This window comes from Camelus dromedarius, chromosome 7 (assembly GCF_036321535.1).
Source record: "Camelus dromedarius isolate mCamDro1 chromosome 7, mCamDro1.pat, whole genome shotgun sequence".
In the NCBI taxonomy this organism is placed as follows: Eukaryota; Metazoa; Chordata; class Mammalia; order Artiodactyla; family Camelidae; genus Camelus; species Camelus dromedarius.
In genome coordinates, this window is record NC_087442.1 from 24,767,190 (window position 1) to 24,839,278 (window position 72,089).

At 36.8% G+C, this 72,089-nt stretch overlaps 1 long non-coding RNA gene across 1 annotated transcript; it reads right to left on the minus strand.

The window, feature by feature from the left end:
- Nucleotides 1–4,820: 4,820 nt before the first annotated feature.
- Nucleotides 4,821–40,366, minus strand: LOC135321734 (uncharacterized). Its single transcript, XR_010381771.1, has 3 exons — nt 40,157–40,366; nt 17,048–17,101; nt 4,821–5,671 (listed from the first exon to the last, which is right to left on the minus strand). It is a non-coding gene; the product is annotated as an uncharacterized LOC135321734 (long non-coding RNA).
- Nucleotides 40,367–72,089: the final 31,723 nt, after the last annotated feature.

Below are 72,089 nucleotides of genomic sequence, written 5' to 3' on the forward strand. Positions count from 1 at the left end.
GAAGTTTCCCACCATGGTTATCCTTTCCTTTGAGGTGAGGATTTTGTTTCGATATTTATTGAACTCTAAACAGACCTGTATGTTCAAGAGTTTGCTGGATCAGATTCAAAGATGAGTAGCTCTCAGACCTATCCTGAAAGAGTTCAAGAGTTCACAGCATAATAAGGAAAACAGCAACTGCACGCATGGCCAGATGCACGGGACCCAAGGGGCAAGGATTGCCAAATGGTTAGGAACATGGTCTCTGGGGCAAGAGAATCCTGGGTTCAAATTCCAGTTGAACTCATTACTAGCTTGTGCCTTTGGGAAAATTCATTCAACTCTCCTTGCCTCAGTCTTCCCATCTGTAAAATGGGTGATAAAAGCGGTACCTATTTTACAGTTGTAAAAATTAAATACATAAATGCATATAAAGTTATAATAAGAATTATGTGTTTCATATAACTATATATACAAAATTTCTTACTTAAAGTATTTACTATGATTATCTCATTTAATTTTCACTTTGTTTCAGTTCAACAAACATAGATTAAGCAACTGCTTAGGTTCTGTGCTGGACTCTGGCAATGCTCAAATTAATAAGACAAGGTCTGTGGTGTTGGTTGAAGGGTTCAGGGTTCTGCTGAGGAAAATGGCACTGTCATGCCTCTCTTGATTGACTTTAACTCTCTGAATCATCACCAACTCTCTGTGCCTTGTAGACAATGAGTATGAAGAATCAAACTGACAACGGAACCTTCCTTCAAGCGATCCACACACATCATGTGAATGCAAGGGCACTGTTTCTGTTAATACAACTTCGCCCTCTGAATAATTTCTACACATTTTTCCCTGCTCTGCAATAATTCTTGGAAGTAGGCAGTTTAGAAAATTGATTCCTCTAAGTCCTAATGTTTAACTAGAATGTCCAGAGCACATTTTTATAGAAAGAGATAATTAACTTGATTTCATTGTTACATGACTACCCCGTGACAAGCTGAATTCCTGGAGTGAAAACATGTGCCATTTTCCTTCCAAAGGGCAAGCTGTCAGGCACTCAGCTAGGCTTTCCCCTCAGCAGCATTCCCCTCACCATCAGAATCGCCACTCTGATGGCCAGGGAAAAATCTACTTCCTTGCCCCTAGGGTTAAACAGAACATGAGTTAGAATTTTTGGCAGAACCTGCTACTAAAGTGACAGTTTGGCCTTCTCCAAAATGTATAATCTTTGCAAAGAGAGGTTTAAGCAGCACAAAGGGAAAAGAAGTGTAGATTTCAGTCTTACGATTTAAGAATCTCAGACGCAGAGCCATTTACTAGTAGGAATTATAGGAAAGAAATATAAACACAGTAAAAACCTGGTATAAAACATTTCTCCGTATGATAGATTATGTACTATCAAAATAAAATCATGTCCCTCAAATTAGTCTGATATATCATTAAGTCATGGGGAGCAAATAAAATGAAATTGATGTTTGAGGCAGTGAGAGGTCGAGTAGGCCAGTAGAACTTAGACAAGTGATGTAACTTCTCGGAGACTGAGTGTGTGTCACTTTGACAGAGATAGCATGATGATGGATAGCAATGACATTGGGTTGTGTGTGTGTTAAATAGCAAATGTGGCTTCTGACACATAATAAGCTCTTGAAAAATGATAGCTATTTTTCTTGTGTTACAATGGGATTTTACCCCACTTGACTGAGTTGTTGGTTTTTGTTGTTATTGTTGTTTTTAAATATAGAGGGGGTTCATAGTGTATAATCTTGTCCAGGAGTCTCTTCTCAACCATTGGTCAAATATTTATTAGAAGTCCTAAAATGACAAAGACAACCCTTCAACCCAAAATTTCAAAGCTATGTAATTGTTAGTCAAATATTTTTCAATTAGTTTGGATAAAAATCTCAATGTACATTCAAGCAAAAAGGGTAGAAATCTTAGCCTATCTGTAGAAAGGGGATCAGTCATTGTTCTTATTCTAAACAAACCATACCGTTTAATACCTGCTGTATTAACAGGCTGGAAACAATGGAGGACAAGTCTGTGATTACTGTCATTGTCACCTCCAGGGGCTTCTAAGGAAGCAGCATTCATTCCAGTGAAAGAGGGGAGATGAGGGGAGAATACTGAGGGCATGAGAGTAGCCAAGCAAACCTTCCAAAGTCAGAACAGGGAAGATATTGTTAGAGAAGTAGCAACGGAGAAAGGACGAGAAGGGAAGAGACGAAAAAACTAATCTGAGCACCAAGAAAAGAGGAAGAATGCTAACTGTGATTGGAGGGTATTACTTTATAGAATGCAATGAGTTCATTAACTGTAGTTGTCCTACAGTTGCCTCATGTGGGTAGAACATGAAATCCTATTTTGCATGAACTATGTGGTACTAGTCAGTTTTCTTTAATGATTTATTCCCAGCTTTGCTAACATAGCTTGGCATGTGAGAAACTGCTCTCGCAGCAGCCATAAATCTTCTAAAAGTTTCATTTCATTTTAGGGAGAAAATTAAGTGTCCATTCCAATAGCAATCAGAAAGAATAAATCCCATTTTAAGCACATATTTCTTGCTGTGAGCTAATAAATACAATTTTTACTAGCCTGTTTCTCTTTTTCTTGTGAATTAATTTTGAGTTGCCGCTTTAAGATATTCAGAGTAGGCACAGATCCACAGAAAGGAGAGCGAAAAAGATTATGTATTGGAGACAGTTTCTTTTCTTAAAGTCATGCATATTTGTATGTCATGGCTAATGTCCATTGATGCTTAGCAAATTGGTAGACTATGGCTGTATTGACAATTTCGTTCTTAAACTAATGGTTTATAGGGACTGTTAACTTTGTCCTCAGGCTCCTGGCAAGCCCAAGGCAAAGTTTTATTTCCAAGCATCTGCTCACCACTTAATTCATAATTATCGTTCTGGATACAGCCAGAGCTGGTAGCGGCAGTTCTAAATTACCAGCTTGGACAAGCATATCAATGATGAAACCCCATTGATGACTGACGTCTTTGCTGGAAGGATGATTTCTAGTGTTGTTTACATCTTCCATCTGTGATTGATAAGTCACAAACCAGTATAATTTTGCTATAATAGCCGAGATAATGAATTCCCCTATTGTTTTTTCTTTTTCTTTGTTTCCTTTTTAATTTGGGGAACACTTCAGTCTGGACCCCTGGAAACAATTTATCTCTTGTCTTGGTCTCAATGGCATGGGTAGTTGCACAGATTACATTTTGTATTATTAAATTATTCCTCATTTTATTGGGAATTAAAATATTGCATAAAATGGGGTATTTTGCATATGTAGATATTTAAATCCTGAGAATGGCATTTTTATTTATTTATTTATTTATTTATTTATTTATTTATTTATTTATTTATATTTATTTATTTATTTATTTATTTTGTCCTTGAAAAAACTTTAGTAACTGTAATTTGCTTACATTTTTTAAATTGAAATATGGCCAGTTACAATGTGTCAATTTCTGGTATATAGCACAATGTTTCAGTCATGCGTATACATACATATATTCGTTTTCATATAGAATGGTATTTTATTGACAATAAAGTTTCCATCACATTCCAAAGTTTAAAACTTCAATCCTGACAATGAGAGCTTTTAAAAATCTCTTAGATGGCACTAGAGGGTCAGTGCTTGTAAGTGCCCTGGTTGAATCTGTAGATTAGGCAACTCTTCTCACTTGAAGAGTTTGGAGGGTTTGGATAATGAACCACAAACATAACGATGCTGACTGATTGCCCATAGAGAGACGTAGTGACCAACTCCACCATAGACACTGAGGGGAGGCCACTCTTAGGAAGTGGTCCTCATGGTGATCACAGCTGGCAGAGTCTTGATGTCTAATGATACTAGCACAGCCAGGACATCTGCTGGAGACAGGATCTGGTCCCAAGCCAGCCTCTTTCATCCCCATGCAACATTGTGGGACACAGGAAGATGGAGGCAGAGACTGGAGTGGAAGCCAAGCCACTCCAAGGAAGTGTGATATATAGATAAATATGTGTGGGAGTAAACATATGTAACAGGCAATTCAGAGTTACGTCAAGTCTATGAATTAATAGGGTGAAAAAAATAGACTAACTTTTCCTTTAAGATACAAAGAGAAACATCTAGCTATGGTATAGGTTTGACTCCCTCTTTTATGTAACACCTCTCTCTGGTTGTGATTTTGGTTCTGAAAATTATTTTCCTCTCTATTCTGTATAAGAAATACACACAGGTATTGTTGGAATGCTTGTCACCTGGACTCGGGACTGTCAGATCCCAACAGGACCGTTCTGTTGCTGGAGCTTGGGGGCAGAGAATGAGTAGGTATAGATATTCAGCTCCAGAGCAAAGTGTTATTTTACCCTCTAGGTCCTTTGGGAACAGAATGTATACTTCTATACTTCCGCTAACACCAAAGTTTAAACCCTCTTCATCCAATAATTTGTAGTTTTCTTTCTACTTAGTAGAAAGAAATTTTAGATACATTTTTCTTACTTAAAACTCATTCCTCCCATTTCTCCACTGGGGTTTTAGTTAAAAAGCCAACCACTCTTTTCTATTTTGGTAGGTTTGTATCCAGAGCAAGTACACAGTGCTTCTATTTCAACTCTATTTTGAGGGTTTTTTTTTTTCAAAAGAAGCATTTTTCAAAGAAAAATTTTGCCTACTGGAGTAAATGATTTACCAGCCAGGCAAAAGAGCAAGGAAATTGCTCACATTAAGTCTCAGAACATTCAAAGTTCTAGTGTGCCTGTGGAGTTTAGCTCTCAGAACTTTAGATGGTAGCCTTTGCTGCTCATGTACCCAGAGGCTAAAAAGAAGCAGTACCATATATAAGCACATGCATTTCCATTTCTAAGACTTAAACAGTGATGGACTTTGACAAATCATGTGAGACATTCATGTTTGGATTCTATCTATAGATAAGAATTCAAATTATTGAGATATGCTGATTAAAAATTCTTATTTTACAGTATTGACATGAATAGGTCCCTCCTCATACACATAGCAATTTACACACAGACACGCATACACATGCAGAGCCTTTTTTCCAGAATTATAATTCCATCACGTTATGTGATATACACGAAATGTTTTAAATAAAATGTATTGAGTCAGAATCAGTGCTTGGATTAGCTTCTGTATAACCAGCTGGCAAACTAATAGCCCTCACATAAAAGACGACTACATCAGAAACGCATCTGTATCTAGACTGAGATACTTATTGTGAATTTCATTTCAAGAATACTCTCATGAAGGCCATTATTACTTTAAAATCTATATTTGTGCTTTTAAACTGGTTAATCAGAAAATGTTTTCCCATTTCTTCACCAAAAGTCATAAAAGCTTTGATACAGGGTTTATCAAATATTTATAACCAGAGGATCTTAATACTGAAAAGAACAATTATTGGAATCATCAGAGAACTTTTCAACAGAATATTATACTACAAAAATGGCAGTAGTTACAAGGTATAACCATCTCAGTTTGTCCCTAATGATCCATGTTGAGAATGAATGAGGAAGAATACAGACTTAATCTTGGAAGCAGGAGACAACAATGATGCTTCTTTGCTCTTGATATTGTTTCTTATTTCATTGTAATGAATACATTGCTTCTAAGTGGCAACATTTTAACTTTTACTTCTTCCTGTGGTCCTGAGTTGTACCTGGGAATAAATAAGTCTTCAGAGCTAAGAAGAGGAAAGAATGGGAAACATGTTAACATTCTTATATATAAAAGGACGATAAAGGTGCCAGGACCCCACAATGTAAGTCAGAGAAAGTTATTACTTGAGAGAACATTAGAAAATAGGAGGTGAGCTAACAGTTGGAATCAGGGAAAACTGAAATTCATGAAGTATGTCTTTACGTTCTTCATGTCTCCTGGCTACGTGCACTCATACTTCCTCCATCTAATGCCCCAGCCCTCTTAGCCAATCTTTTTGCAGTTCTCCCTTCCTCACTGAGAAGTACCCACTTTGCGCTATCATCTTCTCAGTGCTCTCCAATAGGTAATTTGCCAAATTGCTCTGTGTTAACAACAACAACAAAAAATATCTAAGCATCAAATACTAAGCAGGGTACTGAGTGTATAAAAATTATCTCAATGCCTGGGCTTCCTTCCAAGTATCACGTTTAATAGTAACAGCATTCCCATTAGTTCCTCCAATAGAGGGGATTTCTGGACAGATTAAAAGGCAAAACTTTGGGAGCTGGCTTGGGAAAAGATATCTAAAATCAGGGATGGCTATAATATATTCCTTGGATCATGCTCGACATATATATCTGCTAATTTTATGTGGCTTTTTTCATGACTTAGACTTTGAGAACACAAGAAAATCAGTTGGTTTTATAGTTCTCCAATCATAACCTTTTGTTTCTAAATTAGATTGGGTGTGAAAAACCAGGATTCTCAGGCAGGTTAAAGGAGTCACAGATTAATAAGAGATTTTTCCATTCTTCAAATGGCTCCTTAATTTCTTATTTGATGTTCTCATATAGAAATATTTTTTCTTGATTTTCTCTAAGAACATAATGACCTCAAATACATGGCCTGTACAACTTGACTTCTTCAATAACTACATACACATCCCCAAATGAAGGTAATTTAAGCACTAATAGGAGCCATGCCTTAGAATTTCAAGATGGCAATAAAAACTTACTTTCAATTTGGCTGAAACTGAGAAAGTTGAAGATGTGTATAAACTAATCATTATAAAGTTTTGTATTATTGACCATTAGAATTATGCCTTCAAAAATTAAGAATTTGGCAGTTTTAGAGGTCAGGTGCTTTATTCACACTCAAACTAATTCAATGAAGATATTAACATGATAGCTCTTCTAAAAGAAACATTAGTTTCTTTTATAAACATATTAATGGATACTTGCAGTCATTGCTAAAGTGAAATACAAATATTCCTTTTTGACTATACAGTGACTGCTCTTATTAAATGGACACTTACTCAGCTCTCCAAATGGTGATGTGCATGACTGGAGGATGATATCTGTTTTTTAGTTCCTTTGACTTCAGCATCAAGCTTCTCAGAAAAACTTGTACAAGGAACATGAAAGCAACGAAGGTACTCTTGGGAAAGTGGGTACCTAACTCTTATAACCTTCATCCAGACAAATGAATGTGAAATTTGCATCCCTTCTTAATGCCTTGACTTTGATAACAAGTGTGAAACATTTATGAATACCATTAGATTATTTCACTTTCAGACTATTGCTATTTGCTGTTTATTTCAAAGACAACCTAACAGAGACAAACACAGATGCATTTTAGGTTGTTTGGATTTCGTCTTTAATTACTTCCTTTTAATTTTTACTTGTACTAGATTATGGTTTAATTAAGAAACTATAGTGGTTGCTGCATTGTGTTTTTCAGATTCCCCTTCCAGGAATGGTGCTAGAGAGATTTATCATTTGATAGCTCTCAGTTGAGTCTCTGGGAAATGACCTTAGCCAAAAAGAGCCACTCTGATGAAGGTCACACCTTTTCCCTGGGCTCAGCCTGTATCAAATGACTGGTTGACACATCCAGGTAGGGACATAAAGACGTCCTCCTTACCTAAGTCAGGACAACTCTTAGGGTACCATCCTTCCTCCAGAGGACCCACATGATTGGCTGAGCCTTTGGTGTGGCTTCATCCAGTTTAAACCATCCCTCTGCCCAGCCCTTCTTCTTACATGCCCCTATAAACTTTCCTAATAAACTTCCTCATGCAAATGTCTGTTTCATGGAGAGCTGACTTAGCACCCTCATATACACGGCAACATGTACGTTTGAAAATTGTAGTCATCCCTGGACAGCCTGGACCAGTATGTTAAAGAGAAAGTTTAGGGTCTGAGATGAGATTGATAGGCAACAATCACAAAAAGTTTTTTCTCCAGAGAGGACCTTATAGCTATAGAATCTAAGAGTTATCAGTCATTAGAAATCTTTCCATGGAATAGCTGAGTTATTGCAAGCAACAGAGTACTATTGAAAAACCACTGGACAGGGGGAAGACAGTTACTGTTCCATCCTCCAACCAGCGTGGGACCTCGGGCAAGTTGACTTCTTCGTAAGAGACTGGACTGTGTTCTTTAAGTTCCCTGTTGGTTCCAGGGGTCTATGATTTTTTTCCAAGCTTGTGGAAGAGCTACCACTTACACTTCGCTATTAAAAATTATTAGGACAATACTTTTTTCTTTATAGTTTCAATGAGAATGCCAGAGGCCACACAACAGGGATGGATGAAAGAGTTGAAGAAACAGACAGTAATCCACTACAGCCAAGATGGTATCCAAGCAGCTGTAGTGTTTCTGAAGGACTGGTGCTCAGGGGAGAACAGTGTGGTGAGACTAGGAGGAGGAGTCTGAGAAGATGCTATGTCTACGAATAGAAAAGCAACTCCCACAAGTGAAAAAAAAACCCACAAAAATATGAAAGCTTATTCTGTCTTTCCTTTTTCATGGCTCCTCCATGATATACTGGGTTAATGCCAAATACCCATGAAGACTTCTGCTTTCAGCTGTGGAGGACTGGCTTGTAGCACAGCAATCACCTTTCCAAGAAAAACTAGAAAAGTGAAAAGCTGGATTAAAACACTCACCCACCCACACATCACACATCTTCTGTTTGAAGACACTGGAGAAATTCTAAGGCAGCAAGGACTTGAGGGCCAAGTTGCTGAAGAGAAGGGAAGGGAAGTGAATGAACACAACATTCTATGATGCTTTTGCCCTCAAGTCATTTATCAGTTTATAACTGTTGGTTCAGTGGCCAGAAATCTGACAGGAGCTTGGAGACAATAGTATTCGGAGATCATTACAGAGGAACCTTAATGAACAATCTAGAGTTTCAGTTGTGACTCCTAAAGAGTTACCCTTTTATTAGTAAAGACAAATGAGAAACAGAATGGCCCACACAATGACTAAACTCAGCTTCAAACTAGCTCACTTTCAACTTCAGACTGGATTAAGGTGAGTTTTCCTTACCCTAACTGCCTACTGGAAGCAAAATGTGTCTAGGAGTTTTCATACCTTACGTCCAGCATTCACTTACAAATTTACCAGGCTTTAGGAAATAAGAAAACATGACTAATAAGAAAAAAAAATACTAATAAAGGTCTTCAGAAGTTTCAGATATTGGAGTTACCAAATACTCACCTTGTGTTAACCTGTTAGTACCCTAGTTTCTCAGTCTCTCTGGGACCTGTGATATGTTCAAGGTGATATGAACTAATTTCACATAATAATTCATGCTAATATATGAAGAGAAATTTTCTGCCACCTCCTTCAACCATTTGACAGACTTTAATAGTGTTTCAAAGAAAATAACTAATTAGTAGTAAATCCAAAAAAGATGGTGGGAATTTCAGGCTATGTAGGAGGGAGAAAAAAACATTGGTAAGATGGCAAAATGTGAGGGCAATATTTTAGGGGAAGGCACCTTGGGGACCCTCTAATGGCTTTATGTAGGCAGCTACCCAGCTGACCACATGGATGGTAAATTGTTAGCAAGCACAATTAATCACTGGTCCGTATGATTTTGTTTCTGTCTGATCTGCACACTATAGCTGCTCTAGACTTTGAGACTCCCTTCTATATTGCATGCAGTTCTGTTGTTTTAAAACTTTGATGAGTTATGATGTGCTTTCAGTAAAGCAACTGTAAATCTATCAGACCTGCCACATCTAATATCAAGTCCACCAGGGCATGATTGCTGGTGTAAGGAATGCAGATTTCTCTTGGCTGTGCTCCGATAAAGATAGACCTTGTGTAAGGAATCTTGGAATTTGAAAAGATGAAGAGCACAGGGCTCTTAGTTTGTCTTTTAGAGAAAGGAGATATAACATTTCTAGGTACAGGAAAGGAAGTCTTTGCTTTTTATTTTTGTGTAAGTTATAGTGTTGAAGGTATAAAAAACAAGGAGAAAAACAAGAAGTTCTTTTGGAAGATTGAATAGTTGAGCCCAATAGAGCTATTGTTCCATCAGTATTGACATTACAAATTCCCATCTTTGGGTGTTTATAAAATCCAGTTAGACCTGAAACAAAATACAGGAGATGCTAGCCAGCAAGCGATTTCAAAACAAAATTGAGTAATAAACCTTCAATTATTTTTAACTCTAGGCCTTGCAAATCGCTGTACCATCAAACTCCTCTGGATGCGCCCAACCTCATTTGACCTGGCACTGAAGTCGATTTCTTTCAGACACATTTTTGGTACATATAAGTGTGATAAAATGCTCTTCAGAGGTACTTCAGTTTGAATAAATGTAGACATTAAGCTTCATCACTACTTTTAGGGAATATTACTTTTAAAATAGATTTACTGCTGTATACTGCTTGAATCCAGCAGTTTTAGTAAATACTTTATAAGTACTGAACTGCATTTGAGTAAAGCTCAGCATTTTAGAGATCTGAAGTTACAGTCCTAAATCAAGATCTCAACAGGCAATACTCAGTATGACAGTCCCCACGCTAGCACAGAGGCCTGACAATGAAGGTGCACACATCCTATTTACTAGCTCAGTCAACCCTGCCTTAATCCAGCATTGCTACCTAAATGTTGCAGTGTTTTACTGATTTTGTCTAAAAGACGTAGACTAGAAAAGGATGGAGGAGTCAATAGAATGGATATTGAAGAGACAGTAAAGGAAAGAACCAGAAAGATACAGTGGGGGGACAGAAGAGATCAGAAGACACAGCTGATCAAGAAGCAGACTCATATTAAGATTTACAGCTAATTCAGTGGACATTATGCTGCTATAAGTATACTCAGGACCACACATGTAGCTGTTAATTATTCATTTATTTAACAAATAATCACTGAACACCTAATAAAAGCCAGGAACTTTTCCCAGTGCTAGGGATATGGCAGTGAACAAAACAGATAAAAAATTCCTGTCCATGACACCACTGGTGGGTGAACGGATAAGTAAACTGTGGTATATACGTACAATGGAGTATCATTCAACCTTCAAAAGGAAGGAAATTCTGACGCATGTTAAACATGGATGAACCTTGAGAATCTTATGCTGCATGAAATAAACTAGTCACAAAAAGACAAATACTGTATGATTCCACTTATACAAGGGGCCTAGAGTAGTCAAGCTCATAGGGAGAGAAAATGGGATGATGACTATCAGGGGCTGAGAGGAGGGGAATATGGAGAATTACTGTTTAATGGGTGTAGACTTTCAGTTTTGCAAAATGAAAAGCATCGCTGGAGATGGATGGTGCTTGTACAACAATATTAATGTACTTAATACCAGTCAACTGCACACTTAAAAATGGTTTAAGAGTGTAAATTTGATGTTTTACTACAATAAAAAAAATTGGAGAGAAAAAAACCTTCCTGCCCTTGTAGAGTTTACTGTTTAGTAAACTCATTAACATCTTCATAAGTCATAAACTAGCTGTGGGTCTCAGAAAGATTTTGGTAATGGTTTTCTCTTTTCCATCCTTCAGGGAGAAATACAGACCAAAAGAATATTGATCCTTAAAAGATTCTGAAGAGATGTGTACAAATTTTAGTATTCACGAGTCAATGTAATCCTTTGCTACTGACTATTAATGAGTTCTCTTGGATTCTTTTAGGTCTGTCCTGCTGAAAAGGGAACAGTGGGCAGGGGAATCCCAATAGAAAAATCTGTGTGGGGAGGACTTACGAAAAAACCAAAGAGGAGAGGGATTCAAACTGCCGAGGCTCACTACCAGCCTGATGGGTGCTGTGTCCTTTCTCCCACTGCCTATTACTGAGGTCTCCTGAGGCCAGTGCAAGAACCAAGATCAAAATAAAGAGCCGTCGGGGTCCTGACTTGTCATCTTGTAGAATGCTTCTGTGAGGGCCTTTTAAATGCATTGATCCCAGCTGCCCCGCCCTCAGACCGAATTGTTCCTTATTTTTGACCTGTTCTCATAGGTTTTTCTCTTTGAGGATGGGTGGTTTTTCTGTGGACCACTTGTATCAGTTTCATCTGGGCGTTAAAAGTGATGGTTCTTGGACCTGCCCAGGCAGAACCCTTGGGATCTGCGTTTTTAGCATGCTCCTCAGTTGACTGTGAAACGTGAATGATTGAGAATCACCACTGAATGCGGTGTTTTTGAGTATACTTGCGGAACAAAAGAAAACCTTCATTTTCTCTGTCAAATGAAATGGAGGCTAGGGCTCATGGGTCTAAATTTTACCTGAAGCGTGAATATTACTTTGTACCAGGGAGGTGCACAAGGATCAGTTCAGCTCCTGGGAATGATCGCAGCAAGTCAAGATATTGCCTGGCGAACCAACAACAGCTCTTGCCTTAAAAAAGGCTGTATGTTGTTCACGGCAAAGAGTTTAGATTGTTTCAAGCTCCCTCTAATATTTCTTCCCATGAAAGCAGGTACAAAGTTTTGTTATTTTATCTTTACACCTTCAGAATTTAATGAATACAGATATAATGACTCCAATAACATGGGACCACCATGTTATTGTAATTCACGGATCCTCATTTATTACCTATTCAAACACATTATACAACCTTGATTGGAAACTTCCTGAAGGCAAACTTATGTGTGATGTTTTTGGTTACTCCTTTAGCATTTAGCAGAGTAGGGTTTGTATCGTAGGGACTCTACCAGTATTGACTAAGTGACAAGTGTCACAGGGAAAGGGCCCTAGTTCCATTCTTACTGCTAGTGCAGTGGTTCCTTGGGTGCTCTTCCAACAGAGGACACGGCTAAGAGACAGAATAACCTTCAATCAGAGGACAGCCATCTACCTAAAGTCCTCGTAGCTAAGAGATAGGAAAGAGGTGGAACATTAGCAGCCATGAATCTATCCTGTATCTCAGAGACAGCTCATCCTTCAGAAGCCACAAGATCCAGGTGGTAAAAGAGATCCTCGGGGTTAGGATGAGTGCCCCCTCTGGGGTAGGGCTGAAACGGAATCAAGAGGAAGAAACAATCCTAAACAGCCACACTTTCATCTTCTGACTGAGCTATGGAACTTGCGTAGAATAGCATTTGATCATAGCCCGGAGGAGTCTGCCCAGGCACCAAGTCCATGTGCAAGACTCAGCAGTTGTGTGTCCAGAAGGGTCCATGAAACCAGCCCTTCCTCTAACCAGCTCTCCGAGCCTTAACCAATTGCAAGGAAAAATGGCCCCAAAGAGGGAAAAATGTTAAATATTACCCAGTGAGACTCTTCAATTAAAATATCTGTAGCAAGTCAAAACTCAAATGCCAAGGGAGTCCACATATATTGCGTGTAATTAACCACACTAAAAAAAAAAAAAAAAGAAGTTTCATAAATAAATAAATAAATTTATTTGTATCATAAATAAGCATTATTCCCAGGAGAAGAGAGGCCCAAATTATCAGGTTTTCTGAGATTTTTGAGGAGAGCTGGGAATACAGATTTTTTAGTTAATAGTTGGCAACAAATTTAATTTTTAAAAGCACTATATAAGCGAAACAAATAAGGTGCTGGTATGTCTGGTGATCCACTACCTTGTGACCTTCATAAAGAAATAAAATATATTTAAAAAATTATGCAAACAAGTTTGGAGAGGACAGCTGTGCTAGCTCACTAGGACTGCCATAACAAAACACCGCAGAATAGCTGGCTTAAACAAGGGAAATGTATTTCCTCCTGGTTCTGGAGGACAGAAGTCCAAGATCAAGGTGTAAGCATCAAGGGTTTCATTCTGACTCCTCTCTCTTTGCTTTGTAGATGTGTCTTCTCCCTTTGTCTTCACAAGGTCTTACCTCTGTGCTTGTCTGCGTTCTAATCTCCTTTTCTTACAAGGATCCTAGTCATATTGGGTGAGGGCCACACCCCCTCATGTAAGCTCATTCTACCTTAATAACCTCTTTGAAGGCTCTGTCTCCTAATACAGTCACATTCTGAGGTAGTGGGGACTTCAACATATGAATTTGGGGAGGGACATGGCAGCCCACAACATTAACCTTATACATGAAATAGTTTCTCTCTGTTAAAAGAAAAACTGAAGCATATTAAAATTTTTAAGAGTTTACTTGAGCAAAAATTGATTTGCATACAGTGATATCAAACTGGAAGCCGTTAAGAGCAGTCTACCAACTGGAGCTAGGGTGTACGTTTATATACAGAAGACAGAGGTAAAGCAAGGAAATTATTTGATTGGCTATAGCTTAAGCCTTTGCATTATTTGGCAAAGCCTAGTTGGCTGTTTGTGATTGGTTGGTTTTTACTCTTGAGGCATTGACAGGAATTGACTCTGGTTTCAGTTTTGGTTTGTGTAAGTGGGCTACCAAAGCATCAGAGCCACCTCAGTGTAATGGCCTCCTTATTGGATTGCTTTGACACTTGGTAAGCAAAATGATTATATACCCTGGTTTGCCAACATAGTTCCTTCTTATGCATGACATCTTGGCATAAATAGTAAAGATCTGATACCCACTCTCAAAAGTGTTTTTGTTTGGAAGACAAATTTATGGTCACTTTATTTGCAAGAACCCCATGAAAATTTTTATAAAAGACCCAATAGCCATTTTTCAGCAGATATGAACAAATTATATTCTATTATTAAAGAATGTTAATAATTACTGGAGGAGACAGTAAATAAAAATGCATGCTGCAAAATATCAGACTAGTAAAACTCAGTTCCATTCAGTATTTTAATAAATAACAACAATAACTAAATGCAATAAATATTTTCATTTTGATTGTCAGACATGCCCAGCTGTTGTGTAGGATGCTGGGGATAAAGTAATGAATAAAATAATTCTACTCTTTACCCTCATGGAGTTTCTGGTACTGCTCACAAAAGATAGATTTAGGAAATAGGAAAACAATCAAAATATATTAAGAAAATGTGAGTGAAGATGACATACAAAAAGACTTATCAATAGAAATAATAGAATTTCCTGAAAATAGAGTAAATGAAACAATCAATCATCAAGGGTATAAATGGGAGTGGGGGATGTACAGAGTGAGACCAGAAATTGAAGGTACTCATTGTGACATGAAACAAGTTACAAGCAGAAATAAATTGCCATGTAGAAATCATTAAATTTTAGGGAGGAAAAAAGAATCATCTAAGTTTCTGAGTCTTTAGTAAGGGTTAAATTTCAGGCAAAATTTTATGTGTATAGGTGTAGATGCATTTTTCTGATTAAAGGATCCAGTATTTTATCATTTTTCTTAATGAGATCTCTAACTCCAAAATATTTTTTTAAAATATTGTAGTAGAGAGTGTTTTCCACAGTTTTTAGAGTTACTTTTTAAAAGACAAATCTCAAATTGGAAATCTGTTGAAAACTTTAGTATGACCTAGGGGAAAACTCCCTATCTTAAATGTATCCATAGTTTTCCAATTTTTTTTTCTGTTCTCCATGGTCGCAGTTTCTTTTCACATCTAGCCCCCGTGATGGGGAGACTGTAGGAAATCCTGTCCCGTGTTTTGTGTGTTTGTGAGGACACAGAGGTACATGTGTGGAGCTCATCCCTTCTCCGTTCTTGTTCCAAACCCTGTGTAAGGCTTCTCTGACACATCTGGCCATCTCCTTTCCCGCACTGTGCAGCCACAGGTCAACCTCACACTGTGATATCTCTGCCATCCCCCAGGTCTCAGTGCATACTAGGCTGCTGTAGGGAATGGCTATGACAGAATCTTCTAAGGAATTTTAACAATGGAAAGGTAACTTGAAATTGGATATCAAGTATCACTGCTCCGAAGGGCCGTTAGCTCTGCCCGCCACTTTATTTACAAAGACTTCCCAAACCTGTTCCTAAGCTTTTGAGGGCCATGTACTTTCCTCTCTTTTATGAACATTTTCCTCTTTCATGTCACCTCTCTCTCATGTCCCTCCCCCAACCCTAGAGCTCTCAATCCTTCCACTTCCCCCAGCTCAGAATGATGTCTTTGTGAAGATGCATTCCTGTTATTTAGAGAGCAGTTCAGTTAGTCTAAATTCCTACTCTCCTTGCAAAAGAGGCCTGGCTTTGGCGTAAGTGTTTTCCTAAGCAAAACAGCAGCCTTTAGTGCAAAAACAGTGGCCTTTTTTCAAGTCCCAGTTTTCTTTTTTCTGCAGAAATTTAAGTAAACAACAACAACAAAAAATAGCTTAGAGAACAAGAAATGATCAGACTAACAGAAGAATATGGTTGATTATTTTAGCTAATTGTGTTAGTTAATTGTTAACTAATTTAGTTAATTGTTGGACCAAAAGCAGAGCTTAGTTCAAGCTGGGCCCTCTTCCATCCCACTAAAACTGGTCCTTGGATTAGATGAAGAAAGCAGGGGTCAGAGGGAGCAAGGAGGGAAAGCCAAAAATTGTGAAATACTTCCTCTGTTATAAAAGGGATCAGAGTTGTTGAGTTAGTTTATGAGATGATATCAATGATTAACTTGGAAATAGTTTTTGTGGTTGATTTCATTTGTTTTTCAAACATGTTTTCAAAAATGATATAATAAATGTTCTAATGTTACAAAACTAAAAACAAGTCTATATAGCAAATACAATCTTAGATAATAGATCCTCTAGAAAATAAAGCAAATAAAGAATGGCATATGATAGAACTAGCATAGAAATTATTTCTGTGGATGAGGATGTATAAATCAGTCACCAAAAATAGTACATTGTATGTAAATAAAGAATCAAGTACAGTAATTTGTAATACTATGACATAACACTAAAGTAAAAACATTAAAAGCAACAGGTTGAATAGAAAACAAGAAAAAGATGAATGTAAGTTTCAAGTGGAATTTAAAGCAAACACAGTAGTAACAGCCAACATTTATTTAGTACTGATTTTATGTACATGTTTTAAGTGCATCTCTTAAATATTTAATCCTCATATAAACTCTAGGAGGCATGTATTGTTATTATCTTTGTTTTTCAGATAATGAGACTGAGACACAGAAAGGCTGGACAGTTTGACCAAGGTCACACAGAAACAGGAGGCCTAAGACTTGGACCCACACTCTCCTCCACAGACCGTGCTGATTTTAGCTCATTACGATTTGCGTCAAATTTTAAATAAAACAAGAGTGTAGGGAAAAGAAATAATCAATAGTTGTAAATAATTGATATTTACTAAAATTTATATACCGTAAATAAGGATTATTCATTTCCAAGTGCACAGTGTGTACATATCAAAATGGCCTGTAAAACAGAAAACAAAGAAAATTTACATAAATTCAAAATGCAGAAAATTTGAAGACTATATTTTTAGATTACTATTCAATAAAACTACAAAAAAGTAAATTAATTACTGACATGTTCATAATTAATAAAACAAATTCTGTGCAGTAACAACTGGGCCAAGAAATCAAGGAAGATTAAAACAACACTAAATCAAGAAAACAGCAATAGAACATTTCTGAAATGATACAAAATTAACCTTTGTATAAATTGAAAATCATTTTTAATTACCTGAAAGGAAAATTTAGGACAAAATTTATGATAATGAAAACAAATAAGATTTGCAGATTGAATGAAATTTTATAGGGAAGAAATATGCCTTAAACTATGTTCTTAATTTACACAATTCTTTACAGTTTTCATATAGGTTGAGATCACTGGTTGGCATTTTATTTTTTGACAGCACCTATATGAATAGTCCCCCATTCTTTCACAATTTCTTATTAAAATCTTATTAACAACTTTAATATTTTAAGGAAACTAAATAGGAATTCCTCAAATTTCAATTTCAATTCTTAAATGTATTTCTTTTTCTGCTATACAGCTATTTTCCAAATAAGTCAAGCTTTCATTTTGCCATTTGAGAGAGGAAAAAAAAAAACTTAATCAAAACCTGACAAGTTCTCTTTGAAGTGCTAAGAAATAAAAGTAGTTTGCTTAACCATAAAAGGTCAAAATTTACTGGTAAGCAAGTACTTCTTTGCTAAGAGAAAATTACAAATTTACAGTGGAGAAACTGTAGACACCACCTTAATCAAGTAATCATAGTTACTATAGCCAGTAATGGAACTCAGCACAGCATGTGTCTGCTAATAGGATGCAGAAGAACACAATGTCACTTCTGTGTCACTGCTGCTAAAGGTGATAACCTGAAATCTAAACAGGAGGAATCATAAGACAAACCCAAACTGAGGGACATTCTATAAGCTAGCTGGCCAATTCTGTTAAAAAAAAAAATGGCAAGTTCATGAAAATAAAAGACTCAGGAATTGTTCCAACTTAAAGGAAACCAAGGTCACATAATGGACATTATTGGTATAAATGGCCACGTTTGAATAAGATCTACAGCTTAGATAGTGGTCTTATATCCATGTTAATTTTCCGATTTTGATCATTGTACAAGAGGAAATTGTGTAAGAGAATTGTAATTATGTAAAAGAATGTCGTCAAGCAATCTCTACTAAAGGAATTTTAAAAGGGTACTTTGGACAGAAGAGTGATCTCAGGAGAATGATCTGACATGTACAAAGCAATAAGGAACAAAGAATTTGCTTAATAAACATTGAATAGGAAACAAGAACAACAGTATATTGTGAGATAAAAGCAAACCCATAAAGAACCAAAATACTTAACACAATATCAGATAGGTCAGGTGTGTTTGGAGTTCAAAGACCTTTGCGTTGTTTGGGAGAATAATGAGGATATTTATTGATTTCAGACCTTAAGAAGCTAACTACTCATTGTACAAAGTTTAAGGTAACTATTCTAAGAATAGGAATGTGGTAAATATCTCCAAACTTGTAGTGAAAAGAGATGGAATAAAAAACATAATAGTTTTTTTAAGGCAAGAAAGGAGAAAAAAAGCAACATTGAAAACAAAAACAAAACCACAGAAATAAATTCAAATATATCAATAACTGTTACGGATATAAATTGAGTAAATGCTCCAGTTGAAAAATTGGCGTATTGGGCCAGTTAATTTTTTTTTTCTCAGACTGATTTAAAAAAGCACACACACATACAACTCAGCTGTATCTTGTTCATAAGAGGCACATCTAAAACATAATGATCCAGAAATTCTTAAAACCAAAGAGTAGAAAAAGATATTCCTAACCAAACAAAAGCTGGTGTACTTATATTAGTATCATTAAAAAAAAATTTAAAAGTCAAAGAATGGAAAACACAGCGAAATATATACAAGATCGTGTGGTGGCTCACAGCAAAAAAAAAAAAAAATGTGACAATGAATATACGTATGTTTGTGTATAACTGAAAAATTGTGCTCTACACTGGAATTTGACACAACATTGTAAAATGACTATAACTCAATAAAAAGTGTTAAAAAATAGTATAGTTACATTAATATCATACAAAGAAAAGTTTAAGGCATAAATATTATTAAAGATAAACAATATCACAGTATAATTTTTAAAAATATTAGTTTTCCATAGTTAAACTTGGATTATCTAATAACAAAGCTTCAAAACACATTAAGAATAGATCTGCAAAAGAAAAATAGACAAATCTAAAACATAATGGGATATTTTATCATATTTCTGAGTAAATGATGAATCAAACATATAAAAATTTATATATTTATTAAAAATGTAGATTAATGGTCTTTGCTTAAATGTCATTGTGGTTGTTTACTTTCACAAAATTCATATATTTATTAAAAATGTAGATTAATGGTCCTTGCTGAAATGTCATTGTGATTGTGTACTTTCACAAAACATAATTATAGGAGACTCTTCAAAAAAATACTCTGGACAGAGGTAAGAAAGTAAAGAGAAACAACTTTCAGGGCAGTGCTAGTTTGACATAATTCTCTTATAATTAATAGTTGCTGGAAAATAGAGTTTGGCCTGATTTATGAATATATCAACATTCAAGAAGGCTGAATATGGCAGATGCAGGTGCATTCTGACCGGAAGCTTTTTCATACTTTACAAATAGTTTTATATTTCAGCTGGGAAGATCAAAGAGTCTCATTTGCAGACAGAGGTAGAAATTGTAATCAGGTTCTTCATATCATGCATCCACATATAATGCCCCATCTTTAGGTGCTGTCCAGTTTCTTTAAAATAAAAGGAGTGCCTCCCAGCGGGACCACGTAGATGAGGAAGTTCTGCAGGGAGGAGATCACATTCCCCAGCATCTTCCAGTTCATCTCTTTGCCCCGTTCCCTTGCGAGGCCCTCAGTATGGAACGTGGTGGCTCTGCCTCCCTGGGCCTCAAGCCTGTGCTCTGCTCTCTCCTCACTGCCTGAAGCTTGAACAATTTTAACTTCTCTAAGCCTTGCTTGTTTCCTATGTGGAACAGAAACTGTGGGATCTAACTGATTGCCTTGCTGTGACTCTTGAATAAAATATATCAGAAAGCTTTATGCTGAGATATTAATATTCTCCCAACCCACCCCCACTTAGCTCCTTAAACTCCTAATACCCCTAGGACTAAACTGTCACTTATTATCCTTCCAAGCAAGAGATTAAAGGACTAAGACCAATGATCTCCACCTGACGTCGTGTTCTGTCAGATGCTGGCCCTACCTCAGGCATCTACTCTGTTCCCTCAGCGTCCCTGCTCCGGGTCATGGTCTGGGTCGTTTACATGCCAAGCTTACCAGCCAGGGAAGCTGTATTATGCTTTTCTTTCTACAGCCAGTGCTGTTGCTATTGCAGTGTTTGGTGTTCACTGAACACCAGATCACTGTTATTATCATCATCATTGCAACTGATGACAATAATAAAACAATCCCTCGAGTTTTTGTGGGTGATGTCAACTTCCTCGGGCTGCTTGGTTGTTTCTGTCCTATTCTCTCCCCCTGACCTAAAACAGATCCCTGAGCTCTCTTAGTTGACAATAACTTCCCTAACTCATTTGATTTCACTCATTTTTCCCCTTCAGATTGTAAATGATGAACAAGTTCTGTACAGACTCTTCTCAAAACTGATCTAGTTTAGATTCAGTAGCAGTCTTGCAGGATCATGGAGAGACTGCTAAGTTTAATGCCACAATCATCTCGGCTCCTACGGAGTATTCATTTCATTGTCAGCTGGTGGGAACAGGCAATTGCTGTGGTATAAGGCTGATTCCCTTCAGTAATGAAGCAAGGAAGGCACTGGGACATTTTCATTTCTGAATTCCAAGTGAGTACATATTGTCATTTCAGATGCTGTTCCAAGAGCTATCATTTGCTGGAGTGCATCTGGTACCACATTTATTTACAGCATTCTAATTTTTCTTTAAAACTTAGGGAATGTGGGAAGGAACTGAGGTTATTGATTTTGGATATGTAGAACTCAGCTAGTAAGATAGGGCCAAGTTATATTCTCCAAGGGAAAAATGCTCAATTTCTCATCATTTCTGATACCGAAGACAGCATTGGAAAGAATAATTGAAAATAGGTAATGGACAATCAGCCAGAGGGTTTATTTGATAGGAAAGAGACGTTTGAGTCCCAGGGAGAGAAAATCAAGTTGTAAGAGAGTTGAAGTCCTACCATGCTGTAATAACGGGAAATTGTGCAACTTTTTACTTCGATACTGAAACATCTCTTATCCTGCTCTAAATGGAATGATGAGCACTATTTTCTTGTATACAAAAGTAAAGAAAGGAAAAGACGGTGCAAGAGTCATGTAAGATAATAACTGTCTTGCCTTGAGAAAAAGCTGTAAGACAAAGGAAAATTTTAACACAATACTGAAAAAAAAGAATTTTATATAATTAAACAAGTAATTGAAGATGTTGTAAAAGACACTTACAAATCAGAAACTCAAAAGTCAAAGAAGAAATTGTCAACAATAGCATGCAATGTTAGATAAAAGTAGAGTAACATTTTCAAGAAGTTCAAGGAAGAATGTGTGAGCCAAGGGTTTTTTATGGTGCCCTTCAATTTTCACAGCTATAGAAAACCCGTTTTAACTGTGTAAGAACTCAGGGAATATTATACTCACAGGTTCTTTCTGAGGAATCTTGCCATTCAATTGAGAGAGAATTTTAGCAAAGAACTTCTAGTGAGTATTGTTGTATATATTTAATTGTACATCTAAGAGTAAAATAAAGATGAGAATAAACGTGGAAGACGAGAACGTGCATATTAAATGTTTTGAGTAAATAGAAATAACATAACTAAAAAATGGGAAAGTATAAAGTTAACAAATGTACAAAAGATATAAAGAAAGCCTTTTAAAACACTTATGAAATGTACATTATATTTGAACAAATGAAAAGGTATCCCATATTCTTAGAATGAAAGAATAAATGTCATCAAGATGTTAATTCTATCCAAGATAATATACAACCTGAATAAAAATACCAATTAAAAAAAAAGAGTTAGATAAAATGAACCTAAAGTTTGTATGAAAAAAATTAATAAAGCTCAAATTACTATAGAGGGAAAAACACAGGAGAAAAGGGCAGTGGGAAGTGAGGAGACTAGCAGGAACAGATATTAAAACATACTGAATAGTCTCTAATTAAACCAGTGTGGACTGGCATAGGAATGGAGTGACTAATATTCCAAGTGAACATAATAAAAACTAAAAATAGACCCAAATATGTAGGACAATTTATGTATATTAAATCACTGGGGGAAAGAAAATTTTCATCAAATTGTGTTGGGTTAACTGGAAATACTGAAAAAAACCCTCAGACTATATGTAAGAATAAATTCCACTAATTGATCAGATATCTGAATATTTTAAAGATGACAATTTAAAGAAACTATGTATGTACTAGAAAAAAATTAATTCCTCTATAAACTAGATGGAAAAGGCATTCTTTATCATAACTAACACACTTGATGCTATGAAGGAGAAGACTAATAAATTTGACCTCAAAATTTTGTAAGGCAAAGAAAAAAACAATTTAAAAGAAGAATAGGATTTAGAGAGGAAAGAAAAAAAAAAGATTTACTTTGCCACTATAATCAGGTTTTCCCCTTCCCAATTTGATCTTAAATGGTTTTAAATAATGAGATTGGATAAAATGATTTCTAAAGTCCCTTTAACTTTAACATTGTAGAATTCTAGCATGCTTGAACTACCTAAATACAAGAGAAAGACAATTATATGCTTGGTTGAATCTTAGTCTTTTCTTCCTTCTTAATAATCTGACCATTTCCTTTTAATTTTTTTCACCCTGTCGTAAAATACAGGATCTATTCCACTGTTTCTTCTCCTGGTAGCCTTCACTCCTCATTCCTCCTCTTGATATGATGATAATGCCATCAATCCATGAGCAGTTATTTTAAACCTCATGGATCAGGATTTCTATTTCCTCAAGCCCTCCAGCATCCAAGAACTTTGGAATTTCACAGTGAACAGACAACTGTTCATTAAGGTCCCTGGGTTTGTGGGGTGAGGGTGATGCAGCTAATTCAGAGCTTTAGTCTTGGCAAAGGTAGTAGGGAAGGAAAATATCCAGTGATAGGAAGTAAGTTCCGTGATCTTTGACTATGATGTATATAAGTGGTAGTTTGTGAAAAGAGAACATGAGAAGGTAAAGAGGCAGATGTGGAAGAGAAGCAATATTTCTATCAGAAATAGGAAGCTAATTTTAATTCTGTTCTAGATAAATATACAACCTTCAGCTATTCATATATTTATTCCAAAAATTACTTGAGGTTATTTAAAATAAAAGGTGCATTTCTTTTCTTTCTTTTTTTAAATTGAAGTATAGTTGATTTACAGTATTGTGTTAGTTTCAGGTGTACAGCAAAGTGATTTAGTTATATACATATTTTTTAAGATTATTTTTCATTATAGGTTATTATAAGATATTCAATATAATTCCTTGTGCTGTATAGTAAATCCTTGTTGCTTATCTATTTTATGTATAGTAGCTCATATCTGTTAATCCCATACTCCTAATTTATCTCTCCCACCTTCCTTTCCCCTTTGATAACCAAAAATTTGCTTTCTATGTCTGGAGTCTTTTTCTCTTTTGCATATAGATTTGTTTGTTTGTTTGTTTGTTTTAGATTCCACATATAAGTGATATCATACAGTATCTGTCTTTGTCCGCCTGGCTTACTTCACTACATATAATATTCTCTAGGTCCATCCATGTTGCTGCAAATGGCAATATTTTATCTTTTTTATGGCTAAGTAATATTACATTGTGTGTGTGTATGTGTGTGTGTGTCTCACATTTTTAAAGCCAATCATCTGTTGATAGGCACTCTTAGGTAGTTTCCATGTCTTGGCTATTGTAAATAGTGCTGTTATGAACATTGGGGTATATGTATCTCTTTGAATTAGAGTCTTCATCTTTTCCAGATATATACCCAGGAATGGAATTGCTGGATCATATGGTAGCTCTATTTTTAGTTCTTAAAGGAGCTTCCATACTATTTTCAGTAGTGGTTGCACTAATTATATTCCCACCAACAGTGTAAGAGGTAGAAGATGCATTTCTAAAGGAAAAAAAAATTATATGATGTATGATATGGAAGGTAATTATATATAAAACCTTGGCTATAAATAGTTGCAAGATTATATACTCAGTTATGGCATGATATTGTAAAGCTAAAGCCAAAGAAGGAGAGCTATATTGAGTTATAAAATTCCTATTGTCAATTAAAAAGCACATCTTTTTTTGAAGTAATAGTTCTATTTGATTGATTAGTTGACTGATTGATTGATTTGACATCTTTTTAAGAGACAGAGATTTTTCTGTTGCTGAATTCTTTGAGTAATTTGTTTACCTGAATGATCCTTACACAGGTACAGGGAAGAAAAGATTTAATGATTGGTCTGTAACTAGCTTCTTTTCCTCAGGGATGCCTCAGGTAAAATTGACCTGAACTTGTGCAAACATTGACTTATGGAATGTATAAGGCTAAAAGATAATGAGGGTCCAAGAGGAATGCTTTTAGAAGGGTGTACCTGGTTTCTCTAGTTTGATTCTGAGAAATCCGAAATTTATGGAATTATATACTGCAGCTGTATTGAAGAATATGATTTAATTATGTAGCCAGAACAAGTCTGTATGATTAATTGAGCATATAAGTTTAAGAGACACCAAATTCAGTGATTTCCTTGTGCTTGACTGGTCCCTAGTTGGACAACATAATTCTGAAACCAATGAACTCAGGTACAGGAAAGGGTATTCCAAGAGCTGCCTCTGGTGTTTGAGGCCACGTAGATATTGGTGCTGCTTGTAATATTGTTTTGAATTTTTTTGCTAATCATTAATAAGGATTAAGGCTGAGGAAGACTCTTATTTCATTGACTGATGATTCAGGCCTTTGTAATTTGTACAGGGGCAGTAAACAGTACAAGCCACAGCATCTCCCAGTTTCTTTTAGAAAGGATGCAGACACATTCTTCACATAACTCTTCCTTATAAACAATCTTCATAGCAGCTAAGGACCCAACACAGTGAAAGCAAACGGTGTCGACAGGGACTCAAAGTTCTCTGGGACAAAAGTGTGGCTTCTTAGAGGTTGGGCTCAGTTCAAGGCTTGAATTTCAAAAGCACAGAGCGATGAATCACTAGTATGTTCTATAGACTCTCTTTCAAATACTAATGTTCTCGACAGAGCTTGTATCAGGAGCTCTGCAGGGATCCATTTCTGGAGAGTGCCTGAAGTATAAGTATTCGTTGATTGAAAAAAAGGTCTTTAAGATTTAGAAACAAGATGTGCAGTGGTAAAGTAGATATTGTTATAAATTTTAAAAGATTCTTCTTTTTTGTCTATGGTCTGGATGCAAGACAATGATTTGCATGATCTATTAATTATTTACACTGATCACTGGACAGCAAATACTAATTCTGGATGCAGTCAGATAAAAGAATCATTCTTTTATGGATATTACTTGCTTGTAATAGTACTCACTATGTAAGCTTTGTATTTATAAGTTGTTAGGTACATATTACTTGTTTGTTCTCCTTTTTTTTTTAAAAAAGTTAAAAACATTTTTTTCCTAATAAATTTTCCTGCTGGATACAGAAGGTGTGATCCAGTGCAAAAAATTTTTTTGCTCCTGGAATAGTTCTCATTGTAAATTAACAAATGGTCTTTTGGCTGATTGACCTGAATCAGTCCCCTAGAACTTATCACATTAAATTTATATTTTTAACCTGTAAATATGAGTATCAGACCCAAGCCTTATGGGGATACTAGTAGGGTGCAGATACCTGGGAGGCCCTATCTGTAGCTGTGAAACCTTCCATTTGTTCTGGGTACACCTACCAGTGAAAACACCTCCTTGTTGGAAAAGCGAAGTGGTGAAGGAGGGGACAAACTAAAATAACTTTAAAAATGGGGAGCTAAAGGAGGAGATTTTAAAATCTCTTGAGTCATAGCTCTCTAAATCACTGAATCATAATGGTGCTGTGAATTTATTTTTACATTCTGAATTTATTGATATTTTAGTGGACAGTATTGTGTACATCACACCCAAAGTGATACATTTAATCAAATCCATTTAATTGGCAAATTATTTTTAAATGCATCTTTTTGCCTAGCACTGGAGTTTTGTGCTAGGAATGCAAAATATTAACAAGACAGTTAGGGCTCCTTCCCTGGGGAAACCACTATCTCAAGGGAGAATCAGACATTTAATTAAGCACTCAGTTGATTATTTAATTATATTTGTGATAAATACATCAAAGGACAGGAGCTCTGTGCATTGGAAGGCTGTAAACAGATGATCTGATGTCAACTGAGGTCCAGAGAGTTTCCTTTAATTGCCCAAGATTATGTAGCTTAGAAGTAGCAGAGCAGAACTTTGAATCTAGGTGTAATCTTATGTGAATGCACTACATTTACTGCCTCTAACTACACAGCTATAATTGTGGCACAAAGTGCCATGTGAGCAAAAAGAATGGTGTATTAGTTTTCTATGACTGCTGTCATAAATCACTACAAATTTAATAGCTTATCTTACATTCTCTAGGTTAGAAGTCCAACAGTTCTCGCGGGCTAAAATCCAGATGCTTTCGTTCATATTTGATTGAGAGATCAAAATTTTTACAGAGAAGCAAATGCTGAAAGAGTTCAGCACCACCAAACCAGCTTTATAAGAAATATTAAAAGGACTTCTCTAAGTGAAAAAGAAAAGGCCAGTGCTAGAAAAATGAAAATTACAAAAAGAAAATCTCATTGGTTAAGATAAATATACAATAAAGGTAGTAAATCAACCACAAATAAAGCTAGTAGGAAGGTTAAAAGACAAAAGAAGTAAAACCATTCATATTCAGAACAAGTAGTTAAGGGATACACAAAACAAAAAGGTAAAATATGATATCAAAAACAGTAAGTGCTGGGGAGGGTGGGTAAAAACGCAGGGTTGTTAAAATGCATTTGAACTTAAGACATCAACAACTTAAAATAATCATACATATATGTATATATATATATAAACTATAGCATATATATAAAAATCATATACATATATAGCTATATATAAACTTCATCGTAACCACAAACCAAAAATCTGGAATAGATACACACACACACACACACACACACACACAAAGAGAAAGGAGTCCAAGTATAACACTAAAGACAGTCATCAAATCACAAAGGAAGAGAGGAAAAGAAGAAGACAGGAGTAAAATAGAACTACAAAAACAACCCCCAAACACTTGGCACAATGGCAATAAATGCTTATTTATCAATAATTATTTTAACTGTAAATGGACTAACTGCTCCAGCCAAAAGACATAAAGTGTCTGAACGGGTGCAAAAATAAGTCCCATATATATTCTGATTTTAGAACTAAAGACACACACAGACCAAAAGTGAGAGGATAGAAAAAGATATTCCATACAAATGAAAGAAAAATAAATCCAGCATAACAATACTTATATTAGACAAAATAGACTTTAAAGCAAAGACTGTAATAAGAGGCAAAGAAGGATATTACATAATGATCAAAGAATCAATTCAAGAAGATAATAACAATTGTAAATATATATGCACCCAACACAGGAGCACCTAAATACATAAAACATATTAACAGACATAAATTGACAGTAGCACAATAATAGTAAGGGGCTTTATCATCCCACTTCAACATAGTATTGGAATTCCTCACCACAGCAATCAGACAATAAAAATAAATAAAAGGAATCCAAAGTGGAAAGGAAAAATAAAATTGTTACTGTTTACAGATGACATGATACTATACACAGAAAATCTTAAGAGACACTACCAAAAGCTACTAGCACTTACCAATGAATTCAGTAAAGTTCCAGGATACAAGATTAATATACAGAAATCTGTTGCATTTCTGTACACTAACAATGAACTATTGGAAAGAGATAGTTTTTTTTTATATAATCCCATTTACATTGCATAAAAAAAGAATAAAATACCTGGAAATCAATCTAAGGAGGTACACAGATGGAAAAATATTTCATGGTCCTGGATTAGAGGAATTAATATTGTTAAAATGACCATACTACCCAAGGCAATCTATTGATTCAAGGCAATTCCTATCAAAATATCAATGGCATTTCTCACCGAAGGGGAACAAATAATTTTAAAATCCTATAGAAATGCAAAAGACCTCAAATAGCCAAAACAATCTTGAGAAGAAGAACAAAACTGAAGGTATCATGCTCCCTGTCTTCAAACAATACTACAAAGCTACAGTGATCAAAACAGTATGGTACTAGCAAAAAGACAGACACATAGATCAATGGATCAGAAATAAACACACAGTTCTATAAGCAATTAATTTATGACAAATGAGGCAAACATATACAATGGGGAAAAGACAACCACTTCAATAAATGGTATTGGGAAAAGTGGACAGCTACATGCGAAAGAATCAAACTGTACTACTCTCTCACGCCATGCATACAAATAAATTCAAAATGCATTAAAGACTTAAATATAAGACCTGAAACCATAAAACTTCTGGAAGAAAACATAGGCAGTAAACTCTTTGACATAGGTTCTAGGAATATTGTTTTGGATATATCCTCAGGCAAGGGAAGCAAAAGCAAAAATAAACAACCAGGACTACATCAAACTGAAAAGTTTCTGCACAGCAAAGGAAACTATCAACAAAATGAAGAGGCCACCTACTGAATAGGAGAAGATAGTTACAAATGATATATCCGATAAGGGGTTAATATCCAAAATATACAAAAAACTCATACAGCTCTACATTAAAAGAACAAATAACCAAGTTAAGAAATGGGCAGGGCATCTGTATAGACATTTTTTCAAAGAAGACATACAGATGGTTCATGAAAAAATGTTCAGCAGTACTAATCATCCGGGAAATGTAAATCAAAACCACAGTGAGATATCACTTCATGCCTGCCAAAATGGCTATTACCAAAAAGACAACAGATAACAAGTGTTGGAGGATGTGGAGAAAAGAGAACCCTTGTGCACTGTTGATGAGGATGTAAACTGGTGCTGCTACTATGGAAAACAGTATGGGGATTCCTCAAAAAAAGTTAAAAATAGAACTACCATATGATTCAGCAATTTCCTAGGTATTCACCCAAAGAAAACAAAACCACTAATTAGAAAAGATATGCACCCTTATGTTCATTAAAGCATTGTTTACCATAGCCAAGATATGGAAACAACCCAAGTGCCCATCAATAGGTGAATGGATAAAGAAAACATGATGTATACATACATACAATGGATGATTACTTAGCCATAAAAAAGAATGAAATCTTTCCATTTGCAGCAACATGGCTGGACCTAGAGGATATTATGCTAAGTGAAATATTAGACAGAGAAAAACAAATACTGTATAATATCACTTATGTATGGAATCTAAAAAAACAAAATGACCAAACCTAACAGAGCAGAAGCTGAATATAGATACAGAGAACAAACAGGTGGTAGCAGAGGAGAGTGGCTGGGTGGAGGAAAGAAATAGGCCAGGGAGATCAAGAGGTACAAACTTCCAGTTACAAAATGATGAGTCATGGCTAGGAAATGTACAGTGTGGGGAATACGGTATGATGACAGATCATAACTAGTTTATCGTGGTGATCATTTTGAAATTTATAGAAATATTAAAGCCACATGTTGTGTAACACGAGCTAACATAGTGTTAAAGGTCAATTTTACTCTAAAAACAAGCATGCAAACAAACTCATTAAAAAGGAGATCAGATTTGCGGTTACCAGAGGCAAAAGGAGAGGGGATTGGATGAAGGTACTCAAAAGGTACAAACTTCCAGTTATAAGATAAGTCCTAGGGATATAATGTTCAACATGACAAATATAGTTAACACTGATGTATGTCATATATAAAGGTTGTTTCTAGAGAGTAAATCCTAAGCGTTATCATCACAAGGAAAAATTTTTTTCTATTTCTTTAATTTTGTATCTATATGAGATGATGAATGTTCACTAAATGTCGTGATAATCATTTGGTGATGTATGTATGTCAAATCATTATGCTAGACACCCTAAATTTATATAATGCTATGTGTCAATTATATCTCAATAAAACCGGAAGAAAAAAAAGATAAACAGGTAAAAAAATCCTACTTCCTGTCATGGGTGGATGAGTAGTTTCCTACCTTTTCAACATCTAAGCCCCGAGGATGCCTTTAGTTTTATGACACTTCAGCCCCTTAGACGCTACCAATCCTTTAGCAATTAAAAGTCCTACCTGTAATACTGGCGCATCTTTATATTTTCGCGTTGGTTGTCTTTTATTGATTTGAAACACATTTACTTAGGAGGACCTACGATGTATACAGTGTACAAAGGTACAGAGTGACAACTTCATGCAATACATTGGCTTTTCTTAAAAGTCCCAACTTTTTTACCATACAGGTCCTCATCAGTATAAAATCCTTGAAAATGTGTAACAGACCTCCCAAAGATCCTAAATCTGTGATAATTAAGGTAAACTGGTAAATAAACTTTTCAATGAAGGAAGAAATAAATCCTTTATTCTTTCTTACCAAATTTGTACCACTCTTTAATGAGATATTAATAGAGTAGAAATCCTTTTGTAAAGGAATTCCAGCTAAAAAATGAAGAAATTGTAGAAGTAAAGTATTATCATGCAAATTCTAGTAGATCAGTCGAGTTAGGTAATAATCATCAATGGCTGAAACATCACAAAACTAGATAATGTTGGACATCACGTGCCCCTGATGGAAGAATATTACCACATCTATGAAGTATTATTGGAAAAAAAATTGACCCTAATTCTGCTTATTTTCGATCCAACCATCAATTTCGAATTGTGGAGTTTAGAGGAACAGTTAAATGACATCTGTGAATGCAATGACAATATCCAGACAACAGGATAAATGCCATACTTTCTTCAACAATTAATTTGAAAAGAGGAAGAAGAAAGATAGAGGGGGAACTGATAAATTAACAGAGACAAGAGATAAAGCAGTCAACTGCAAGGTGTGTCTCATTGGATTCCAATTCTAAGAAACAACTGTAAAACATTTTTTATATTTGTAAGCAGCTGGAAATGGGCAACTTCCAAGATATTTAATGACATTGAAGGATTGTTACCTTGTTTTTCAGATATTATAATGGTATTATGGTAATGTATATAAAATAGTCCTCACTTTTTAGTCATACATATGAAATATTAGTGGATGAAATCATGTGACACCTGGTGTTTGCTTCCAGTAGAGGTGAAGGGGAGAGGTGAAACAGAGTTCGCCATGGTTGGTGATCATGAATCATGAATCAGAGTCCCAGGAGCATGGAGATTCATTGTGCTCTTCAGTTTGAAATTTTTCATAATAGGAAGTTAAAGTTAAAAATAGAGATATGTCTTTTTTAAGGCTGAATAATATTCATTGTATGTATGTAGCACATTTTCTTTATGCATTTATCTGTCAGTGGACACTTAGGTTGCTTCTATATCTTGGCTTTTCTGAAAAATGCTGCAATAAACACAGGAGTGCAAGTATCTCAAACCCTGGGGACATTATGCTAAGTGAAGGAAGCCAGTCACAGAAGGACAAATGCTCATTTCCACTTAAATGAGGTATCTAAAATAGTCAGACTCATAGATGTCGAAAATCAAAAGGTGGTTGCCAGGGGCTGGGAGGTAGGGGAACTGGGGAGTTGCTGTTTAACAGGTTCAGTTTCAGCTACGCAGGATGTAAAATGTCTAGAAATCTGTACAATGCACTTATAGTTAACGTTGTGCTTATAGGTATTGTGGTATTGAAACCTTAAGAGGGTAGGCCTTATTTTTTTAAATAAAAAAGATATGTTACTGTTTTGCATATTTTGATGACAAATGAATAACATTGCATTCCTTTTTTTTTTTTAACATTTCTTGTAAACTTTTCAGATAGCTTATTTAATCTGGTCAGCCAGTGTAGTATCCGAACAATGCCAATTAAAACATTTATATTTTTATTCTATAGATAATGATCTTATTCCACAAAAACCCTACGTGCCGTAAGTTGAGTTTATTGGCAGAGACCTAGAGTTTAATTATCAACACATTGGTCAATTACCTCTCATTCCATCTGGTAAAATTATGCTATGGTTGAGATATCTAAGGGAGGATATATGACCTTTAATCTTAGAACCTATAAAAATACTGACTAGATAAAACTTAGCACCATGGTCTATGATTCATTACATCTGCATTATAGCCGTGGCTCTGCTTATCAAACTACATTCTTTTATGGCCATTCAGATGATTTATTTTTGGAACAGAGCTAATAATACTCACTTAAAGGAGAATTATGGGGATTAATATATTTGAAAATGCGTTAGCCCTTAACATGAAGTTTTGACCGATGATTTCAAAGAGTGATTAATTAATGAAAAGCATATTTGATAAAATATTTGTGACATCTGCTTGGCAGTTAAAGTACAGACTTGGGGAGCTTCCTGTGTTGTAGGCAATGAGAACAATTTAATTAGTGCTTCTACAAAGATGATGTTAATTCTTTAATATGGATCTTTGCAAAAGTTTCACCCAATTTAGATTAGTTTCTCTCATCTTTTCTTTTGTAATAACTCATGGAAGTAAATGAGAAGCACAAAGTCTGATGTAGATAAAGAGGAATGAGCACAGACATTAAACCAAGAGTGACTGCCACTTCAGTTACTTATCGAGGACGATTGTCTGCTATTTTCTCCAACCTTTTCAAGTTTTACATACCATCCTAATATTCTAGGACCTTGAAAACAGGATGAACAACAAAGCATCAAGTTCTCAGAGTTATTTTGCCCCTTTGGTATCAGATGATATAGGTTGCTGGGTCCCATGAGCTTTGAGCTGGGAGGTTTACTTAAAAGGCAAACTTAAACTGATCTGTCTATACTCTAGTCCCACCTTAGAAGCTCTAGGATTTCTATTTAAAGGTGATGTTGACCCCATTATCACAGGAACAAACTCTAAGCTAGTCTCGAAATGGGGGTTATAAAATTGTGCTGCTTTCGCCACATGCTTATCCCCAGGCTCCTCTGTTTGCGAACCTTGTGTTTGCAGAAGACCAAGCTGGATATACCGGCAAGTCTGTGACTGCAAAAAAGTTGCTCCTTATGTAAAACTAACTGGTAAAAGCAGTGTTCTTGAGACCATGCCTTCATTACTGTGGCACTCTAATCAAGCGAGCAAGCCTTTTAAATACACCTGTCACCCTCAGGTGCCTACTAGAATGAACCCTGAGGACCCGAGGACCGAGCAATTGTTTGAACTGAGACCTTGGCAGTGACTGATGAACTACTTTAATTCTTTTTAATACGGAATTTCTCTCCTTTTTGTCCACCTCTTGTGCCCTTAAGACTATAGGGTGGCCTGACTGAGCTGTCCCCAGGAACAATCTTTCCTTAGAGTCTCCTCCATAGTGGCATGTTTTATTGCCTTAACTGTTATCTATACGCCAAAGATTTTAATAATTAGGGGCTGAAGTTGGGGTAGGGGTATAGCTTGGTGATAAAGTGTGTGCTTGGTGTTCACAAGGTCCTGAGTTCAGTCCCCAGTGCCTCCATTAAGGGACAAAAATAATTAGGGACTGAAGTTCCTAAAGAAAGTGGGGAAAACTGATCTACAGTGATCTGTATCGTGATCTGTAAATCTGCATGAAAGTGACCATTTGACGTTTAAATTTTGTAATATTCAGTAATGTCTTAACAAAGAATTCTCTAAGGATACAGGGATGCTTGTTTTGCAGATAGAAATAAGTTAATTTTCCTCCATTATAAAAGGAATGTATGTATATTCATTGCAAGTAATTCAGAAAATACAAAAACAAATGAAAAAGAAAATTAAAATCACCACAGCTTCATCACTGAAAGGCGAATTCTGTTTACATTTGACTATATATTTCTCCAGACCTTTAAGTATACCATTTTATTCTTATAAAGCTATGATAACACTTTACATACTGTTTTGTGACCTGATTCCTCCATCCCTTCTCTGCTCCACCTCCCGCCCCCCCGGGAAACATACACGCGCGCGCGCACACACACACACAGCACACATATCACTGGAATCTTTGCACTTCAAAAATGTGCTTATATACAAACAAAACATAAAGATGTTGAATAATGTCTAATCAGAGGGCTTTCTATTTAGGAGCAGGAAAGGTAAAGGATTATTACTTAAATCTTAGGAATATCAGAAGGGTGTATGTTTCATAAGGATCACATACCCAGCTTAATTTAACATGGCAGAGGCACCAGGCAGAGTTCTGAGAACTATGTCATTTCGGGTATGATTCAGGAACATTCCCATATGGTTGAGAACAGCATTCTGATTTTCATCTTACAATTTCAAGTCTACATTTGTATTTTGCTTTAAGACACTTTATAGCTGGGCTGGTTGCCAATGACTATGCATAAATTTAGGGGTTACCACCTATGTGGTGAGCTCTCCATATCCTTGTTAGTATATAAAAGCTGAATTAATGGAAGATAAAATACAGTTGCTGTTTATTAATGTCAGCAATCAGTAAAAGTAAGATAGTGCTTCTGAAGGAGTCCTGGACCTGTCAGTGCTTAAAAATCCCAGCAGCCAAGTTCAATGTAGTCGAAACCTTTAAGCAGAAGCAGGTATTCTAGCTTTTAAGTTGCAGTAACAATTTGTCTGCTTTAGAGATTGTTTTAAAAAACAGGTGTACTCAAACCTGATTTTCCTATGTTAGACTGAATTTACTGAACTCTTGTCCTGAACAAGAGTCATCTTGTTGAATATAATAAGGCATCTCCTTTTGTCATGTGATCGTTAACTCAAAGAATGCTAAACATGTACCTAATATATTTAAGATTTATCTAGTCAAATAATGTTTAATTTACCAGTGGAAGAATTAAAGGGTAGAGATGCGATTCCCTTTATCTATTACACAGATAATTGCTGACAGAGCTGTGATAGGAACCCATGACTTGACACCTCCTAGGTGTCTATTAGACAATGTAATGGATGAGCCAGGTCTTTTATTTTCTGTATTCTGATGCTTTGACACCAGGAGCCTCTAACCTGGAGGGGCTACTTCTTCCAGAGTTAGCCATCTCCTAGAGAGAGTAAACAATTTATTCATCAGCAAGCACACTTTTCAGTGGCAAACCAGTTAATCCAGAACCCACATCCCTAACTACCTTCTCTACTGAGCTCTCACACTCCTAGTCACTAGCCCTCTGCCCTAATAAGCCCAGGACCAGGTACCAGACAACTAAGGACAGTCCCTCTGCCCTGGAACCCACTGAAATTATTCAAACTGGCTAATCCTAAGCATGCTTCCCTTGTCTTGCCTGTTCCTTCCTGTGGAAATTACAGTAAAGGTGTGTCCCCATCTTTCCCCCCTCCCTCTGCTTCCTGACTGACCCTGGTGCTTCTCTGTGTGATGGTCTCCCCACCCCCGCCATGACATAGTAATGCCCTCATTTCTTGTGAGTATAACAAACTAGCTTTTCCACAGCAGTGATCTCCCGACCTTTTGGCCTTGTCATACCTGAATAATAATAATAATAAAGTTATATATTACAACACATGGACCTTTCTTAACATGATAAACTTCACTTATGCTGCTACCACCAAGTGAGCATTATGTGTACAGAGACTACAATCATTGCTTCTGATTCTGCTTTATACCAATACTGCATCATCTTCAGTCATTCAAGTCTAACAGAGGTCAGCACCCCTCTGTTATAAAATTGCATGTGTATTTTAGTATGTACATAGTATTAAAAATGCTGTACATATTTTAAACTTTCTTTCAATTTTTCTTTTCCTCCTCCAGATTCATGTAGAGTTGGCAAATAATGTTTGACATGAGAGCTTCTGGTGAACTGCTCCATTCAATTCAAAGAACACAAGGCATATGGCCTTTGGCGTTTTTTTGGTAGTCCTGGGCTACTAATGCCAACGTTTTTACAATATTCTAGAAAAGAAAGGTGTGCCTAAAATCCACACCATTCACAAGTGATACCCCTATGACCACTAAGAGGGCCCACCACCAGATGGGAGAATAGGAGGAAGAATGGGGAAGTCAGAAAATTTTGGAAGAGCATTTGGAAGTTCTCAGAGTAGGAAAAGTTTTCATATCAGAATGTAGAAAAGTCTGTCTTTTTAAATCAAAGATTTGTAGAAAAATTGCTTTCACCTGTTGAGTTGAACTCCAGGAAGTTTCCAATTTTGTAGGTGAAAAATGGTTGAATACTGGCAATGCCCTATGGCTCAACCTATTGGTAGAGTAAACAGTGTTTTTCTCTGCCGAGCACAGCTTTTTAATCGATGTGAGAACTGGAAAAATGAGACCTTACTCATAACAAAGATAAACTCTTACTCATATTTTAATTATCTCCCGAATCTATAGATGGAAGATTATAGCATAATTTTCACTGGCAAAATCTTACAGGCACAGTGACTTTTGCCTATAAAGCAAAGGGAGGAAGACAGATAAACCTTTCTGGACTGAGAAGACAGAAGCTCCCCTCCTGTTTTTCAGGGAAGAGCTTATTTCTGCTCTGGTGTTTTCACTTAGTCTTGTCATTTCTACTCTGACAATTACCAAGATTTCTTGTAGCTTTGACTGATGGTCTGATAACTTTATTTTTATGTCTTTCTCTAACATTTATAAATAGTGAATTTAATACTGGTTTCAAGAAAACACTGACTACTAACTGACTATAGGAATTTTCTCAATATTCTTCTCCCTGATGCTCTATTTCAACAGGGTTGAATTTGTAAAATGGATTGAGCAGCTGGTAAATAAGATTATGTTAGTAAAGATCTGTGCCTCATCCAAGGAAAAGGAATTGATTGAAGTGCAAAAGAATTTCTGTAGTGTTTGTCTTAAAACTAACATTAGCAGAGGTAGCCTGCTGGGACACCTTCTGTGCCTTCAGGACACCTTTTGTTTGTAGATTCCAGGCTTTGGTGTCAAAAACACCTTGTATTCATATGCACTGACTCTCTTTCCATTCTCCTAATGTGTGGATAGCTGGAAAGCATTAATAAATTCACTTTGGAGCCAGACATACACAATCCACATGATCTTGTATCTTATGGTGACCCAGGAGACCCACCCTAGTCAGTTCCTCAGAAAATAATAGTCCTGTCTGACTTACCTTTGTGCACAGTTTCTTAGTATTGTATTGTGAATGAATGTATGCTTTTTTTGTTTGATATGTTGGAAGGCAAAGATAAATCTTCTCACTTATAAGTTTAAAATCCTCACAAGTCAGACATAGAAATGGTGTGGTCTTGGCCTTAATGTAGCTGTACAGTGATAACCTCTCGGTCATGATGATGACGATCTGGCCAGCTGTTATTCAAGAGTTAATCACAGGCTGAGATCAAGGCCTGAAATAAGTCAATGGCTTTTCTTAATCTAGTCAATTATTAAAATGACCGATGGTGTCAGCCCACAGGTTTATTTCTATTATCAGAGGTAGTAATGCCTTTGAGTGTTTTTATTTCATAGAAAACAAGATCTTGGTTAACAAACGATATGCTGGAACATGTTCAAACTCCTGGATAATTTTTTAAAATTTAAATTCAAAGCAACAATCATGGAAATTTATAAAGGTTTGTGATATTTAAAACTAGAAGCATCAGTATGTCACAAGCGAAATATGAAAACTGAAAGGGAGAAAACACTTATGTTTGAGAGAAACTTAGGAGGTTAAGAAAAGGCTGAGCTGTGGCAACAATGGAGACTCCAGTGTCCAGGCGATCTGGCCTCATGCAAGCAGGACACTGGCCTCGTGAGGTCACTGGGTCAGGCAATAAACCAATACTCTCTGGCATTACTTCACTATCCGAGTTCATTTCTGCAATTCTCTTGGTTTGTCCAGTCTTCTTTTATACTATGATTTCAACTAAGTGATTATTCAAAATCCTAAACCTTGGCACCCAGAATTAAGGTCTTCTTTTCAACAAAGTGGTAACCCCAGAATCCAACATCTGGGAATAAATTAGCATCTGTTGTGACTACACACATATTCTGCAATCTAGTAAAGACTCATTTTTTAAATTGAAGTATAGTTGATTTACAATATTGTGTTAGTTTCTGGTGTACAGCATAGTGATTCAGTTTTTATATATATAAATGTATATTTATATATATAAATTTATTTATATATATATGTATATATATACACACACACACATATATACTTTTTCATTATAGGTTAATACAAGATATTGAAATAGTTTCCTGTGCTATACAGTAGGATTTTGTTGTTTACCTATTTTATATATATAGTCTATGAGTCTGTTTCTGTTGTGTAAATAAATTCATTTGTGTCATTTTAAGACTCGTCATTTTAATTAAAGTTGTATGTCTGCTTAAGAAACCTGTAACATGTTTTTTTTCTTATTTTTGTTTTCTAAAGAATTAAATCTTACTTTGACTTAATGGAATTTAAATTGTCAGTTTTTGCCTTTTTATAAAGTTGTGAAAATGTGGAGTGTGACTCTATTCTCATCCATATTTGCAAAGTAGTTAAAGGTTGTGTTAAGGACTCACTATACACTGTGAAGTACTGTTATACCCTGTGAGCCATCTCATAACTACGAACTTGGTGCTATGTGGACACAGCTGGACATGTTCTGGAGGTCTGATGTTGAGGTGCCCCACATAAGAAGGTAGAATCAGAGTGTCAGAGATGAACAACTAGAAAAAAGAATAGAGCAGAAGCAGAAGGTAAGATGGTACTTCAGGTTCTACTAAAATATGGAGAAAACTTTAATACACCAAACTGAGTGGACCCTGGATAATATTTGGGACATCCAGGACTCAAAGAGCTGGTCAAGTTTCACTTTAGGTAGAATTAGGTTGATGCTCTGGAGTTTATCTGGTATTTCAGAGTCTCAGTTCTGGTGGTCAGAGGGTAAAACTAGTATGCCGAGGGGCTTCAGGTTTATTTATCTTTCTCAAACTTAGACGCTACTTAAAGTTTGTCTTATAAATCTCTCTCCTTTGCTGATGAAGGAATGAGCTCAAGTATCAGCCCAAGTATGAAGAATATTTTATTGAATGTTGTTTACAATTAATTTACTTCTAGAAGATATAAAAACTATGGTAATTGTTTAGGTATACAACATACTGTTCTGGGTGAGTGAATCAAAGATAATTTTAAAGTGGCCATTATGGCATTACCATAAAGATGTTTAAACCTCAAGTATCAGTTTAACCTTTTTCTTCCTAAATAATATATGGAAGTTGAGTTAATTTCAATTTACAATGAATAAGTATAATATAGAGAAGAGGAGTAAATGACAGAGTAAAGAGAGAAAAAAATGTTTGCTTAGCATCTTCTAGTCCTAACTCTAATGATCAGAACATGCATATTATACTTTTTGCGAGCTACCCAATAAAGAAGATGGATTGCTCGAATCCCCTACATTTACTGAGCTGAAGAGATCAAGTTGCACCTAACTAATATCTTTGCAAGAAAGTTCATCAGGGTTAAAAACCTGTGGCCATACAACAGTTAACTGAAGTGGCCCACAGAAAAAGGAGCACTGAAGTGCTCTCAAAAAACTAGCTACCTAAAAAGACATAAATGAACTTATTTACAAAATAGAAACAGATTCACAGACATAGAAAACAAACTTATGGTTACTAGGAGGTAAATGGGATAGGAAGGGATAAATTAGGAATTCGAGATTTGCAGATACTAACTACTGTATATAAAATAGATAAACAGCAAGTTTCTTCTGTATAGCACAGGGAACTATATTCAATATCTTGCAGTAACCTATAATGAAAAAGAATATGAAAAGGAATATATTTATGCATATGTGTGACTGAAACATTATGCTGTACACAAGAAATTGGCATAACATTGTAAACTGACTATACTTCAATAAAAAAGAATGCAAAAAAATTAAAAAATAAAATAGCTACTTACCAGCCAAGAACTATTCCAGATACTCTTAGACATCATGACTGAAGTACCTTTGTTTCAGGTATCTTCCTGACTTTGAATTAAAACTCTACTTAATTTGATCCTATTAAGTTCATGTCTTAAAAAAACAGTTCAGTCAGCAAGAGTGCAGTAGATTCGGTTTGTTCTGGCCTTAATTTGATTGACTCAATGGCAGTCTGATTTAGTCAATAATTAATAAAGCTACAGTTCCTAAATTAACAGTGATGTGTTACATGATTTTGTCATTGTCTTAGCTGGTAGGCGTAATACCATTGGTTGCTTTTCTTTCTTCCTCGTATAATTCTGACTTTTTCAACTTTTTCTTTCCACTATAATTCTTTCTTTTCCAACTTTTTCTTTGTTTTTACCTAAGTGATATCAGTGTTTAAGCTAAGAGTTGGGCTTTTCTCCCCTGTTCTTGATTCTGTAAAGACCTTTAGTGCTTTTTCGGATGACTGACAGGTGATTAGTATTTTTTTCTGAGTTAATGGCATGTTCTTTTCAAGCTGTGGTTTCACTAGAATAAATCCTCTTTTCATGCTCTGTTCACAGAGGCCCTTTGTGTCCTTCACCTATTGAACACCCGGACTAAGCCTTTGGGCTGTAACATTGAGTTGCAACTAATGTGTGATCCATTAACCCATACCCTAGGTTTCTGCCCACTGGACACCTAATGCTTTCAAGTGATTAGTTTTCAGATGTCTTTATGCCTTCTCTGCCCCTCTACCTCCACTGTTGTTTTTTTTTTTTTTTTCCAAATTGACTCTCATTTTATTTCTATTCCAATTTGCAAACTCTTTTGGAAAATTTACATCATCTTTCTTTCCACACTAAGTTTGTTGAATAATTTCCGATTTGAAATCATCAGCCAACATTGTTTTTGAGAAGTTCATTTCCTGTTTCAGATTATTAGTAAAGACAAAGTCTATTCCTCTCTTCTCCTAGTTCCTATGGAGCACCGCTTACTTCTCTTATCACGTCCCTGATGGCCTTGCATATGATTAGTTGTGCTCATTTTTCCTACTAGGTTATAAGTGTCTTCAGGGCAGAGGATCTGCAGCTTTGTGCTTTCCACAGGGAGCAGCATAATGCTTTTCACACAGTAGGAATTTAGTCAATGTGTGGGAATTACATTATTATGGATATTTGTGGTAGACTACACAAACGCCTCCTTAGAACTAGAAATATTGCCATTAAATCTAACACATAGTTTGTGTTGTTTTCTTCTCAGTGTCTTTCAGGTGATGTTTTCCGCATGTACTTATGGAAATTAATTTGAATTAATGCCGTTTCTACAATTGGGATGCTGCATTATGTCTTTTCAAGCCAGGCACACAATATATGTTACATTTGTTCTAATCGCAACATGAAACTCAGTGGGGAAGTTTTTTTTTTTTCCTTTTAAGTTAATTGAGCATTTCCATCCTGGTGTTTAAGATTCTAATTGCTTTTGTTTCAAGATATTTAAATGTTTTCTCTTGGCATTTTCTAATTATTACATAAAATCACACAAGCAGATACACAGCAGCCGTGTTTCGCCTTCTCTCTTGTTTTGTCAGGGAGCCCAGAGTGATTATGTTAGGCCTTAAGGACTCTCTTCATCATTTCCCCTAGTTTTCCTTGATAATGTATTTTCCTGATTTCAAATGGAAAATAATTACACTGTAAAAAAATTTAGAAAACATGAAAAGCATAAAGAATGAAATATAAATTAACTATAACTTATAATTCAGATATGATATAAAACAGCATTAATGTTTAGGAGTATATTATTCCTTTTTAATTAAACATTTTTTTAATTAAAAATTTTTGCTTTATACGTTTCTTCTTTCACTTAAATGCATATATGAAACATTTTTATCAAGTCCTTGTATATTCTACTATACCATCTTCAATATTTCTTATAGTGATATTTTGATATATCATGATTTATTTTGACAATCTAGTTTTGAGTATAAAAGACTTTCTTTTATTCTTATCCCAATAAGTACTAATGTATTACCTTCAAACATACTTTATGATAAATTAATTTTCAATGAGTGAGCAACCTTAAGTGTAGAGAGAGGGACCATGGCTGGTACATGAGCTATGATGAAATTTAAATTCTTAAGGTTCTGTTGTTTGCTCCTTTTACTTCCAGGACCATTCATTCCCACTGGTGAGCCTATGATCTGACCCAATAGTTTTTAGGCACTGAAATTTGGGTTCTTTTACAGAACACCATAATTAGAGCTGGTCAAAGGGCAATTCTGTGTCGAGGCATCGGTGTAGCCAGAAAGGAAGTGAACAAATCCCCCAAGTACTGTGTGCCCTGGAGAGTGAAGTGTATTTTATTTCAGTATTTCCATGCTATTGATAATGTGAATATAGTACTGAATTAATAATAAACTGAGATTTAACAAAATTGGGAAGATGAGGAAAGGAGAAATAGGTATCATGGTGTAAGAGTGCCATAAAATTCACATCTGTTCAGATTCGGTTTGGCTGTGTATAAAATAAAAATACAAAAGAAAACAGGCTTAAATGAACAATAGGCTTATTTTCTCTCAGGTAATAACTTGGGGAGATAGACTGCCCAAATTATCTGGAAGAAGTTTCACCAAGTAGTTGGGGACCCATCTACCTTTAAAAATCACTGCTTTTTCATGCTAGTGTGTTACCTTCAAATTCAAGGACCAAAGTGGCTGCTGTTGATCCATCCATTTCATCTTCCTCCAGAGATAAGCATAACATGAGTTAGCAGTGTACACCAATCAAGATCAAATAAAAGTGTGTACTTTTTGGGTTTTTTTGAGGGAAAAAAGGACCAACCAAAGTATATTCAAGGAAAGAGAAGATCTCTTTGAACTTGGAACTTGTATCTTATAGTTTCTCTTTTATCACCATTAATCTTTGTTACAGTGGGTAGCCTTGAGCCTCTCAAACAATTTTCTTTGGTCCCAAAACACAGGTTGACCCTCCTATAATTCAGTCTACTTCTGAAAGCTATATGTACCCTTCTTGGTAGGAGCCATATGCTAACATCACTGTATTCTCTTCTATATGTAATATAGTGGTCTATATACTTCAAGTAGTAAAGATATTGATTGAGTGAATGAAAAAACAATTCACATAACTTTTGGCAACACATTAATTTCTTTATGTTTTATCCTGTCTTATTCCAAAGAGTCTGTTAATTTTCTAACCCTTTTCTCTCATCTTATTCTGAACAGGCCTGGCTACTGTTCTGCTCACCTCTGTTTCCCCAGGAGAATGTAGGAAATGTTGCTTTGGTTTTACTTGACTCTGCTACTTAATGGCAGTTTTAGCACATAATGTCACCTTTGAGGTCCTCAGTTTACTCACCTGTAAAAGGAAGATAATGGCCTCTGATGTATCGGCCTCACAGATTTGCAAATAGATCTAATGAAAACTGATTATGAAAAACTTAAAATCTGCAAGCCATTGTACAAATAGAACATAGTGATATATTTTTTAAAATTTGCATTCTTTTTTTATTGAAGTATAGTCAGTTTACAATGTTGTGTCAATTTCTGGTGTACAGCATAATGTTTCACTCATACATATGCATACATATATTCATTTTCATATTTTTTTCATTATAGGTTACTACAAGATATTGAATATAGGTCCCTGTGCTATACAGTAGAAACTTATTGTTTATCTATTTTATATATAATAGTTAGTGTCTGCAAATCTTAAACTCCCAGTTTATCCCTTTGTTCCCATTTACCCCTTGGTAACCATAAGTTTGTTTTCAATGTCTGTGAATCTGTTTCTGTTTTGTAAATAAGTTCATTTGTGTCTTTTTTTTAGATTCCACAGAGAAGCAATATCATATGGTATTTTTCTTTCTCTTTCTGGCTTACTTCACTTAGAATGACGATCTCCAGGTCCATCCATGTTGCCACAAATGGCATTATTTTATTCTTTTTTAGACTGAGTAGTATTCCACTGTATATATATATACCACATCTTCTTTATCCATTCATCTGCTGTTAGACATTTGGTTGTTTCCATGTCATGGCTATTGTAAATAGTGCTGCTGTGAACATTGGCATGCAGGTGTCTTTTTTAATTATAGTTTTCTCTGGGTAAATGCCCAGGAGTGGGATTTCTGGATCATATGGTGTCTATTTTTAGCTTTTAAGGAACTTCCATACTGTGCTCCATAGTCCTCCATACTGTCCTTCAATTTACATTTCCATCAACATTGTGGGAGGGTTCCTTTTTCTACACACCCTCTCCAGCATTTATTATTTGTAAACTTTTTAATGATGGCCATTTTGCTTGGTGTGGGGTGATACCTCATTGTAGTTTTTGATTTGCATTTCTCTAATAATTAGTGATGTTGAGCATCTTTTCATGTACCTGTTGGCCATCTGGATGTCTTCTCTGGAGAGATATCTATTTAGGTGTTCTCCCCGTTTTTTGATTGAGTTGCTTATCTTTTTAGTATTAAGCTGTAGGAGCTATTTGTATATTTTGGAAATTAGTCTCTTGTTGATTGCATTATTTGCAAATATTTTCTCCCATTCTGTAGGTTGTCTTTTTGTTTAGATGATGGTATCCTTAGCTGTGCAGAAGATTTTAAGTTTAATTAGGTCCCATTTGTTTATTTTTGCTTTTATTTTCATAACTCTAGGAGTTGATTCAAAAAAAATATTGCTGTTATTTATGTAAAAGAATGTTCTGCCCGTGTTTTCCTCTAGGAGTTTTATAGTATCTGGTCTTACATTTAGGTCTTTAATCCGTTTTGAGTTTATTTCTGTATATGGTGTTAGAGAATGTTCTGATTTCATTCCCTTACATGTAGCTGTCCAATTTTCCCAGCACCACTTACTGAAGAGACTATCTTTTCTCCATTTTATATTATTTCCTCTTTTGTCATAGATTAATTGACCATAAGTGTATGGGTGTATGGGTTTATTTCTGAATTTTTCTAGCCTGTTCCATTGATCTATGTGTCTGTTTTTCTGTGAGCACCACACTTTTTTGATTACTATAGCTTTGTAGTATAGTCTGAAGTCAGGGAGCATGATTCCCCCAGCTCTATTCTTTCTCAAGATTGTTTTGGCTATTTGGGTTTTTTTTTGTGTTACCATACAACTTTTAACATTTTTGGTTTGAGTTCTGTGAAAAATGTCATTGATAATTTGATAGGGATTGCATTGAATCTGTATGTTGCCTTGGGTAGTATGGCCATTTTAACAATACTGTTTCTTCCAATCCAAGAACATGGCATATCTTTCTATCTGTTTGTGTTGACTTCAGTTTTTTCATCAGTGTCTTACAGTTTTCAGAATACAGATCCTTTGCCTCCTTAAGTAGGTTTATTCCTAGATATTTTATTCTTTTTGATGTGATGGTAAATAGGATTGTTTCCTTAATTTCTTTTTTTGCTATTTTGTTGTTAGTATATAGAAATGCAGCTGATTCTGTATATTAGTTTTGCATCCTGCAACTTTACCAAGTTCATTAATGAGCTCTAGTAGTGTTTGGTAGCATCTTTAGGATTTTCTGTGTATAGTATCATGTCATCTGCAAACAGTGACTGTTTTACTTCTTCTTTTACAGTTTTGATTCCTTTTATTTGTTTTTCTTCTCCGCCCGCTGTGGATAGGACTTCCAATTCTATGTTCAATAAAAGTGGTGAGAGTGGGAATCCTTGTCTTGATCCTGATCCTAGAGGAAATCTTTCAGCTTTTCACCACTGAGTATGATGTTAGCTGAGTATGATGTTTGTCATATATGGCTTTTATTATATAAAGGTATGTTCCTCCTTTGCCCATTTTCTAGAGAGTTTTTTAAATCATTAATGTATGTTGCATTTTATCAAAAGCTTATTCTTCATCTACTGAGTTGATCATATGGTTTTTATTCTAGTTTGTTAATGTGGTATATCATATTGATTGATCTGCAGATACTGAAAAATCCTTGCATCGCTGGGATAAATATCACTTGATCAAGGTGTATGATCCTTTTAATGCATTGTTGGAGTCGATTTGCCAGTATTTTGTTGAGGATTTTTGCATCTATATTTACAAGAGATATTGGCCTATCATTTTCTTTTTTGTGTGTGTGATTTCTTTGTCTGATTTTGATAGAGTGATGGTGGCGTCATAGAATGAGTTCAGAAGTGTTCCTTCTTCTGCGATTTTTTGAAATAGTTTCAGAAGAATAGGTGTTAACTCTTCTCTAAATGTTTGGTAGAATTCACCTGTGAAGCCCTCTGGCCCTGGACTTTTGTCTGTTGGGAGTTTTTAAATTACTGATTCCATTTCAGTACTGGCAATAGGTCTGTTCATATTTTCTATTTCTTCCTGGTTCAGTCTTGGCAAATCATACCTTTCTAAGAAGTTGCCCATTTCTTCTAGGTTGTCCTTTTTGTTGGTGGTATATAGTTGCTCATAGTAGCTTCTTATGATTCCTTATATTTCTGTGATGTCAGTGGTAACTTCTCCTTTTTTGTTTCTAATTTTATTAATTTGGGCCCACTCCCTTTTTTGCTTGATGAGTCTGACTTAAGGTTTATAAATTTTGTTTAGTGTTTCAAAGAACCAGCTTTTAGTTTCATTGATCTTTTCTATTTTTTTTTTTTAGTCTCTATTCATTTCTGCACTAATCTTTATAATTTCTTTCCTTCTACTAACTTTGGGTTTTGTTTGTTCTTCTTGCTCTAGTTGCTTCAGGTGTAAGGTTAGGTTGTTTATTTGAATTTTTTCTTGCTTCCTGAGGTTAGCTTGTATCACTATAAACTTCCCACTTAGAACTGCTTTTGCTGTGTCCCAGAGGTTTTGGATCATCATGTTTTTGTTTTCATTTGTCTCTAAGTATTTTTGGATTTCCTCTTTGATTTCTTCAGTGATCCATTGGTTGTTTAGTAGCATATTGTTTAGCCTCCACGTGTTTGCAGTTTTTGCAGCTTTTTCTTATAGTTGATTTCTAATTTTATAGCATTGTGGTTGGAAAAGATGCTTGATATGATTTCAGTTTTCTTAAATTTACCAGTGCTTGCTTTTTGGGCCAGCATATGATCTATTCTGGAGAATGTTCCATGTGCACTTGAGAAGAATGTGTATTCTGCTGCTTTCAGACGGAATGCCCTATAAATATCAGTTAAGTCCATCTGGTCTAATGCATCATTTAAGGCTTGCATTTCCTTTCCTGATTGATTTTCTGTCTGGATGATCTATTGATGTAAATGGGGTGTTAAGGTCCCCTACTATTGTTGTGTTATTGCCAATTTCTCCTTTTATGCCTGTTAACAGTTGCTTTATATAGTGAGGTGCTCTTGTGTGGGGTGCATATATATTTACAATCGTTACATCTTCTTCTTGGATTGATCCTTTGAGCATTATGTAGTGTACTTCTTTGTCTCTTGTAACAGTATTTTAAAGTCTATTTTATCTGATATAAGCATTGCTGCTCCAGCTTTCTTCTGGTTTCCATGCGTGGAATATCTCATTTCATCTCCTCACTTTCAGCCTTTTTGTGTCCTTAGATCTGAAGTGGGTCTCTTGTAGACAGCATATATACAGGTCTTGTTTTTGTATCCATTCAGCCAGTCTTTGACTTTTGCTTGGAGCATTTGATCTATTTACATTTAAGGTAATAATCAATACATATGTTCTTATTGTCATTTTGTTAATTGTTTTGGATTTGTTTTTGTAGGTCTTTTGTTCTTTTTCTCCTTTTTGTTCTCTTCTTTTGTAGTTTGATGACTATATTGTTACATTTGGATTTCTATTTCTTTTTTGTGTGTATATCTAGTATAGATTTTTGGTTTGCAGTTACCATGAGGTTTTCGTATAGGAAGTTTATATATATACATGATTGTTATAAGTTGCTGATCTCTCAATTTAAAATACATTTTAGATACCTTGCATTCATACCCTCCTCCCCTCACAGTCATTGGTTTTGATACCATATTTTACTTCTAATTGTTTTGTGTACCTTTAACTGTTTATTGTGGATACAGATGATTTTATTACTTTTGTCTTTCAATTTCCCTATTAGTTTTTGTGTGCATAATTTCCTACTTTAATTGTATGTTTACCTTTATTGGTGAGATTTCCCATTTTGTAATTTTTTTGTTTCTAGTTGTGACTTCTTCTCTTCTACCTAGAGAAGTTACTTTACTGTTTGTTGTAAATCTGGTTTGGTGGTGCTGAATTCTTTAAGCTTTTACTTATTTGTGAAGCTTTTGATTTCTTCAAATCTGAAAGAGAGCCTTGTTGCATAGAGTATTCTTGGTTGTAGATTTTTCCCTTTCATCATTTAAGTATGCCATGCCACTCCCTTGTGGCCTGTAGAGTTTCTGCTGAAAAATCAGCTGATAACCTTATGGGAGTTCCTTTGTATGTTATTTTTTGCTTTTCTTTTGTTGATTTCAATATTTTTTCCTTATCTTTAATTTTTGTCACGCTGGGGGTGTAGGGCTCAATTATATCACAAGCATACCCCTCCTATTGTCCCACTGTTGTTCCCTCTTTTTTTTTTAACTTTTTTTATTGAGTTATAGTCATTTTACAATGTTGTGTCAAATTCCAGTGTAGAGTACAATTTTTCAGTTATACATGAACATACATGTATTCATTGTCACACTTTTTTTTGCTGTGAGCTACTATAAGATCTTGTATATATTTCCCTGTGCTATACAGTATAATCTTGTTTATCTATTCTACATATGCCTGTCAGTATCTACAAATTTTGAACTCCCAGTCTATCCCTTCCCACCCCCACCCCCTTGGCAACCACAAGTTTGTATTCTATGTCTATGAGTCTGTTTCTGTTTTGAATCTATGTTCTTTTTTTTTTAGATTCCACATATGAGTGATCTCATATGGTATTTTTCTTTCTCTTTCTGGCTTACTTCACTTAGAATGACATTCTCCAGGAACATCCATGTTGCTGCAGATGGCATTATGTTGTAGGTTTTTATGGCTGAATAGTATTCCATTGTATGAATATACCACATCTTCTTTATCCAGTCATCTGTTGATGGACATTTAGGCTGTTTCCATGTCTTGGCTATTGTAAATAGTGCTGCTATGAACATTGGGATGCAGGTATCATTTTGAAGTAGAATTCCTTTTGGATATATGCCCAGGAGCGGGATTCCTGGGTCATATGGTAAGTCTATTCCTAGTCTTTTGAGGAATCTCCATACTGTTCTCCACAGTGGCTGCACCAAACTGCATTCCCATCAGCAGTGTAGGAGAGTTCCCTTTTCTCCACAGCCTCTCCAGCATTTGTCATTTGTGGACTTTTGAATGATGACCATTCTGACTGGTGTGAGGTGACAGATACCTCATTGTAGTTTTGATTTGCATTTCTTTGATAATTAGTGATATTGAGCATTTTTTCATGTGCCTACTGATCATTTGCACTTCTTCCTTGGAGAATTGCTTGTTTAGGTCTTCTGCCCATTTTTGGATTGGGTTGTTTCTTTTCTTCTTATTAAGTCGTATGAGCTGCTTATATATTCTGGAGATCAAGCCTTTGTCAGTTTCATTTGCAAAAATTTTCTCCCATTCCGTAGGTTTTTGTTTTGTTTTACTTATGGTTTCCTTTTCTGTGTAGAAGCTTGTAAGTTTAATTAGGTCCCATGTTCCCTCTTTATGTTTCCAGTTGAATGAGATCTTTTTTGCTAGGTTCCAGTCCTTTTCCATTGATGACTATTTAGCAGACAGTTGCAGTTTTGTTATGATCATGAGAGGTTGTGAGCTCGTGGTCCTACTACTCTGCCATCTTGACTGGAAATCAGAACATAGTGATATTAACCAAGCACTGAGCATGAATCTGTAAGCTCAGAAAACCTTTCAGGAAAAGAGGATGCACTGCATCAGCTCTGCTCCTTCTAAGCTCTTCTTCCACTCCTTAAACAGCCTGTGGTCACACTGCAAATATAAGAACTATATTTTTTCCCCTTGATCTCTCACATTTCTTCTGCTCTTCTATCTAAGTGTTCCTTCTCTGACATTTTTGTTTCAGACTTGACTCTCCACCCATCTCTCCCATCTCCTAAGTGAGTCAAGGACAATCATGATCTCTTTTAGATTCCTTCCTTAAAACTAAATTAATATTTGATCTCATTTTTTTTACTGTCTAGTATTAGCCATAAGCAGCTTTTCCCAGAATCTTTTCAGTATATCAAGGATTCATGAAGGAAAAGAGACGAGAGCAGAGATGAAAAATACAGAAAGAAGGAGTATTCACAGAAAGAGAAATAAAAGTTTGCAACAACCCAATATTCCTCTCCTCCGAAGTCTCTCAAGAAGTGATGTCTCTCTATTGATTTTCCAAGCAAGCAGTCTAGCTGAAAACTGCCAAAGAGGCCATCTCAGAGACCTACATGCATTGCTTGGAAATTCATTTTCAAACACATAGAATCATTTATTTCTCTAGGATCTAGAGCTGTAGAAATGCATATATAGTATGTAGTGGGAAAATTGTATATTTCAGTTTTTTTGTATATATCGGAAGCATTTATTGATTATGACAAACCTAGTGTTCAACAAATATTTGCTGAGTATTTATGACAAGCCAGGCACTGTATTAGGTGTTAGTAATAAAGCAATGAATAAAACAAGTTCAGCTTAGAATTTAGGTTAATTGTTTATACTTTCATTGCAGATGTTTTTCTGGTTTCCTTAAAGTACTTAGTGGCAATCAAATAAAACATACTACAAGTGTATTTCAATATAATGCATTTCTTTCTCAACAGTCATTATTTCCTTAATTACCTCCATGTGATAACTGTGATATATAAACAGCACTTGAAACAATGTCTGAACATGGAATCAGTCAATAAAATTTAGTTATGAGGAAGAGAAAGAATGTTACTGAGTCCAAGCTCATACTGCTTGCCTTACAATAGGCCAATAAATCGAGAGACAAAGTTTTGGGACAAGGAATAGTGACTTTATTCAGAAAGCCAGCAGACCAAGAAGACGGTAGACTAGTGTCCCAAAGAACCATCTTCTTTTCAATACTATTAAGTTACCATATTTTCTTATGTCAGACATTCTGTTAGGAAACATAAAAAATATCTTGTACCAAGGAGATCACCTTGACAATGATTGAGACTTATTTTATACTAAAAAGAGGGGGGCATAGCTGGTTGTTGCAGACTTTTTGATGTCAGAATCCTTTGTTCTTGCAGCTGTCCATGTAGGTCTGGTCACAGTGTTCATACAAACCTCAAACAAGATAAATGTTATTTTCTATTCTGCAATTTTTTATCTCTATATGAATGATAAAGTGTCATACCTTTAAAGGTCAAGCCTGGGAGGCAGAGCCTTGAGAATGGGTTATCATGTATATTTCAGACTATATAGGCAACTTTCTTTTACAAAGGTGCAGAGTCATCATGGCCTAAGCACAGGCAACAGAGTGCAAAGGGTAGATCTAATCTAATATGGAGTCAGGTATGTTCTTCTTTGTTTCAAGAGGAAGATGAAGGAGTCAGAAAACTGTAATTATTACTAGATTTGAAAATAAGACTGTATCCCAAGACGTGTGGAGGTGCAGTAAGTTCAAGAGGAACTACCAAGAGATCTGGATGTAGGTTCGAATATTTGCCATTTTCCCTTGAGCAAATTAGTCTCTCTAGGATCCATGTGCTCATTTATAAGATGGGAAAATAAAACCACGTCTTCTGATGTCACTGGAGGCTACATGAATCAAATAAGATAGCATAAGTGATAATGATTTTGTGAGTTGTAAAAGTACTATTAAATATAATGGTTAGTAAAACTTAAATTAAAAATAAGTCAAAGTATTTATCAATAGGTCTTCTTCTCCAAATGTCACTAATATTTTATTACGAAATTCACCACATCTAATGGCCCATCTTCATTATTAAATGGAATATGTGAGATCTAGTTTTATTTTTCAGAATACCAAAAAAAAAAGTCTGAGACAGGCATAAATTTCTTTTATGGTAGAGAAGGATGCTTAGTTGTTTGGAAAATGGTCCATGCTGGTGAACCTGTGCCATCTCTGTCATCTCCATAGCAACAAGCTCTGATGTAGTAAACAGAAGAATTTGATGAGAACAGCTTAGGGATACAGGAATGGGAATTTATAAAGTTACTAGCAAAGTAAGAAAATTGTTTCCATGTAAACATTCTCTCTTCTACCTCTGTTCTTAATGTGAAGTTTCTCTGAAAGTTATTTGTTACCATGGCTTTTAAATTTTAAATACCACTTATTTTTTCTCTCTCTTTTAAAAAGTTGGTTTTTGCAGAGTGGAGCACTTTTAGGACGACAAAATACAGAAGGCTCATAATTTCTGACTCACTTAAGGGGACATTTGGTGCAAGATAATATTTTTAGGTCCCAGCTGTTGTTCTAAGAGTAGTACAGTCAGGGACAGATCTCACTACTTTTGATTCTGTGGCCCCACCAAGGTAGGGTATTGAGGAATTAGATGGACTGCTAATCAGATTGTGATGTAAGTCCTTATGTTTTAGTATATTCAGTATTTACTGATTTAAAATTAATAATAATAATAGTAATAATAATAATAATAATAATAATAATAGTAAACATTTATATAGTACTCACAAGTAGCAGACAGTATTCTAGGAGATGTATATGTGTTTTTATCGTAACACTTTGTGAAATCCATACTCATATTATCCCCAATTTATAAGAAACAGAGAGTTTCAATAACTTGCCTCAAATCACATAGCTGGTAATATAAACTGTGCTGTTTGTTTTCTCTGGCCAATGGCAATTTATTGGTCTTGTATCTAGAGGATCACCATCTGAGAATTACGATTACTGTAGTGATATGATATCCCATTTCTACCAGAGATGATGAAACCTTTAATACTTAAGTAGGCACAGAGAAAAAGAAATGAGAATTGTTTTTCCTGAATAGGCACAAGGAGAAAGGGGAATTCAGTATCTTTTGATTCAAAACAAATCTCTCTACTGCACTTTGCAGTAGTATTGATAGCTACCATTTACAAAGCATCTTCTACATGCTAGGCAACATAATGCACTGTATATGTGTATATTTCTCACTTAATTCTCACAATAGATCTTTCTGTAGTTTTTATTTTCATTTTATAGATGAGGAAATGGGGACAAAAGGACTTTGAGTGAGTGATGGAATGATGAAACTGATCAATAATTCTTTACGCTTTCAATTGGGACACAGAAATTTTAAATAAGTTCATAATGGTGAATGGTCCAGGGTTTAAATCATAAGACTGTTCAGTTCCAAAACCAAGAAAGTGATCAAAAGGAATTGATGAAATTGACTTGCACAAATGCATGGGTGTTTCTGCAAAATATTTTATCAAAGTAAATAAGGTAGGTGGTGTTGAAAATTTATGCTACATGATGTTTTTCTCGCTTCTGGTTGATGCCCTGAAATGATAACTATCTCATTCTTTGTGTATTTTGCTATTTTAAAGTCTCAGAGTTTACCAAAAAAATGTGGTAAATATGCCCGTTTTATTTCACTTTTGTTTGTTTATTCAAAAAAACTTTATTTAAGCACCAACTCTGACCACATGCCATCATGCCAAGTAATAAAGATACAGAGATAAGTAAAATATCTTCCTTGGCTTCAAGTTGCTCATGATTGAGTGGGTGAGATGATAAGCAAATAATGACAAATGAACATGTAGGATGAAACTCTCATCTGGGGGCTTTCGGAGTGATCAGGGAAGCAATGTCAGGCAGGAAGTAGTGTCTAAGCTGAGGTTTGAAGGATGAATTGAATTTTTCCAGGCAGTCTGGGTGGGGAAGCTGATTTCAATCAAGGGAGAAAAGATGAGATTTTAAGGTATCACTATGTGGAGAGAAAATAGAAAAACAAATCTACCTTGTCTGAGGACTGATCACTTCTCTAAAACAAGTGACTTTTTATTTTTGTACTAACAGCATTAATTTAAAAGCATGTTTCTGATTTCTTAAGAGGGTATGCAATTGCAAGATCTTTTGTGGTAATACGGTTCCATCCAGAAAATTGTGGATGATTTCTCATTGTTTCCCACTCGTTACTCTTAAAGACATTTATCTAATAAAACTGCATTTGATGATGCACATTTAAGAATTATTTATCAGATATATTGTAAGTGTAAGTCTTTTAATTGGGAAGTTAGAAGGGTCAGGATATATTAAAGTGTAATGGTTGAGTTGTAAATTGACCATTTGTGATGATCAATTTCCCACCCAGACTTCCCACAAATTTCAATTCATCCTTTCAAGACTCTGCTTCGACACTACTTCCTTTCTCATCTTCCTTTCCTAATAATTGAAGGGTCTTTAGAAATGTTATCTTTCCTTCCCCAGTCAGTGAAAGTATGTGAAATACAGTAATTTCTTTCAGTTTGAGAAACGCCATCTTCTAAGTGAGGCACGTAAAACGTCCCCAACTCTTCCCATTGATGTCTTTTGACACGGCCTGTGCAATTCTAATTTGTCTCATTCCTGTCTATTCCAGTCTCTCACGTCGTCCCCCAAACTCTCCCATTTGTCCCTTCTCTCTTACTATCTAAATCTCATTCTAAGTCACATCTTTCATTGACAAGCCTTTGTTTACTCGTGAATATGGAGATTTTTTTCACTCTGCCCAGTGCTTATGAATAGTGGGTTGATAGATAAACTTTTTTCAGAGAGTTTTCCCAAATTGCTATTTTAACTGCTGATAAACTTCTTAATCCAGTCGCTAATTCAGTACTCCTGGGGGGTGTTTATTTGCTTGGAATCACAAACAACCCCAATCAATGATACCATATAAAAGACAGATTTTTTGTGCGCTTGTGATTGTGTGTGTGCTTGTGCGTGTGAATGGGCTGGAGGCAAACAAACCTTAAGTATCATAGAATCTTCAGATTTTTGAGCCCAAAAATAATCTAGAGATCCTTTAATCCAGTCCCTTTATTTTAATAAAGAGCAAACTGAAGCCCAGAAATCACGCAGCAAGTAAGGGAGACCAAATAAGAAGGTAGGACCACAGGCTCCAACCTGTGCCACTGTACCCAGGGCTCTCAAGGAGATCTGTTGAAATCAAGCAGGCTTGGCCTTTTGTAAAATGTAGATTTTTTTTTTTTTTTTGGAATCTTTTAAAGAACTGGCCTGGAAAACACTGTCCAGTCTGGTTTTTGACATCATCTTTCATCTTGGTCGGTTTCTTTTCATTGGAGTGCAAGAAAGAAGAGGAGATTACATTTGAAATTGTTTACTGTCCTCAGCTCTGAAGCACTTTGCAGTTCAGAGAAAAAAGGACATACATAGAAATTAGGTTCCTAAAGTAATTCCTAAACCATTTGAAATGCATGATTTAAAAAAAAATAACAAAATGCTTGATTTAATACTCTGTAGGGAGAGGGTGGGAAATGCAGAAGAAACTGACCTTCCCCCCTTTGCTAAGGAAAGCCCATTTTGAAAGCCTCTTAGCCTTACAATTGATACCAGGACTTAGAGAAATTCTGAATGCTAGGATTTACCTAGGCATGTCTCCAAAGTGAATCCTGTCATTTTCTTAAATATTTCTTTTCTTCTCTCAAGTCCTGTCATTCATACCAGACATTTGAACTCATGTTTTGGTTCTTTTTGCAACAATTAACTAGTTTTTTTTTTCCTATCCTAGAAAAAAGAAATTAACCTTTCCAAGTACCATATATTCATAATGAGAATATTACCTAGGATTCCTGCAAGCTCTTCCTTTGGGACTCACAGTTAAGTGGTGGCCTGATGATGGGTCGTTTTGGCTCTTCAGTCATACCAAGAGCACTCTCCTCCCCCTGCTGCTCTGAGGTCTGAGGGTTGCACTCTTCCCTTCTTCTGTCACCCCTCCTGAAACTTTGGGCTTTCCTCAGACTGGCTGTGGAATGCAGAAAGGTACTTGCTCTCCTCCTCGGTAATCTCCTGTAGGTATAGAATTTCATTCCTGGTATTTGAGCAGTGATGAGGGATTTGGGTTACCCCTTTAGAATCCACAATACAGTATTTCACAGGAGGGTGCAGAAAAAAATGAAGCTCATACCTAATTCTACATAACAGTTTCAGGGGGAACAGAAATGTAGAAGTTAAGAGTCTAGGGGAGAAACCCAATTTTAAGTTTAGTAGGTTGCCTGCTGCTAGGGTAAACAGGGCAGAAGTCTGAATGTAACCTTACTTTTTTGGATGTGCCCCAGAAATGTATCTGAGGGTATGAAAGCATACCTGGAACTCATGAAATAAGCTGCAATGCATTCATTTCGCCACCTTGAAGGAGGTGGGGCTAAGCAAGTCGTGTCTACTAAATGTATTTTCTTATTTTTCTAATGTTCACTAGGTGTATAATACATATGTATGAACATAAATGCATACATACGTCCGTCCCCAGTAATCATTATGGTCGGTTTGTAATTTGCTTCCTTCATGCAGAAAGGAGCTTTTGGAGTGAAAATGCTAGCTATTTTACATCTTAAAGACAATTCACTAGGTGAGAGCTGATCCTGCCTTCCTTAATAGCAAACTATTCAGCATGAGTTTGGAGGCAGAAACATACGTGGAAATCACATATCCTCAATGTACACTTGAAGCTCATTTGAAGTTGTTCTTTTATGGTGATTATGGAATCTAGACCTTAAAGATTTCCAAAGTAACTTGTCTATAAAAACAGTAATAACAAATGGCCTCATTGATTGTTAAATAAGTAACTTGTAATTTCTGTTCTTTATGTTCTGTTCTTTATGTCAGTGAAAGTCTAAAACTGGGGATAAAAGTGGACCTAAAGAACAGGGTGGACTCGAGGTGGTCATGGAGAAGACTATCACAGATGTGGTAAGTAGGGCTTATCCAGAGATAGACCATCCCTGACTTGCCCGCATGACTGAAATACCGGCATCACTAACTGCTTCAGGATCCAAAGACAGTGGTTGCAAGGCTCCTTTGGGGTAGGTGGAAATCCACTGAGTCATTATCAAGGTGACCTCCTTGGTATAAGATATTTTTTATGTTTCCTAGTAGAATGCCTGATGTGAGAAAAAACAGTACATTTAATAGTATTGAAAAGGAGAGAGGAGGAATGGGATAGGAGCAAGGTTTCCATGAGGAACTACTGGAGTGCTACAGAGGGCCCTGGACGGTCACTAAGGTTGCTGAAAAGGGGGTGAGGGGAACCATCAACACAATATGTGACCTCGCAGCATTATCCAGCTCTTTTCCCCCTCTACATCGCAGTCCACACAGAAATTGAGCACACTGAGTTTGAAGAGATCAATATTTTGGCACCTTTGTAGTACACGCATTTCTGTGTGCTGACTGGAAACCTGAGCTGTCAGGATGAACTATAAGCAGTCTTACTATGGACAAATGACACTTGGCTTCTGATATGTGGTCACTGCATATTATGTTGGACACTCAGCCGCTGGGTCGGTGGAGGGGGCAAGGGTGGCATTGGATGTGGGCTCACTCATTTGAGAGGCTTTTATCAGGAAAATTCCTTGGTGACCTCACCCTGCTATTAGTATCTGTCTCCTCTTCCCAAGGGAGTGGTAATAGTAGGGGCACAGCCTGAATAGGTGCTTAAAAAACAGTTACACAGCTGCAGAACCTTTCACCACTGACTCTCACTACAGGTGCAGGCATTTTGGCCAGTCAAATCTTGGCCAGTATGAATTCCACAGCTTTTTTTCCACTGCATAGACTCATCACATGCACTCAACTTTACTGGGAATTTATAGTTCACAGAAAGTTTTTCATGAATGCTTCATCACTTTATTTTCATAATAACCCTCTGAGGTGGATATTATTATTTTGACGATTATTTCATTTTTATGATAATGTAACAAATGTATTTTTTTCTCATGGGTTGTTTCAATTCACAAACATTGTTTAAATATATAATACCTGTGGTCAGCAAAATGCTGCCCTACTTACCCACCCTGCTGCAAAGCCATCATCATTCTAATCCCTGAAACCTGTGAATTTGTTAAGGGTACATGGCAAAAGAGAATTAAGATTGCAGATGGAATTACAGTTGCTAATCAGATGCTAATGCCTTAAAATAGGGAATTTATCCTGAGTTATTTAGATGAGCCCACTGTAAGTACAAGGGATCTTAAAAGTACAAGGGCAGGCAAAAGAGGACAGAGTGATGCTATATGAGAAGAACTAGACCTGCTGATGCTGGCTTTGAAAATAAAGAAATGGGACCAAGGACCAAAGAATTTGGGTGGCCTCTCACATCTGGAAAAGGTGAGGAAACAATTTCCTCTAGAGCTTCCAGAAAAGAACACAGTCTGGCTGACATCTTGATTTTAACCCAGTTAAGCATGCACTGGGTTTCTAACCTACGAAATTGTAAGACAATAAATTTGCACTGTTTCAAGCCACTAAGTTTGAGGTAATTTATTACAGCAGCCCCAGAACACTAAGATTCTCTACATGAGTGAATGGTCTAGGCACCTAAAGTGGAATATTTTGACTGACAGTTTTAATCTTTTAGATGGAAATATTCCTTAAATAAATGTTGCATTTTCCTAGTACATTAAGCAGGATGCATTGATCCCTATTTAACTTTCTTAATAATTGCGGAACATAGTTATGAAACCAAAGGTTTGGGGCTATAACAATACAGATGAGCTCTCACATGCTATTGATGTAGGAAGTCCTATTGGCTATTACACTAAATGAGCCTAGTTTATAGTTCTTGTTTTGTTTTTGTTTTTGTTTTTAAGTTCTTGGGTCTCTTTTATCCTTACCATTTCTAGTTGCTGGCTGTTTATAAGTTTCTACCGGTGGCCGACCACCACCAGTGCTGCTTATAATCTGTCCAAACTTGTTTAAAAAAGTAGACAAAATTATTTTGGTTGAATTCAGAAAATATATTCTGAGTGTCTTCTATATATACATACTTCAAATGTGTTTGGTTTTTCAGAGGCTAGAACATAATGAATGCAAAATCTGTCAGTATTTTGTATATATTAAATATTCACTAGGGGCCTGTGAGATAAATAGGAGACTAATAAAGGCATGATTTCTGTGGGTTCATCTCTGTCTGACCTAAAGGAGACAAGACTGTATTTTAAATCAATAAGCTTGAGGTGAGGGCTGGGGGCTCCAAGATGGCTGCAAGTTGGAGCCACTGCAAAGCCCTCATGGTTGGGAGGTGAAAGAGGAGAGTAGAGGTCAGGCTGGCGAGGAAGGCAGGACTGTGATCATGAGTTTGGATTTTATTTTACAAGAAGAGCATTAATGAGAAAAACAACATAATCAGAGCAAAGGTCACTTGACTACTGTGCGGACAATAGATTGGGTGGGGGTGAGAGGGCCAAGAGAGTGATAAGATTGAGAGGAGACCAGTGATAAGGAAGCTGTGTCAGCAGTCCAGGCAGCAGAGTGTTGGCTTCGACTAAGGTGGCAGCAGCGGAACTGGAGAGAAGGCGTTGGAGTCAGGATATACTTTGGAGACACAGCATATTACTCAGATCTTAAATGCAAGGGTTATGATACCATGTTGGGGAAATAGTCAGGGTATTCAATGTAATAGGGGAGCTACAACCCGACATAAGTCACATCAATACAAGGTAAAAGGTCCTAGAGGTCATAGCAGAGGTAGACACAGTATGGAGATCTTGGCAGTATTTAAATTAAGACTGATTACTTTCCCTCACTGTTAGAAGCTTAAAATTGGACCCTCCAACAAAGCTGGGGGGAACTCATCCCCTTTTGCATCCCTCTGAGTGTCCCTTCTCCTGCTCTTCTCAATGCTGGAGTTCTGACTCTTGAGTGACCACTCAAGCAGGCCAGGCAGATTCCTGCCTGCTCCAGGCTCCACCATTGATACCTTTAACCCAAGAACCCTTCTAGAAAAACTTGGAAACTTGATAGAAATGTTTACATATGAATCTTGTAGAAAATACAGTTTTTGATTTAATTATCCTGGGCTCAGAGATCTAAGTGGTACCATCTCAGTTCTAAGAAAATCTGGAAAACCAGTATATCATTCAGTTAAACAAGACATATTTCATATGTTGAATTTCTGCTTATTTGAATTCCTATTTCTTTGACTCAATAAAGGATCCAGATACTGAGATAATGATACAAGATTCTTTGACCTAGGCTGTGAACACCAGATGCCAAGTTTTCCCAATAAAATTGACATTTTCTAGCAAATACTAACATTTATCATTCAAATATATTTTTCATTTTATTTTTTATAAAAATACCTCAGAGGAAGCCTGATTTTTCAAAAAGCCATAAACTTTTTATGTCTAGGCAGAAATTCCTTGAGTTCTATACGATGTTCTGACCCTCTGTTTATCTTCATATTCCCTTGAACGTCAGGGTTTAAGGCCCCCCCACCCTTTAAGAATTATAACCAAGGCTGATCAATCACTCATTTCTCACTGTATTAGAAGTAATAAGAATACCACCAATTGGTAGAATTTGTCATTTTTCTAGATTAAACATGTTTCTATCTTAGTAGCCAAAAAGTAAAGATTGCTGCTTGATTTTTCAACTCTAAAAATGATGATAACAGTGTGGTCACAAAAAAAAGAAAACTTGAACGTCCTTTCTAAATCCCTTTCAAATAAGGTTAGATTGATTTTTTTTAACATAGGCAAAAATCAGATCTTTTCCCCTTCAGTGGTACTCTTCAACAAACTGACATTCACAGGGAGTGCTTTCCTGCATTCTGAGAATTTTAAGTGATTAAGTCAGCCAAGCAGCCCTTATGCAGGTGGAAAATCACAACCAATGGCCAGAAGGTGATTCAAACAGTGACGATCTGTTGAGAGTTGCCTCTAAGCCTGTTGACCAGAGGAGCTCAACCTTGGCTGCATGCTAGAATCACCTGGGTAGCTTTGAAAATGCTGACTCTCGGGCCATACTCCAGGCCAACTAAGCAGAACTTTGGAGGAGGGTCCTGGGCATGACTGTTTCTGAGACTCCCCACGTGATCCCCAAATGCAGCCATGATGAAACCACTGATGCACGACAGTGGTGCTTTCCCATCAGCGTTACTTAGGGGTTTCCTTCAGACTTACGTGAATCGTAGAGAACTGGAGTTCAGAACTCTCAGGATGAGAAGGTCATTCGGTAAAGGGCACAAGAAAGTTGGCACTATGTGCTGCTTACTGTCCGTGAGCAGGTGTGCACCATGTGATTGCTTTGAAGAACTGGATGAAAAGAATTCACCACCCCCTAAACAGAGCCGTTTCCTCAGTAGGTCCAACCCACTCAGTTACTGCATTGTGTTTCCTCACTAAAAAAAAGACAGGACCTCGGAAGGACAATGAAAGAGGAAGCTTAGTAATTATTTACCTGTTCTGCTAGGTGCCAAGACACCTATGAATCACAGTAAGTGGGTGGACAAACACTGGCCACTCAGGAACTTGGCTTCCGTACAAAGCCCAGGGCTTCTGTAAGCCAGTAATCATGGGACAATAGGAGGGAGTAGGGACTGTTTCTAACTGGGGAGAAAAGTCTACTCCCAGCAGAAAGACATTCCCATCACAACACACACACACACACACACACACACACACACACACACACACACACACACATACACACAAAGAGTGTTTACGTTTGAAGAAACTGTTACGCACAGGAGGTGAAAGCATCCTTTATAAAGGAATACTTAAAAACTATTTGAAGATGAAGGTTGCAACTGAATTCGAGTTTCTCAGTCTTTCTGTAGTAATCCAAATTATGATATGCTAATTGAGTAAATATAGATTGATGTTAACAAATGGATAAAGGACTATTACTCCCCATACACTAGCAATGTTTATGTGTTTTGGCCTCTGCTCCAACATCTTTCCAAGTTTTTATTCAAAGAGCACAGGTTAGCAGAGGATGTTTTGCAGTTGAAACTGGTAAACATCTGGGAATCCAGGTGCTCGACATTTAAATTCTCTGTGGCAGAAGCGTTCCTTCATCATATGAAACTGTCATATTATTATTTTGCCTAATGATACCATCATTATCATATTCACTTGAGTGACAAAATGCCAGATTCATATTCATCAGTTTTCTGCTGTGTCTCTCCAAATCAAAGAGCTTTTTCTTTTTAAATCTATCAAATTAGCATGGTGGGCTCAGTCAACAGAGAGTGGCGTTTCAGTAGTGATATTCAAAAATTATGTGCCATTTTTGTCCATCTTTGTAATTCATGCATTAAATTTAGTACTGCCAGGATTTAGCTATTTAAGCTTGAATTGTTCTGAATTTAATTATGTGTATCAAGGCAAATATTTAAGTGTGAAAATTTCAATCACAAGAAATTAGAAAAAAGTAAACATAATTTAGAGAGGAAGGATAAGAAGAAATATTCTTATTATATCAATCTGCTAACCTATATGATTCTAATTTTTTGACTGAATTAAAAGAGTACATTTGCTTTTCATGTATTTAAAAATGGTGCTTTGTCTAAACACACATTAAAACAAGCATCATTAGTAGAAATTACATGAAAATAGTTATGGAACTTGAAAGGTCTGTAGTAACTTAGTAAGTGATTTGAGGAGACAATACAGAAAGCAAAAAGGAAAGAAAGATACCTGAGTTGTTAGGGGCTTTGGCTCTGGAATCAAATAATTTGAGTTTATGCTTTGGCTCAGGCATTTATATGTGAACTGGGCAAGTTACTGAACCGTTCCAAGCCTTATTTCAATGCTGCCTAATTCATATGTTTGTTATTTGGATACAAGTAAACAACATGTCCTGCATGTAGTGAGTGCTCAGCACAGATTAGCTATTATTTGTTAATAAGAAGGATTAGTGTATGTTATATTACATTAGCTTAAATGAGATTATATGGTTATACTGTAAGGTAATTTTATTTCCAGTTATAGACTGGTACCTGAGAGGGAAGAGTAGACGAAGGGTATCCAGATTTCAGCTAACATTTGAAAGATACTTTCATAATATTAACTCATGTGAATTAAACTAAAGCACGCAGGATAGTAGTTCAGTGTGACAAACTTGTAACTAGACAATTAACCCTTCAATAACTAATTGCCATCAATGAATTTGAACTCACTAAACGGGATCTGCTTCAGCTCAACTAATGGCACCATCCAAACAGCCACTTGATCGTATAAATAGAATCCTCTCGGCCTCTGAAATTCTTGGCATTCCTTCGCTGCTCCTCCCTACCAGCCATTAACACAGATTTTGCTGATTACAACTCTTGGAAACCCTCCAAACTCTTCCTTTTTCCCCATTTCTCTCTCCTTTCCTCTCCCACCTTGGGTCTCTGCAGTCCCTTTCTCCTGCCCACGGATCTCTTGAATTTCTGCTTTAAGAAATTTCTTACTTTCCTAACACAGCTACCTTCTCTGTCTTCTCCTCAGTCCATAAGAAGCAAGCCCTCATCTTTCCTCCCATTACAGGATGGCTGACAAATACAATCTTAGTATGAAAATTAATTAGTTTACACTATATCTTGAGCACAGTTTTACCAAATTCCCAAATTAATTCTCTGTTCCCTGGTTCAGTGTAGTACACACAGTTAAACCCTCTGGCTTCACACAAATCAGAAGAACAACATATATGTGGAAGCTCTAATTGCTAATGATTCTTTAACTCTGTGTAAGTCAACACAGTGACATGTATTACACCAGCATAAAAACAAATGCAGTGGACTCTTGCCATGTATCTAAGAAGAGATCTCGAGCATGAGGAAGACTGAAGTAAGTGGTATGGCAGTCGAGAGCCTGGGTTGTAGGGTCAGACTGTCTCATTCAAATCTGTTCTCAATGGAACCTTGGGGAAGTTATTCACTCTTTACTAGAGATGCTATGCGAGCAACCGTATCAATTGCTTAGCACAGTACCTACTATATTTTCAGCATCCTATGACTGGTAGGTCAAAGTGATGATCTTGTTCTGTATCTCTGGGAGTGTTTGTATGTGCCAGTGGGTGTGCATACTTTAATTTTCCCTTCCAGGGTGACCTCCGGCACGATTCCAAAGAAAGGAGGAAACAGAGGTGGGGCAGTTACTTTCAAAGGGTGAGATGTTTACATATAAGACTTTATAAAATCTACTTGCTGTTGTGCTGGCTTCCTGAAAATTTCCATACATAAATAATAGTTATTCATTTACTTGAAACTGTTTAAACAAGTGCTTATTGAGTATGTAGATCAGATTCTGGATGCAGTTTGAAGGCGGAGCTGACAGGATTTACTGCTGATCAGCTTGCCACAGATGACAAAACGCCGTTCTGTACGTTAGTACATTGACTCATGTAACACTCGACAAGGGTGAGAAGTAGTTGTTGGACTTACGTAGTAAGAGGGAGAACTGATGATCCGAGGCGTTAACGTGGAGAGGTCCAACAGCCTCGATGGGGCAGGAGTGTGGTCTTGCACTCAGTATCCTTATTCCCAGCTGCCTCTCCTTGTATAAGAGCCTCGCTCCACAGGAGTTCTTTTAAGGCCTTTTTATCTCATACAATTTGTGGTCAGAACAAATATCTTGGTTGACTCATAGTGCCTTCCTATTACATATCTATTCCTTTGCACCACAAGGAATTTCCCAGACATCTTACCCAGTGGCTTCATAGTGACCTGAGGAGAAAATTTTAACTCCTGCGGGCAGCTCACAGCTTCTTCCTCACTTGGTGATAGGTTCTTTCTGCAGCTTCATGGCTCCATCTCTGGCTGGACTCCCCACCCTACCCCCCACCCCACCCCCACCTCATACCTGTACCAAACACACACACACACACACACACACACACACATTAACTGATTGCACTCATAAAATTACCTTAACCTCATTAGGTGTAGTTTCCAGGTTAACATAACAACCTGAGTGTATATTTTCTGATCTGGAAGGATAAGAAGAGCAAAATATGGCAATAGACCAAAGCAGAAAGTATCAATTAGTCCTCTGAGAAAATAGCTATTAAAACCTCAGTTATCACAAGGATGTCCTTTTTGGTTTTATCTTTGTCTTGTCAGTATAAAAGAACTTTTGTTTTGTATTTTTTTTTAACATTTTTTATTGATTTATAATCATTTTACAATGTTGTGTCAGATTCCAGTGTTCAGCACAATTTTTCAGTTATTCATGGACATATACACACTCATTGTCACATTTTTTTCTCTGTGAGTTATCATAACATTTTGTGTATATTTCCCTGTGCTATACAGTGTAGTCTATTCTACAATTTTGAAATCCCAGTCTATCCCTTCCCACCCTCCACCCCCCTGGTAACCACAAGTCTGTATTCTCTGTGAGTCTATTTCTGTCCTTTATTTACGCTTTGTTTTTGTTTGTTTGTTTGTTTTTGTTTTTGTTTTTTAGATTCCACATATGAGCGATCTCATATGGTATTTTTCTTTCTCTTTCTGGCTTACTTCACTTAGAATGACATTCTCCAGGAGCATCCATGTTGCTGCAAATGGCATTATGTTGTCGGTTTTTATGGCTGAGTAGTATTCCATTGTATAAATATACCACATCTTCTTTATCCAGTCACCTGTTGATGGACATTTAGGCTGTTTCCATGTTTTGGCTATTGTAAATAGTGAATATCCTTTTCCATCCTTTCACTCTCAATCTATATGTGTCCTTCTCCCTAAAGTGGGTCTCTTGTATGCAGCATATTGAAGGTTCTTGCTTTATTATCCAGTCTGCCACTCTGTGTCTTTTGACTGGAGCATTTAGTCCATTAACATTTACAGTAATTAATGATAGATGTGTGTTTATTGCCATTTTGAACTTATCTTTGCAGTTGAATTGGTATATCCTCTTTGTTCCTTTCTTCTTCCTTTTGTGGTTTGGTAATTTTCCTTTGTATTATCATGGATTTTATTTAATTTTTGTGACTCCATTGTAAATTTTTGGCTTGTGGTTACCCTTTTTTGTAAATCTGTCAACCCATTACTATAACTGTTTTTATTAAACTGATAGTAACATGATCTCAAACCCATCCTACTATTAAAAAAATTTAAAAAAGAAAGAAAAAAATACTCTATATTTCCCTGCCTCCCTCTCCCACTCTCAGTGATTTGTATGTCTTCTTTTATAATTTCATGTTTACTTTATTTGTAATTCATGAGTTATCACCTTTCCAGTTGTGTGTTTCTCATTTCTGTAGCATCCTGCTGCTTTTCTATTTAGAATAGCCCTTTCAATATTTCTTTTAGCATGGGTTTAGTGTTGCTAAACTCCTGCAGCTTTTTTTTTTTTGTCTGTGAAACTCTTTATTTCTCCTTCTATCCTCAAGGATAGCCTTGCTGGATAGAGTATCCTAGGCTGCATCTTTTTTTCATTCAGGGCTTTGAATATATCTTGCCACTCCCTTCTGGCCTGTAGTGTTTGTGTAGAGAAATCAGCTGAGAGCCTTATGGGGGTACCCTTGTAACTTACTCTTTGCTTTTCTCTTGCTGCCTTTAGAATCATTTCTTTATCCTTGACTCTGGCCATCTTGATTATGATATGTCTTGGTGTGGGTCTATTTGGGTTCTTCCTGTTTGGGACCCTCTGAGCTTCCTGTACTTGGATATCTGATTCCTTCTTTAAGTTTGGGAAGTTTTCAGTCATGATTTCTTCAAAAACCTTTTCAATCCCCTTTGATCTTTCTTCTCCTTCTGGAACCCCTATTATGTGAAGATTGGGATGCTTTATATTATCCCATAGGTCCCTTATGCTATTTTCATTATTTTTTATTTGCTTCTCTTGTAGTTCTTCTGAATGGATGCTTTCTATTGCCCTGTCTTCTAGATCACTAATTCGTTCCTCTGCATTATGTAGTTGGCTTTGCACAGCTATTAGATCATTCCTCATCTCTGTCAATGAGTTTACCCATTCTACTTGGTTCTTCTTTATAGCTTCAATTTCATTTTTGACATATTTTATATCTCTAAACACTATCTCTTTTAATTCCTTCAGCAATTCGATCACTCCTTTTTTGAAATCTTGATCTAGTAGGCTATCGATGTCTATTTCGTTGATCTTTCTTTCAGGGGATTTCTCTTGTTCTTTTAATTGGGAAAGGTTTTTCTGCTTCTTCATCTTGCTCATACCTCTTTGGCACTGTGGTTTATGGAGTATCAGTTGTTTATTTTGGTCCTTAAGGATTTTATCTATCTGATGCCTATTTAGGAATAGAACTTAGGAAAAAAAGAAAAAAAAAATAAGAGAGAGAGAGAAAGAATTTTAAAAGAAGGGAGAAAGAGGGTTTGAAAACAGTGTATAATGAATAATAGAAGAGTGAGTTGAAGCAGAGTATTAATCGGGTTGAGACGTCCTTTTAAAACCTTTACAAAAAAAGGGGGGGGGGATGAATAGATGTATTTGAAACCTGTGTCTAATCAATAGCAGGACATCAAAACCCAAGAGAAATAGAAATGAATTAAGAAGTAAAGATTAAGAGAGTAATAGAAAATAGAACAGGTAAAAACAGATTTAAAAAAAAAGGGGGGGGGGGTTGTCGGTGTTCTCCTGGAGTCTGTGTGCTTTTAATGTGAAGTCTTTCTGTCTTTGTCCTGTTTTGGAAGCTCAGCTTGCTGTTTTCAGAGGCCCTCCGTTTGCGCCCTTTTCTGTGCTGCTCCCAGCACCTGTTGGCAAGCAGATCACGCCTCCTCCTAACACTGGGTCAGGTGCAGCTCTCTGCTGTGGGCGGGCGGGTCGCTGCCCCTCCGGATGCCACAGTCAGATGTTGCAGACTGGCCAGGTAGGAGGTCGGGTCGTGCCCCCTCCCAGCACCTCGGTCAGGGGCTGTGTTCCTGCCCGAAAGGCGGGGGGGCCGCTCTCCCTCTACCTGCGCCGCGGGTAGTTCCGCTGCTCTGTGCGGCTGCGCGCTCCGCCCTGGTCGGCGCTCCGCAGGTGGGCTCGGGGAAGACCGAGGGACAGCCTTTTCCCTGCTCAGAGCCAGAACCCAGCTCCTTGTTTGTCTTTGTGGAGCAAGTTCTCTGAGGGACCAGGATGGAAGGATCCTATCTGCCTCGGGCTGCAGGCCAGTCTCAGTCTGGCCTTTGAGGCTGCTAAGCCCTTTGGTGCGGATGCAGGTTTCGCCCCCGCCCCCGCCTGAGTGCTCAGCGCGGAGGATATGGCGGCTGTGCCTGAGCCCCGCCTCTCTTCCCCCAAAAACTTTCCGCGGGTTTTCAGAGATGGGGGTGTGCACCCTTCCCCCGAGAGCACATCAACCTTGCTGTTTTATGGAGGGCCCAGGTTGTTCTGCCCTGTGCACCCACAGCCACGGCGCGCAGCCCCTTGCGTTCCCCCGGGGCTGCCTCCGTGCAGCCACTTCCGTCCTCCGCCCAGCTTGTGCAGCCTGGCCCTGCCCGCCGCTGCCAGCCCGCGTCTCAGGCTGGGTGTCGGGGGGACGCTCTGTGCCCGTTTAACTTAGTTCTGTTAGTCAAGGGCTGCTCTGTACAGATCCGAGCCTCGGAGGCTGCCCCTCCGTCCCGCTGGCCTCTCAGTTGGAGAGGGGAGACCCAGCGAGCGAGCGCCAGTCCTCCTTTGCCGCTCCCTCCCCGCGGGACCCGTCCCGCGCTGCTTTGCCTTTTGTTCTTTCTTTTTTCCTTTTCTCCTACCAGGTTTTTGGCGTCTTTATCTTTTGAAGAGGGCGATGTTCTGTCAGAGTTCCACAGGTGCTCTGGTTGGCTGAGTGGGTCTGTAGATGTGGGTCTTGGTGTATTTGTGGGAGAGGGTGACCTGCGAGCGTCCTTCTACTCCGCCATCTTCTCTGTCTCTCTGTTTTGTATTTTTAAAACATTTCTGGAGCAGAGCTGGTGGGGCAGAGGGGGCGAGGAGGTTGTGGAGTCAGGGAGATTTTTCAGTAGGCAAGATATTTCCGTGAACATAATTAGAATTCAAACAGCATGATGCTGAGTTTTCTTCTCACGCTCGTGGTTGAGGAGTAAGTGAAAATTAACAGCATCTTTACCGAGATCGAATATAAAGTGATTCCATCTTAGTACCTTATAAAATCAAGTTAATTTCCAGCCCTGGGATAAACAGCCCCTCAAAGGCCTGTGAATGAATACTCAAATACGATTTTCGGCAATTTTGTTCACTTTAGGTCCTATTTGCTTTTTTTGATAAAAACAAGCACAGTATGGGAGGGGTCGTTATCTAGTCTCCAGATGGCCTCTCAGTGCTCTCTGACTCTGAGGCTCTGGTGCTTCTGTGAAGACAGCCACAGAGAGCTGCTCTCACACTGGATTTTGGCAGGAGGATGCCTTTCTCCCTGAGCCATCATGGCACCAGTATCAGGCAATTTGGTTGGACTGACTTTATCAGGAATTGGACAACAGTGTACTTTCGTTTCTTCACCCCGCCATGGAGAACGGGCGAGCGTCCCAGCTCCTACTGGTTATTACTTATGTGTACAAATCTCCATTCTTTGATTTCCTTCTCTGTAAAGTGAGGCTGGGTGGTTGGCTCGAAGTTACAGGGAGGAAAGATTACGCACAGTCTTCCTGATCGGTCAGCTCTCTACTTGGTTCCTGAAGACAATTAAATTGATTCTGTTATGCAAGTGCTTTGTTTCTGTTGGCCTATGCATAGTAAGTCACTTCTGAAAAATGGCAAGTCCTACATTAAGATCAATCAGCGAAATGATTTTTCAACCTCAGTGGTTCTACAAGAATGATTTTTAAAAGAAAATGCAAGTGGGACCTTCTGGTAGAAATGCAATAAAGTGCTAATTTCCTAATGTATACAACATAGATTGGGGGTGTGGCCAGCCATTTATTGAATAAGAAGAAACTGTTCCCTACTCTGTAGCAAGTATTTGCTGTAAATTCCATTCATTCATTTCTGTGTATTAGTAATAATCTCATAAAAACAGTGGCATTCCTGAGTAAGGTAACCTAGTAGGTTATTATCAGCCACAGTAATTGTGGTAGGCTGAATTATTGTTTATAATGTTTACATGCTGGACTTGGGACTCAGGGTGGGCAGGATGTAACTCCCTGCCCTTTCATTTTGGGCTCAGGTTATGCCTTGCTTTGTCCGGAGGGTTATCACCAGGCTTGAAATGTGACTGCATTATTGGCCTTGGCCTCTTACCTTTCTGCCTTTGCCATACGCCCACCAGGAAGCCGCCTGGGTCCCAGACTGACATACATGGAGACCAGTGATGAAGTCTAGCCTCGGCCAGCCAACCCCCAGCTGACTTGTATACACATATCTCTTGTTTTAAGTATATATATCTCTGGGTGGTTTGCTATGAAATAATAACTAATATTAATTGGGCACTTACTGGTTAAAGGTGCTACACACACACTTGTCTCATTTAATTCTTACCTTAAGCCTCTGGACTAGATGGCAGCCCAATTTTGAAAGGAGATAGAGTTAGTATCAGAGTCAATATTTGAACCCAGCCTTTTATGACTCCAAAGCCAATGCTCTTAAATGCTTTCAGAACTGAGTTATTCAATAAAATTAACAGATGGTTCAGAACAGGACCCTTTATCTGATCTCCTTACCTAGAGGCAGTGTATGTACTGCCCTCCTCCCTCATCATCCCGTTTTCTCACTGTGGCTCTGGCCTCTCTGACTTTCCTCCAAACCCTTAAACTTGCTCAGATTTACTCCTCTCAAGCCTTTGTGTGCATTTTATTTTCCCTGTTCTTTTAATGGCTGGCCTTTTCCCATCCTTGAGATTCCAGAAAGTTCTAACAGACCACCGTAAAGTAGCCTTCTCTTCATTATTTTCTCTCCCACCGCCCTATTTGTTTCCTTCATAGCGTCCGCACAGTTTGTAATTATTTTGCATACTTGCTTTCATTATGTCCCTGTCCCCCAGTGCACCTCCGCTAGGCAAGGGCATTCTTGTCTTGCATACTGTGGTATCTGGTGCATCGAGTGCAGTGTCCTGCACATAGAATGTGCGCAATAAATATTTGTAGAATGAATGAATGGAGAGAAGAGGAATAGGACCAGGATATGAAGAGCAGGCTGGTGAATGGGGAGCTACAACTTGCACTGAACACTGTTGAAGGAAAACCCAAGCAACTAGAGAGAGAGTTAGGGTTGTGGTGGGCACAGGACATGACAGAGGGATGTAGAGATGAGGGAGCAAGTTTCAGAAGCCAACGCTGCCCACTTCATAACTCCACACAGAGCTCTCAGTGAGTTCTTAGGAGACATTATTCCTTGAGACACTTTAAGCTAGAATATGTGCTACTGAAAACACATACTAGCATGTGTATGATGCCCTTCTGATTTGAACTGCGTCTTTTATTTTATTAGGGTTAGAAAAAGAGGTTAATATTAGAAACAAAAAAGAGAAATCTCACAGTAACCAATGCGAGGGAAGCAAGGGCACTACACCAAAAGGGACCTTGGGTGAGCGATCTCCTTGAATCCACAGGAGACCCCGAGAGACTCGAGTGGGACTCGAGAGGGAGGTTCAGACTGGCGGTCACAACACTGACGAATCTCACTGGTGATTTTCCGTGATAAATGGAAATGATAAATATATCACACGGACAAGAAATCCAAACAAGGTCTAGACAAGATGAAGTGTGACTAGGTTCTGAAAGAGCTGGTTTCGTGCTGGAGAAATATAGCAGGCTTAGGCTAGACTTCTAGATCTGATTGTGCAATGGTGTACAAAAGGATGCTCAAGGATTATGTTTTAAATTAAACCTTGCTTCTCTTACCTGGCTATATAAGCCATGGATTATTTATTCGAATATGTTGCAAATTATGATTTATGAGGGAACTAGCTAAGAACAACAGTTTGTTCCTGTTTTTCTCCTCTGGTATTTATTGAATCTGTTCACTTATAGATTTGTCTAACAAATATTATTAAAGCCCTCCTGCCTTAGGCACTAAAATATATTATGATGGTCCCAGGAGTGAAGAACTTGAGAAAAAGCATTAGAGAACCCATAGGGGGAGCATCTCTTTCTTGCTTTCCTAAAAAAGGGAGAAGCCAAGAGTATTCCACTTTATTTTCCTCTAGAGTGACTTTACAACTGTGG